The sequence below is a fragment of the Martes martes genome (assembly GCF_963455335.1).
Source record: "Martes martes genome assembly, chromosome: 2".
NCBI lineage: Eukaryota > Metazoa > Chordata > Mammalia > Carnivora > Mustelidae > Martes > Martes martes.
This window is the reverse complement of record NC_137889.1, coordinates 84,116,961-84,189,049: the sequence shown is the minus strand read 5'-3', so window position 1 is coordinate 84,189,049 and position 72,089 is coordinate 84,116,961. Positions and strand designations below refer to the sequence as shown.

Genomic DNA, 72,089 nt, shown 5'->3' with positions numbered 1-72,089 from the left:
TTTGACTTTTTTAAAACATCTAAGAATAGAAATGATAGACAAGTTGTAGCATATTATTTCAATAGAATATTCTATACATAATGAAAACTTACTGTGTAGTATTTACTACATGTAGTTGAGCAAATTATAGCTAACATTCAACAACATGTGAATCCCACAAACATAATGTTGATTGAAATAAGTCAGGAACAAGAGAATATGTACTTTAATTCCATTTATATCAAGTTTAAAAACCAGGCAAAAATAAACTAATGCTTAGTTGGAAGAACTGTAAAAAAAAAAAAAAAAAGCAAGAAGATGATTTTCATCAAAGTCAGGATAGTGATTACCTTTGTTGGGGACAGTATAGTGACTGGGAAAGAGAAGGCATTTTCTCAGGCGCAAGCAGCAATCCATTTCTTGACATTGGTGGCGATTGCATGGATGCTGTTTGTGATAAGTCATCAGAGCTGTACATGTCTGTTCTTGAATCTTTGTAAGTATTATATTTCACTATAAAAGTGTCTAAGGATTCCAAGATATTTGGTCCCATAAACTTAATCTTACAAGCCATAAGATGTAATAACATACTTTGTCTCTAGTTTCAACTCCTGGTTAGTTCCATCCACAAACTTTCAATGCCTTCTCTGTGTCTATGTTCTTTTTGATAACTTTTGTGGGATTTTCTTGTGCATTGTTGTCCATCCAGATTGGATAGGTAGATCCCATTCTGACTCTCATATAGATCAGACCAAAGGCCATTCATCTTTGTCTGCATCTAATAATTGTGCCCTAGATCCACCCAGACTTCTTTTATGTACTCATTTGGTCTTAAAAGAGACTGAAGACCTGCACTGATGAAAATCCATAGGTAGAACTAGAAAAGCATTTCAACTTTTAATGACACAATAATGCTTGGTTTTCGTGTATATAAAGACACTTTCTGATAAAGAAATCTCAGTGCTCCTTGGTAGGAGCAAAGAGAAATGCAAATAAGAAACAGCTCGATGTATATGGTCAATAGGAAAGCTAGGTAGAAAGGGGTCAGGCATGAAAAGCAAGCAGAGGTCTCTGTTTTTTGGGCCCCCAGATTTGTAAACCTAATGTTTATTATTTCTTCTTTTGTACTTTATCTCAAGATTTCCTGTTTTAAAACCATTTTTCTTATTGTATCTCAAAAACAAGGTTAAGGTAAGAGAGACTCCTTAATCTGCTATAATAGTATCTTATACATTCAGGCATATGTGATATAGGTGATTTTTTGAGAGGTTAGTCTTGACAATCCTCTTTAACTATATTGTTGATACGACTAAAAAAGAAAAAAATTGTTAATGGGTATGAATGGGGAATGGGTCACTCTAATTACCTGATTTTTTCCATTAAGTGATTATTAACCCTCCGTGAATTGGATCTGTTGATTCTAGAGCAAGTATATGATTACTCAGATGAACAGACTGCATGCTATCCCATCAGGATTTTTTTTCTCAGGGCTGTAAGATTATATTGAATATTATCTCACTTCACTTTTTAAAAAAGATTTTATTTGTATTTTAGAGAGTTCATAAGATGAGGGGGGCAGAGGGCTAGGGAGAGGTAGATAATCTCAAGCAGACTCTGCTGAGCTCAGAGCCTGAACCAGGGAGCGATTTCACAACTCTGTGATCATGACCTGAAACAAAATTGAGCTGGACACTTAACTGACTGAGCCACCCAGGCTGGTTTTCACTTTTTAAAATATTGCACTTTACCAATCATCTATAGTCTAGGAATCAGGATAGCATCCACAGTGGCAATACACTGATAAAAATATAAATCTCTTGGATAATTTTAATTTTACAGAATAAACCGAAAGGAAAAAATAGATGTTTCTAAACTTTACACATTAAATATAAAACTTCAGAAGTCATATGTAGTCCTGAAAACAGTGTGATTGTCAAACTAATCAAAGTCCTTCTGAATTCCTTAGTCAGAAAAGTTAGGAAATTTTATTTTTAGAGAGTTTATTTATTTATTAGAGAGAGAATACAAGCAAGGGGGAGAGACAGAGGGAGAAGCAAACTCCCCATTGAGTGGGAAGGCGAACTCTGGGCTCAATCCCAGGACCCTGATATCATGACCTGAGCTGAAGGGAGATGCTTAACCTACTGAACCACCCAGGTGCCCAACCACCACGGTTTTTAAAACCTCTATTCCAAATGGACATGTAAAGTGAAATACTATAGAAGTTTTTATCATTTTATGGAAATGGGATGCCTTCACTTATTAATTCACTAATCATTTACTGGTGCCAGGAGCATGGTAAGTACTTGAATAGAGGTAACACATGTGGAAGAACAAAGAGACACCCAACCAGCCTGCTCAGAAAGAGGAAGGGCCAGGGAAGTCTCTACACCAGAGCTGACCAGAAGTGATACTTGGACTGAAACCTAACAGACCAAAAGGAGTCACCCAGCCAGAAAAAGAAGAAAAACGGGCATTCCTTACAAAGGAGGTAACCTATGCGATGCATGGGAGTCTGAGAAAATATGGCACATTCAAGGACATATGAGTAATTGAGTGTGTAAGGTGCAGACTGGAAGAATCGGGAAAGAAGTTGAGAGAGGTGAACAGGAGCCTGGTCACAGGGGGCCTTGGGGTCAAGCTATGGTGTCGGACCTACATCAGGAATAGAGAGTTATTGAAGGTTATGAAGTATGAACATGATGGTACTTGAATTTTCAGGAAGCTTACTTTAGTCGCTCAGAGGAGAATGTTTGGGAGGCAGGATAAGAGATGGGTAGAGCTGATGAGAAGGAGAGAAGAAATTTTTAGATGCGAGAGATATTTTGGAGGTGGTTTCGGTAGAACGTGGTGATTCCTTATGAGAGCTGAGAGCAGGGGAGCAGGAAGTTTGCAAAGAAATGCAGGGCTAGTGAGGGACATAGAGGAGGCTGCCCAGCTGTGTGCTGAGAGCTGAGCTGAGGACAGACACCATGAGCTAATGGCTCCCGTACACAGCGTTGAGTGATGTCCTTAGTGTGGTTTTAGACGCAAAGAAGGCTGGACTGATCCACGTTTGGGTAAGTACTGCAGAAGGAAAATGGAGTAAGAGGAGTGAGAAGCTGAAGCTGTTACTGAAGCGACAGGTTGAAGTGTTGAGCCCAAGCAAGATGGCAATGGAGGCAAAACAGGAGAAAAGTCAGACACATGGAGTGAGTGGGATAGGACCTGTCCCAATCCTGGGGAATAAGCAGGTATAATTGGAACAATAAGGATAATAGGAGTTCGTAGTAGGAAAGTGGGATGTGTGGCTTAAGACTTTACAGGTGGAGCAGCCGCAGGCAATAATACAGAAGAGGGGGTGAGTTGTTGATACCCGTGTGGAGATGAAGGGCGTTGGCAGAGTCATCCACATGAACATCGAAAACAGCAGGATTATGGCAGATTTGGGGTAGAGAGAAAAATCATGAACCATACTCCACAATCTCTGGTTCACATCAGAGAGCAATGAGAACAACAAGAAGGGGCGGGGATAGAAAATTCAAGAGGCACAAGTTTCCAGGAAGGTTTCTGACAGGAGTTTGGCAGCATTTGCACAGGCAAGTGCTGATTGTTATTGAACACTTACACTGTGTGCCAGGTTCTGTTCTAAGTACTTTACAGACTCTAAACTCATTTCATTCTCAATGAGGTAAATACTATTATTACCCCAGATGAGAACACTGAGAATTTGTAACATTTAATAACTCGCTCAAGGTACATAGCCATGATTCCAGTTCAGGTAGTTTGGTTCCAAAGTCCACTTAACCCATGTCATTGTCCTGCTGGTTCTGTTGAACAAACCTAACCAGCCCCATGGGTAACTGGAAGAAAGTTCAGGAGCAAAAAGCCTCCACTTAAGAGTGTAGAAAGGAGGTCGGTTTGTGTTTGGGGGGTCATTCAAAAGAGGCAGAACATGACTGGTCCTTGATAGCATCAACACCTTTATGTTTTCCAGAGTCTATTTTATTTTGCATTTAAACATAATAGTATGTCTTTCAACTATGTGTTAATATGTAAACTCCCTCAGACCTTTTTAGAAGTGGGTGCAGGGACTTTTAAAATAGTTACATTAATATTAACTATCACTACTCAGTTACATAAAGGGATTAATTTTGCATCTTTGAGAGAGCTGAGATACATTCTGAGAATGGCAATAAGGAAAATAAAACATAGTCTTTTTTATTCTTTTTTTTTTTTTAACATGCAGTCTTGAAAAATACATGGTTCCGGTTTTTCCTGTGGCGTTACTAAGCTTTACAGCAAACTGGCTTATTTGAGGTTTATGCTGCTTGTTGGAAGAAATTCTCCTCTATTTTTCTTTTTTTAATTTTTGTTACCTGATAGGCACTATCATAAATACCAAGAGCCCAAGAATGTTAGAAAGCATTGTAATCCAAAGGAGAAGCCTACTTTGTTGGCTCGTATTAGTTCTATTTATTTTCTTAGATTTAAGGTCCAAAGAGTCTTTGAATAAAGTACTAACCCTATAAAGCACTGAGAAAACAGCTTCCTTGTTGTACAGAGCTACCACTCTTCATGAAAAGTGTGGCTCTAAGAAGTGTAGACATGAAGAAAATGTGGATTTATACAAAAGGCAAATTTATGGTGTAGTGATAAGCCATACCATGGACTTACATTGGAAGTCTACATTTCACAACGACATTTAAGAATTCCGGCACATATAAAATGGGTTCTTTCAAGATGTGATTCAGGTTTCATTTAGAAATGCATGTATTGAAGCATACCGCAAGGAGTTTATGCTAATTGTGAATGGGACCTTGGATGGTTTAATCCAAATTAAGAGTGGATTTGTCAGATGTAGGTAAGTACGAGTAACTGGAAAAACCAAGTGATTTCTTTTTTTTATCTGGAAGGCTCAGAGAGGCAGCTTTTAAGAAAACGCTATTGACTCTTCGAGGTAGCTGTTCTGGTTTAGCTTTGGTTTATAAAATAACTAGAAGTTTTTAGGCTAAATAGTCCTACACAAGGGGAGAGAAGGGAAATGGGAAAATTATTGATAAAGATGATCCTTTACTTCTATCACCACTCCACTCTTTGGAAAAAATTATTTTGTAGTCTGGGAATAAAGCAGAAGGAAAGGCAATGGAATTCAACACAAACCAGTTTAAGTAATGCTTTTTCATTTTGCAAAGCTCTGAGTTCCTTGCTAACCTCTATCTGCATGATGGGGGTGGTGGGAGCAGTAGGTAGAAATAAGTATAAGTTGCCTTCTTTCTTCCCAGGTTGTTAATTATATACTTGAATTTTATGTTTATTGTTCTCTTGCTTGTCGGTATAGTTTTGCCAATGGATTGCTTAGTTTTACATAATTTTGAACTTTATATATGTGTAACCAAGCTGTTTGTTTTCTTCTATAATTTGTCTTTTTTCCCCATTCAAAATTATCTTATGAAATTTTTTTTTAAAGATTTTATTTATTTATTTGACAGGCAGATCACAAGTAGGCGGAGAAGCAGGTAGAGAGAGGAAGGGAAGCAGGCTCCCTGCTAAGCAGAGAGCCCAATGCAGGGCTCCATCCCAGGACCCTGGGATCATGACCTGAGCTGAAGGCAGAGGCTTAACCCACTGAGCCACCCAGGTGCCCCATAGTGGTAGATTTTTAAATTTCTTGTTATAGTTATTTTAGTTTTTCACTCTACATTTTGAAGTTATCTTATTAAATGCACGTGTTCCAAACTTGTGATTTTAACCTTTTGTCATTATGCAGAAATTTTATTTTTGTATCTGGTGATGCTTTTTTCTATTATTTTGTTAGTACCAATATGTCTACGTTACCCAACTTTTTATTAGTATTGATTGGGTAGTTATATTTTGTAAAACTTTTGCTTTGTCTCAATATGTTTTAGATATGATTATTGTAAACAACTGAATGTGTATGCTCGTTTGTTTGATTCCAGGTGACAACATTTGTCTTTTAATTACAGTAGTCAATTTTCACATATTATGTTTATCAATATATTCTGATTTATTTTTATCCTATTTTGGCTTTCTGTTTGTCCTACCCTTTCTCTCTCTTTTTCTCCTTGCTTGTTTTCTTTTGGGTTAACTGGACGTTTTATTGGTATATTTTTTTGTAAACGTATTAACTTTATTTATTCTCATTACCACTTTGAAACTTATACCTTACTATGTTTTTTATGATTACTTCTAGAAATTTAATGTATATCATAACAAGTGAGAATTAATCTAGATCTTCACCTTTCCTTATAATATATGGACCCTACAATGCCTTAATTCCAGTGACCATTCCTGAAATATTTAGGTAACCAACATCTCTGTTTTTGTCCAGGATTGAAGATATTCTTGTTTGTAAGACTTTCAGTTTTAAAATAAAAAAACTCCAAGACAAACAAGGATGAGTTAGTTGGTCACCCCACATGTACGATTATGGTTCAAAATTTTTTAACACCACAGATTCAAAATAGGTATTATTTTATGCAGTTTTCCCCCCAGATTTATGCATGTTTACATTGCTTGGATAATTAATTCTTCCACCTTAGACCATCCTTTTGAGATTATTTTTCTTCCCCCTTTAGCTCTCAGTAATATTTTGTTAATGAAAGAAGACGGGTACAAATAAAGATATACTATATTATGCTATTTATGTAAAATTCAGGAATAGGCGAAACAAACTTGTGGTGAGAGAAATCAAAAATAGTATTAACCTCAAAGGAGAGGTGTGGGAGTTGCTATTGACTGAAAAGTCACAAGGGAACTCTTTGAGGTAGCGGAAATATCTTGATATAGGAAGTGGTCACATGGATATAAGTATACACACACGTACATGTATGTATAGTCATTAAACTGTACACTTAATATTTGCACATTTTACTATATGTAAATTATTCAGTAAAGTACTGTTTAAAAAAAAAAAAAAAACACATGGACACCTGGGTGGTTCAGTAGGTTAAGCACCTGTCTTCAGCTCAGATCATGATCCTGGAGTCCCAGGATTGAGTCCCACATCAGGCTTCCTGCTCAGTGGGGAGTCTGCTTCTCCCTCTGCACTTTACCCCACTTGCTCATGCTCTCTCTCACTCTCTCTCCCTCTCAAATAATAAAAATAAATAAAATCTTTAAAAAATTAAACTAAAGGGCACCTGGGTGGCTCAGTGGGTTAAGCCTCTGCCTTCCAGTGAGGTCATGATCTCAGGGTCCTGGAATCGAGTCCCACATCAGGCTCTCTGCTCAGCAGGAAGCCTGCTTCTCCCTCTCTCTCTACCTGCCTCTCTGTCTACTTGTGATCTCTCTGTCAAATAAATAAATAAAATCTTTTTAAAAAATTAAGCTAAAATAAAAATTACGAGACCGACGCGCTGCCTACTGTGCTAAGAAGGCACTTAAAATAAAAATTAAAAATAAGAAAACAACATAAGCATCCAGAAATGAATGAACTATTTCAGTTACCACTATCAAGTTTTGGTAAGGAAGCAAGTTAGGTAAAACTAAGATGCATAACCAAGACAAAACTAACCAATCATTAGGGTAAAAAAGACAAAACTAACCAATCCTTTCATTTAAGGTAAAAAGTTAATTCAAACTTTTATTAAGAAATTTTTGGTGCAGCTCTGTTGGTGGCAGTCTGAGTTTTTAATCTCTAAAAAAGTATAATTATAAAAAACTAGAAGATTTTGCTAAGATCAAGAACAAGACAAGATGGAGAGGAGAAGGGAGTTGAGGGAAATTGGAAGGGGAGGTGAACAATGAGAGACTATGGACTCTGATAAACAACCTGAGGGTTTTGAAGGGGGGGGTGGGAGGTTGGGGGAACCAGGTGGTGGGTATTAGGGAGGGCACAGATTGCACGGAGCACTGGGTGTGGTGAAAAAACAATGAGTACTGTTACGCTGAAAATAAATAAAAAATTAAAAAAAAAAAAAGAACAAGACAAGGATGTCACGACTCACCACTTCTTTTTAATATAGTGAAAGTCCTAGCTAATGAAATAGGACAAGAAAAGGAAATAAAAGGTACATATTTGGGGAAAATGAAATAAAACTATTTTTGTTCACAGATGAGATGACAAGCTATATAGAGAATCTGAAAGAATCAACCAAAACCTCCTGAAACTAAGAAGCATTTGTAGCAAGATTGCAGGATACAAGGTTAATATAAAAAAGCCAATAGCTTTCCTCTCTACCACAGTGAACAAGTGGAATTTGAAATAAAAAACAAAACAAACAAACAAACAAAAACTAGTATTTACATTAGCATGCAAAAAAGTTAAATACTCAAGTAAGTCTAACAAAATAAAATACAACATTTTGTAAAAAGAAAATTTATACAAGGAAAACTATAGAAGTCTGAAGAAAGAAATCAAAGCTAAATAAATGGAGAGCTATTCCATGTTGTTGGATAGGAAGACTCAATAATGTCAAGCTCTCAGATCTTCCCAACTTGATCTATAAATTTAACACTGTTCCAGTCAAAATCCCAGCAAGTTATTTCGTGGATAGGGGCAAAACGGTTCTAAAGTTTATGTGGAGAGGCCAAAGACTCAGAATTACCAAGGCAATATTGAAAGGAAGGAACAAAGTTGGGGACTTCAACGTCAAGACATACTATTAAGCTACAGTATTCAAAACAGTGTGGTACTGATGAAAGAATAGACAGATCAGTGAAACAGAATAGAAAGCCCAGAAATAGACCCACACAAATAGAGTTAACTAATCTTTGACAAAGGGGCAAAGAATTCAATGGAGAAAAGATAGTCTTTCCAATAAATGGTGCTGGAACAACTGGATATGCACATGAAAAAAACAAAATGAACTAGACACAGAAGAACATTATATCTTTCACAAAAAATAAGACAAAATAGATTATTGACCTAAACATAAAATGCAAAAGTATAAAACTCCTAGAAGATAACAGGAGAAAACTTAGATACCTTAGGTAGGGTGATGATAACACCAAAGGCACAATCCATGAAAGAAATGATCAATAAGCTGTACTTAAAAATTTCTGTTCTGTTAAAGACACTGTCAAGATGACCAGAAGATAAGACACAGACTGAGGGAAAGTATTTGCAAAAAACTTGTCTGATAAGCTTGTTATCCGAAATATACAGTGAACTATTAAAAGTTAACAATAATAAAACAAAGAACCCAAATAAAATATGACCAAAAGACTTTAAAAGACACCACACCAAAAAAGATAAACAAATAGCAAATGAACATATGAAAAGATGCCCAATATCATGTCGTTAAGGAAATGCAAATTAAAATAATGAGATACCACTACACGCCTCTTAGAATGGCCAAAATCCAGAAGACTGACAACACTAAGTGCTGGCGAGGATGTCTGTAGCAGGAATTCTTGTTCATTGCAGACGGGAATGCAAAATGGTCCGGCCACTTCAGAAGAGAGTTTAGCAGTTTCTTACAAACTAATCATACTCTTACCATGTGAATCAACAATTGTGTTTCTTGATATTTACCCAGATGATTTGAAAACTTAGGTCCATATAATATCTTGCATACAGATATTTATGGTAGCTTTTATTCATAGTTGTTGAAACTTGGAAGCAACCAAGATATCCTTTAATAGGTGAATAGATAAATAAACTATGGTATGTCAAACAATGAAATAGCATTTAGTGCCAAAAAGAAATGAGCTAACAAGCCATGAAAAGATGTAGAGGAAATTTAAATGCATATTACTATGTGAAAGAAGCCAGTCTGAAAGAGCCACGTACTGTATGATTCTAAGTATATGACATTTGGCAAAGGCAAAACGATGAGACAGGAAAAAGATCAGTGGTTATCAGGGCTTCATGGGGAGGTGGGTTCGGGATGAGTAGGTAAAGTACAGAGAATTTTTAGGGCAGTAAGACTATTCTATATAATACCATAACAGTGGATTCATGTCATTATATATTTGTCCAAACCCATAAAATGCACAACACCAAGAGTGAACCCTAACATGAACTATTAATTTTGATGATAATGATGTGTCAGTGTAGGTTTGAAGATTTTAACAAATGTACCACTCTAGTACAGGATATTGATAGTTGGGAAGGCTGTGCATGTATGGGGGTAAAATATATATAGAAAATCTCTGGGGCTTTTGCTCAATTTTACTGTGAACCTAACACTGCCCTAAAAAATAAAGTCTTAAAAAAAAAAAAAAGAGTGTTTTTCTCCCTTATGTCTCAAAGGTAATTTTACAAGGAATATTTATGGGCCAAGAGTTGTAGCACTTGTTTACTCCACTGTTTCTGCCGAAAATCAGCTGTTAGTTTGGCAGTCCTTCTCTGGCTTCTTTTTTTCTTCAGTATTCTACAATTTCAGCATGTTTATGTCTAGGTATCCATCCCTTCCTTCTTACCTTGTTTGGGATTACTTTGTTTGGGATTCACTGGATTTCTTGTATCAGAGAATTAGTTCTTTTACTCTTTCCAGAAATAATGAATAATTATTTTCCTGTCTGAATAATTTCTGTCTGAATAATTTCTTTTCTCTTTCTACTTTCCTTTTTAACTCCAAGTGGAAGTTTTGAGATTTTTACTCTTCCCCAAAATAAGTTTCTTCCAGTTATTTCCTCTTTACCAAAAGCCATAGTGTAAATATATTTTGTGGAGGAATTTCTGGACTTGCCCTTAAAATCCACCTGGACCATGACTTCCCTGAATTGTCCTCCGTTGTGACAAGACAATTGCTTAGAGTTTAAAAAAAAAAATACAGTAGCACAATATAAAGTTTTACATTGATGAATTCATTGGTGATACTCATGGCAACTTGATTTTTAGCAATATGGCTAAGTTTTCAATTATCTGTAATATCATTGTAACTTGAAATGATCCAGTCTTTTTGGTCATGGAAAATGTTCCATGATGGAAAAGGAGTGGATAGTATCACCAGTCAATGCTGTCTGCAGGTTTTTTATGTAGTTACTGGGAATTTGGACCATCACAAATTGATAAGGAGTTCCTAGGACTGCCAATGAATGGTATAAGTATACAGTTAATTTTTAAAAGGGATTTACAAGTCACATTTATTATTTGATTTTAAAAAGCCTCCTTTTCACTCCTTAATAAAGAGAAAAGATGACTAATCTGCTAGTCATAGGCCTGTGAAGTCATAAAAAATAGGGAAGTGGATAATCTGATTTGTAGCTAGTGAAAGTCCCCATCTGGAAATATTTGAAAGATTGTTTATCAGAGTAAATATTCAAATGCCTCTGCTTTGGTGTATTTCTTAACATTTAGAAAGAACATATCCTGAGTGGGAACCTATAGGTAAGTACCGAGGAATAGCACTCGGTATGGCTGTGTCTATTTTTGCCAGATCACCTTGTAAAATGAGTGAAGCCTGGTATTGCCAGAGATCTCAGTTTTGCCAAGAACTTGCAATAACAGGAAGCAGGGGCAAGTGTGAACCCTCTGTATATTAAAAAACAGTGGCAAAGGGCAGGCAGTTACTTTTGCCTTAGTAACCTTGAGCGAGAAAAACTAATCAGCAGTTTTAAACAGGCTGGACAGGGTGGGAGGAGAGTGAGGGTGCCATTTGCTTGCATGGAACAGCTTGAAGACAGAATAATCCTGGAATATAAACAGAATGCCATTCCAGGTGATAGTTATTGCCGACCTACTCTGTGCACCTTGCTTCCCGTTCTCATAGCACTTGCATTGGTCCCAAAAAGGATCAAGAGTAATTGCAAGGGCAGCCTTGGAAAGCAACAAACAAGTACAGCTCTTAAATTGAACACAGCCTTTACTGAGAGCTTGTATGTTGCAGGCACGGTGTGTGCTCCGCATTGTGAACAAAGAAGAAGAAACCATGGCTCCACTCTCATGTAATCCTACGAACTAATGCAGTCATATAAATCAATTTAAGACATGCTATTCCACATTTCCTGTCACACTGCGTGTTGACTGTACCTTGGTGTGTGAGCCAGATTTGCCACACCCTGATTAAAAAAAAAAAGAGGCTGACATTGGTTTTGACACAGAAAGCTCCTTTGTGAGGTCCTGGCAGTCGGGAAAAGGTGTGGCTCACACCTGATTCAATTCTCAGAGACAGGGAGAGGAAGCTGGAAATGCTTTTCCAGGGAGACAGTCCGGTGAGGCAGCCATCAGTCATCAATCCACAAGGAACAAAGCGTCTTTGATTTCAGTGTCAGCGGCAAGGCCGTACTTGTTCGTGCTTCTTCAACTTACACTGCCCGGACTACCAGATAAAGTTCATTGCCACTCTCTTCTTCGCCAACAGTAAGCAGAAGCAGGAACTTCTGAGAGAGAAGTGTTTGCCCAGAAGCAGAGAAATTGGAAGAAGGTTATATGGTTTTTGTTCTTGCTTTTTGGTGTTGGTTTTGGTTTTTTACTAAGGAATGACAAAGCAATATGCTCCATGTAGTTCCATTAAAACTTCAAAAACAGAGCTTCTAAGGTGGGAATAAAGAACTGAACAATTAGTATTCTAATTAAAAGAAATTATAAGTACAGACTTTCCTTTTCATAAAAATCTTTTTTTTCTCATTTTCTGGCTTGAAGATGTTTGTCAGTTGCTCTCCATATTAACGATTTCACAAAGATCTTACTTTTACACTGGACACATTGGCTTCACCAAGTTTACCCAAGATAGATGATGACCCAAAAGGTATGTTCATTTTCTCTATCTGGTATTTTCTGCCAAAGCTGTTGTTCTTTCTGTTTTTCATTACTTATTCTTCCTTTTTGGTATCTATAAAGATGACATGACAAGTATGTAGGACATTATGGCAGGAAGTACTAATGTGGTTTATTTGAGGTCGGTACATGGAAAGACCTGGATGTGACATACATCCTGGGGTGACATACCTGGGGTGTAGTTCATGAAAAATACTGAATATAATAGTCTCCCCCTTATCCATGGGGTAGAGTCCCAAGATCTCCAGTGGATGGCTGAAACTGCAAATAGTGCTGAACCCTTTTATGAACTGTGTTTTTTCCTGTACATACATACCTGTGATAAATTTTAACTCATAAATTAGGCACAGTAAGAGATTAACAACAACAATAATAACACTATATTGTAATAAAATATGTGAATGTGGCCTCTCTCAAAAATCTTACTATATTATACTCACCCTTGTGATGATGTGAGATGATAAAATGCTATGTGATGAGATGAAATGAGGTGAATGACAGAGGCATTGTGAAGTAGCATGAGGTACTGTTGACCTTCTGAAGACAGATCAGAAGGAGAATCACCTGCTGGATGGTGGGGTTGACTTCGGGTAACTGAGACCAGGGAAAGGGAAACCAGGGATAAAGTGGGGACTACTGTGAGCTGAGATTCATGGAGAAGATGGTGAGTCTACAATTGCACTTGGTCTCTTTCTCTTTCTTAATAAGAGAATCCAAGCAAATGTAAAGGTTATTGTTGCATAAATCAAGGCTACCCGTGCAAAGGAGAAGGCTGGAGAGATAACTTCAGAAAAAGAATCTTATCCTAGTAGGGAGGAGATCTAACACTCAAGGGAAAGTAGGAAAAGTATACAAAAGATAGTCAATGTCATGGCAAACAGTCAGGAATAGAATATTTGAATCAGAAAGAGAGGGACAGCCTTGGAAAGTTCTCAGCCTTTTACAGACTTAGCTTCAGGAAGCTAAAATAAATCCAGAAGTCTACTCTGACTTGTTATGCTCCTCTGAGTTTGGAGCAGCTTCCAATATTTTATCCTCGGCACTTTCAAATGTTGTGAAATATCTCCGAGAAGGCCTTTTGGGTGAAGGTTTTCTTTTAGCTGGCATCATTTCCTCTGGGACTTCTCCATCTTTCAGGCACAATCACTTTCTCCATTTATGATGATAAGTTTGCCTTCACTCATCCCCTCTGGCTACATATACATCCACAGTGTCAATTTTCTCACCGTCAGCATTCTCTTCTGAAATTCCATTTACAGTTGATTTAGTTTTACTTCCGTGGTTTAACTTACGGCTTCTTTACTACACTTTCATCTTCCTTGGCCAAGTCTCTCAGGGATCCATTTTTACAAAATGTCATGGGAGATAAGGAGGCAACACAACTGCAGTTTGCCATGTGTGTGTGAAATTAATACTAATGATTCAATTATATTATACTCAGTTGACATATCGTGGTAACTGAAATTGGAACTGTGTTGTTGGGGAAGTGCTGTTAGTCACCTAAATTTTGGTAACCAAATTTCATGCATATTGGAAATGTGCACGGTATGGACTTCCTACATATTCAAAGCGTTTACCTTATAACTGCCTATGTGCTACTTGGCCCAGTTTTAATTTTTGCATGTTTATGAAATTTGCTTTAAGGATAATTCAAACTTGAGGAATTTTTCCGCCACTTGTTGGAATGGTTTTCTTGCTAATCCATTTTAAGGAGGTCTTACTGGTTTTGTTATTCTTTACCTTTATCTTGGTGAACTGTATTGCATGATTCCCTGCATTAAACTAAATGCTGTTCGACCTTAGTGACTGTCTATAAAATTTTGGTTTCCCATGAAAATGAGGTGTGGATTTAGAGTCTAAACAAAGAGTTATTATTCCCACAACATAAAAAGAAAAACTGAAATATTCTGCTTCCTTCTTGCTAATTGAAGCTGTAGATATTTAACTTCTTAGCAATTATATAGGTACATTCATTAGAATGGTGTGGATATCTTATTAAAAAGAAAACAATAGGCCCAGTCCAAAACCATTGGGATGCCATAAAAGTGGTCGTAAAAGGGAAGTATATGGTAATACAGCCCTACCTCAAGAAGCAAGACTTGTTTGAGACTTCAAGTGCACAACTTAACCTTACCCCTAATGGAGCTAAAAAAGGAACAGCAAATAAAGCCTAAATCCAGCTGAAAAAGGTAATAATGAAGATTAGAGCAGAAATATATAAAATCAAACAAACAAAAGACACAATAGACTAGATTAATGAAACCAGGAGCTGGTTCTTTGAATTATAAAACTGATAAACCCCTTATAAAACTGATAAGCCAGTCTTATCAAAAAGAAAAGGAGAAAGGACCTAAATAAATAAAATCACAAATGAAAGGGAGAGATCACAACCAACACCACAGAAATGCAAACAATTATGAGAATATTATAAAAATTATGTGCTAAGAAATTGGGCAATCTGGAATAAATGGACAAATTCTTAGAAACATATAAATTACCAAAACTGAAATAGGAAGAAATGGAAAATTTGAATAGACTCATAATCAGCAAAGAAACTGGATCAGTAATCAAAAGTCTCCCAGCAAATAAAAGTCCAGGACCAGATGGCTTCCCAGGGGAATTCTCTCAAAAGTTTAAAGAGCTAATATCTATTCTTCTCCAACTGTTCTGGAAAATAGAAATGGAAGGGAAATTTCCAAACTCATTTTACAAGGCCAGCATTACCTTGATCCCAAAATCAAAGACCCCACTGAAAAGGAAAATTATAGGCCAATATCTTTGATTAACATGAATGCAAAAATCCTCAACGAGATTCTAGCAAATAGAATCCAATGTACATTGAAAGAATTATTCATCACAGTCAAGTGGGACTTATTCCTGGGGTGTCCACTGACTGATGAATGGATAAAGAAGATGTGGTATACACAGAGCGAGAGAGAAGAATATTACTAGGCCACCAAAAAGAACAAAATCTTGCCCTTTGCAATGATTTAGATGGAGCTAGAATGTATTATATGAAGCAAAATAAATCAGACAGAGAAAGACAGATACCATAGGATTTCACTTATATGTGGAATTTAAGAAACAAAACAGGTGAACATAGTGGAAGGAAGAAAAAATAAGAGGGAGACAAACCATACGGGTCTCTTAACAATAGAGAAAAAACAGGGTTGCTGGAGGGAAGGTGGGGGGATGGGCTAAATTGGTGATGGATATTAAGGAGGGCATTTACTGTGATAGGCACTGGATGTTATATGTAAGTGATGAATCACTCAATTCTCCTCCCAAAAGCAATATTATACTATATGTTACTAATTGGAATTTCAATAAAAATTTGAAACAAAAAATAAAAATGAAAACCCCACAATCACAAAAACTACACAGCAGCACATATCCTCATGACCACAGAGAGGAGAAAACACTGAGACTCTGGGGTGTGCAGCTCAGCTTCAGTCCCTGGCAGGACTCTGAAAAGTAAGGGAATACAAAGTGTCCCTTGAAGTTAGCATTTCAGGGACTCTAAACCATTTTCAGTCAGTGTGCATTTTGTATTTGTGGGGACCTGATGCAAAAAAACATCATTTCAAGGCAACTGAGTTAGGACCAAAGCTGCTGGGACACCCATAGGAGTCAACCAGCAGAGCTTGGAGAGTAAAAGGACAGTAGAAACCCAGAGTGAGCCTCTCAGAAATTCCTCTCTGCCCAGGGCTAAGATTCTTACCTTTTTTGTAAAAATGTTGGTGTTTAAGGGGCACCTGGGTGGCTCAGTGGGTTAAGCCTCTGCCTTCAGCTCAGGTCATGATCCCAAGGTCCTGGGATCGAGCCCCGCATCGGGCTCTCTGCTCAGCGGGGAGCCTGCTTCCCCCGCCCCCTCTCTCTCTGCCTGCCTCTCTACCTACTTACGATCTCTGTCTGTCAAATAAATAAATAAAATCTTTAAAAAAAAATGTTGGTGTTTAAAATAATTAATTAAAAAGGGAAACGGGTGCCTGGGTGGCTCAGTCATTACATGTCTGCCTTGGGCTCATGTCATGATCCCAGGGGCCTGGGATCAAGCCTCGTATCAGGCTCCCTGCTCGGCAGGCAGCCTGCTTCTCCCTCTCCCCCAGCTTCTGTTTCCTCTCTCGCTGTGTCTCTCTCTCTGTCAAATAAATAAATAAAATTTAGAAAGAAAGAAAGAAAGAAACAAACAAACAAACAATAGGCCCAAAATGGAGTCATTTTTGCTAAGCCCCACCAAGACTTAATATCCAATCTAATTGCAGTTTCAGCCTTTCCCAGGAGTGGAATTTTAAGCCAGTCAGTACGGACGTTCCTGATCAGCGCTAGTGAGGTAACCTCCTTGATAAGACCTCTTGCCTTCCCCTAAAGGAAAGTAACCTTGCCTGAAATAATCCGTTCTTTTAACATTCTTGTCCTGTGTTCTTTGTTTCTATAAAATCCTCCATTTTGTACAGTCCCTCAGAGCTCCTTTCTTGCTAGACGGGCTGATGCTCAATTCACTAATCACTGAATAAAGCCAATTAGATCTTCAAATTTACTCAGTTGAACTTTTTTCTAAGAATTCAACTAACATTGTCACCTGCTCTCATTTTTATTATTGGTTTTACATAAAAATTGGAAATTTTTTAGGCAAAACATATATTTATGCCTCCTAAAGGTTAAGCGTTCTTAGAGTACTAAAGAAACACACAGAATATCCAACCTAAAGTGCTAAGATTCCTCCACAAAGGGGTTACCTAATTTTGACCAACTAAGCTGTTCAATGTAACTTTCATGTCAGAACCACCACATTCCATTTGACATGTTTTAACTTTTTTTTAAGATAGCTTTTCAATTTTTTTCCATTGGTAGATCTACCAAGTAGCTTGCTGACATATCACTTAGGATGTCTGGCCTATTACAACAAATGGGGACAATCTCTGCAAAAATAGATATTTTTGCTTACAAATACCATTTTTTGTGTCTCTGAACTTGATTCGGTGTTTTAGTTAGTTTTCACTTGCATTTAAACAAATAAGGTTTCGTTTACTATATTGGTTATGTTAGGTTTTTCAGTGCTATATAGTTTTTATTTATTGACATAACAAATGAAACTGTGTGCTTTGAAAAAGCTATGTCTCTCAATATAAAAATTACTTTCTACAAAAAAATACATATTTTAAACATTGGGCCAGAAAAATCCACTCCTATTTTATAGTGTTTTAATGCACATATTCTATGAGTTGGCCTTTTGCCCAGAGCTTCCTTTCAATCTTCTTTTTCCTAATGTTCTCTAAATAGGACGATACTTTATTTTTATCACCATATTTCTGCTTTTCCTTACTCATGTATATTTCCTTTATTTATATATCTTTAAAGAATATCTCTTCACTTGCAAAACTCCTTGGATTTCTCCTTCTCCATAGAATGATTTTCCTAGTTCTTTTCCTTTTAATCGCATAGAATGCCGTTGACTCATAAAATCATTGTCCCTTAGTAAAACTAACATATAAACATCAGTATGATATATATATGATATATATTAATATAACATATATAATTATATAGTACATATTACATAATAATATCTATTACAATAATATATATCATTAATATATACTAATAATATATATTATATATTTCTATTTCTATTATATATAATATGGTATATAATATATTATGTATAAATCTCTATTGTCGAGTGAGTTTGTAGTGCAAGTGTGCACATTCCTGTTAAAGATGTTAAAGATGTTAAAGATGCCTGTATCTGAAATCTTACAATGACCCCATTGACACGCTGTCTGTAGTTGGCAGGCTGTCTGGATTATAGCCATAGCCAGTTTGTATACTTCACCTTCACTGTTACCTGTTGTATTTATTTGAGCTCTTTGAGCTGTGGTGACTAAAAGGAATGGATTAACCAGCTGTTTATTCCTGACGATAAAAAAGAAGAGTTTACATTCTTAAAATAAATGGAGACATTTATATCTGCCATTTTTTACTCAAAAAATATTTAGCACCTTCTATTCCCTAGAACGTTAGCTGTGGACAGGAATAGAACACTGAGCATGTTAGCCAAGGTCCTTGACCTCTGAAATGTATACTCTTTTAGAGGTAGTATCCTAATATCCTTGCTTTGATTTTACATCAATCTTCTGTCCTCTCCTCGCAAGTTGCAGTTATATGATGTATGCCTAGTTTCCAATATTAAAGGAACGAAATATGTTTTCTTAGAAATTCATAATACCCCTTGAGATAATCAGGGCAGAGTTGCCAGATAAAATATGGAATGCTTTATTAAATTTGAATTTCACATAAGCAGCGAAGGATTTCTTTAAGATTGTATTTATTTATTTGAGAGGGAGAGAGACAGAGAGAGAACAAGTAGGGGGAGAGGCAGAGAGAGAAGCAGACTCCCCCTGAGCTGGGAGCTGGATATGGGGCTCAATTCCAGGACCTGGAGATCATGACCTGAGCTGAAAGCAGACACTTAACCAACTGAGCCACCCAGGGTGCCCCAAAACAGTGAATAATTTTTAGTATAGATGTGTCCCATGCAATATTAGTTATGGCCTTAATTAGAAATATCTAAATATGACAAACTAAATTAGAGAAACTCTGGACATGGCCAAAGCAGTGAGAATGACCTTCACCACCAGGTGATTCACTTCAATGGCAACAGTTTGCTCGGTGAATCCCTCACAACCTCTACCACTCCCACCCCCACCTACTACACAATATCCTTACAGAATCAGATTAAGATACTTCAAATTAACTAGTTATCTTGATCAGTCTTGAGCATATATGCTTATTAGGGTGATATTTTGTATACAGATAGACATCATAACACAGCACCTTTCTACTACTCATACTTAAAGATATTTCTAACTGCTCAAGTGGTCAAGATTACTTCCAACATGTTTTGCATAAAGAACAACTGGAAGGGAATTCAGTAATAAGGTATGGTTCAATTTAATTGATTAGATTGCCATGTTTATATCTGGGGCTTGTAAGTAGTTAAGGATGTTAATTTTGAATTAGCGGATCAATAGCTTTTATTTTGATTCTGGGACCTTTAACTTTTGCCCACATTATAGGAGATACAAAAAAAAAAAAAAAAAAAACCATGATTGTCATCATTCAAAAGGAAGTAATAGTCTTACTAAATCCACACTCTTTGTACGCTTGTTAAACTGACAGGATTTGGAGCATCTAGAGGTCAATAGGAGACGCTATGACATAGGTTAAATTGGGTGATCCAAACACTAAATGTAGGGATGGGAAAGAGGTGTGTGACATGGGCTAGGGAAAGACTTGATTTAGAAGTAACAGGCTTTTAGATATTGCCTCAGTGTCAAAATTTTTTTTCCTTTTTAAGGATTTTATTTATTTATTTGAGAGAAAGAGGGAGAAAAAGAGAGAGAGGTCACGGGGAGGAGCAGAGGGAGAGGGATGGGGACAGGCAGACTTTGCTCTAAGTGGAGCCAGAAGCCAGGCTTGATCCCGTGACCCTGAGATCAGGACCTGAACCGAAGTCTAGAGTCAGAGGCTTAACCAACTGAACCACGCAGGTGCCCGGTCAGTGTCAAAAATCTTAATTGAATCACATGCCAGAGAAAGTTTACTAATGAAATGCAAGTTTCTTTTGGCTGCTCACTCTAATAAAATGTGAATAGTCTAATTTTCTTAAAACTAAAGAGTTTTTAAAGAGTATAAGAAATGTATTCAAAATATGGGATGGTATATACATTTTAAAACCCTAAATTATATCTGTATTGTTTGGCATGATTATGTTATGTTTCCTTTGTTATGATTATGTAATGATTAACATTTTTAATGAAAACCTTTTTTTTCTTTAAATCAGATTAGTTTACCATTTCATTGTTATGTTCTATTCATTTTCTGATAGCAAACATTTAGAAATTCATATACCTTAAGAGTCTAAGATCAGAGGATTACAATATATAATTAGATGAATTTATTTACCACCCCAAATCAACAATCAGAACAATCAAAGCTAAAGGTAGTATAATAGATGCTCCTACTACTATATAAATTGTCTTTTCTGTCATTTTTTTTTTGGAATATGATCCTACTTAAACACATTTCTTACTTTGGTTCATTGGTGTTTTAGGCCTGACTAAAAGCAATAGTGTGGCTCTGCATTAAGTAGTCTCCTCGCTTGGCATGGAGCCCAACATGGGGCTTGAGCCCAAAACCCTGAGATCAAGACCTGAGCTGAAACCAAAAGTCGGGCATCTAACCGAGGGAGCCTCCCAGGTACCTTCACCTTTGACCTATTTTAGATGTTTGGATATGTCAGATCAATAGTTATTAGAGCTTATCATTGCCACTACACTTTGATAAACAAGTTTAGAAGGCAGGGCATTGCAGTTAGAAGGTTTATGCAAGAGTTTTGGGAAGGCAGGCAGGGACCAAAACCAGACAGATCACCATCAGTGTTATGAGTGGGAGTGTGTGAAATGGGCTGGGATTGCAACCTGAAGAGTCACTCCGGCAAGGCTTAATTGAAGGCCATGACCCAGTAGAATGGGGTCACAGTAAGGCCAACTATTAAGAGGTTGAAACCCATTGGCTTCCCTAGGGAAGGCTGAGGTCATGATCGAGAAGTTAGCAAGGCATACTGAGAATTTCTTAAGAAACATAAGACAGCCAAGTAAGCTGAATTCTAGCTCTGAAATAGTACTATGGATCAGTTCCTGTCAATTATTTTGATTACCTACATTTAACTCGTCTTTTCTTTGTCTGAGCAGATAGCTTTGCTACTGTGTTGGTATTGCTAAGACTGTTGGGGAAAATCAGCAGCTATATCTTCAAACTCCCACGACCTGAGCCATGTTTGCGTGGGACAGCAGTGCTCTGCCCAGAGACCTCAGCAGGACCTCCCTTAAGAAACTAAATCCTCTGATTTCCTTTTAGCCTAGCCTCCTTCATGGGACTTTTACTCCAGTCCCTCCCCACCCCTACTTTCTGGGCCAAGGGCCAGGCTTATAAAACCAGGCTTTGGATCAGGGTTTAGACATACATTGCCTATAAAAATGTCTCTGAATTGGCAATAATTAATCTCCTGTGCAACTGTACTTGGCTTTCAAATGCTACGTGTCTTTAGCAATGGCTCTTACTGGAACCAAATTTACCAACGTTGGGCTGAAGATGATAGAAACATTCTCCACCAATGGAGGAAAATCATCTAGAAACCTTTCTTTTACTGTCTCTTTGTCAAAGCTTTTAAACTACTGACCTCTGATCTCAGGTTCCTAAGTGTTACTGGGGAAAGCTATACACTAGTGTGATTTGATTCTGCTGCAGTATTGGGCTAAGTGATTCTCAACACAGGAGATTTGGAAATGAATTGGGCTGTTTCTTTGGTTATCATAATGACAGGGGAGCAATTCTGGCACTGAATGGATGGAAGCCAGTGATGCCAAGCTTCCTGCAATGCACGTGACAACCCTGCACAACCAAGAACTACCCTGCACAAAATTCCCACAGCACACTCAGGACTGACAATACTTGTAGTGATCTCTAGTTGACTCCCAGTTGACTTTCCACTAGTGACTGTCCCAAACTATCTCTGTTCTTCTCAAAACCATTCAGTTACCACCCTCAGTTCATGTTCTTGTTTCCTCAGACTCTTCACTTGACAAAAACTTGTTCATGCCCACCCTGTTCTCCTTCCTGCCTGCTCAGATAAAGGAATTTTTCATCTCTTCTCCAAGGTTCACAACAGCTCCACCCAAGCCTTTGGTCATTTCCCATCCCCCCCACACCCCCATCCCATCCCCAACTCTGTCTCTTGCATCTTTAATGCCTTTCTAGTCCTTTCCTCACCTTAGAAAAGTACTTGAGTTTTTCTGTCCCAAATATCAAATAAAAGCAAAAACAAAACTCTTAAACCTACTACTTACCCCCTCAAATTAACATCCCACTTCATTTCTTCCATGAAGGGCCCAGTGTCTATAAACCATTTTAAGCACTCACTGGTTCTATTTCTTTACCATCTGTTGGCTCTTACAACCCTGATAAGGTAATTTCCACTCCCTTAATTCTGCTCTCCTGAAGGTTACTTCAATGTCTAGTTGCCAGACCACTCACCCTTCAAATTCCTTGGATTTCTTTGCAAAATTAGATCCTTGATAAATTACTTATTAAAGATCATTCCTCCCCACTTTTTTTTTTAAAGACAAAGATTGTCATACATCCTGCTTTTTTTTTTTTAAGATTCTATTTATTTATTTACTTACTTACTTATTTGTCAGAGAGAGAGAGAGCGAGCGAGTGCACACAAGCAGGCAGAGTGGCAGGCAGAGGCTGAGAGAGAAGCAGGCTCTCTGCCGAGCAAGGAATCCAATGCAGAGCTCGATCTCAGGATCCTGGGATCATGACCCTAGCCGAAGGAGCGGCTTAACTGACAGCCACCCAGGCATCCCCCTCCCCACTTTTCTTCAGTCTGCCACTTGGTAGGGTCAGCCACAGGAGATGAGGTTCTTCATTTTCCTGTGCTCCTTTTTAGTGTTTCTGTATTTCCCCTATTTGTATAGGTCCAGGACTCTGGCTCTTCTGTCTTTGGGGCTCCTTTTCCTCCTCCCTTTGCCATACACTGATTGCAGGTGTTAGCTACCCTCCACTCAGTGTCATTGGCCTTCTTCTCAACCAAGTGAATGATCCTCAAATCTACCAAGATTCCTAGTCATAACACCACTCTTCAGCTTCAGGCCAGACTATTAGTTACCCAACAGATAATTCCATATGACTGGTCCACTGCCAGTCTCTAAATTTAAAATGATAAAATCTAAAACATTCTGGTGTATTTCTTTTATAGCACTTTAAGTTTGGTGATCATTTTTATAGATGACTGTCTTCCCTACCAACCTGGGAACTTCTTGAAGACAAGGATGGTTTCTTATTTAATTTTGCCCTAATATCTGGTGCTTCGAAAGTGTTAATTAGATAGTAAGAAAATTGATGAGTGAGCGAAGACTTGAGGTTCCTTAGAAAATAGATTGTGTCTTTCATATCTGTGGTCCAGTGCCTGGGCCAGTGCTTAGCACAAAGAACTACACAAATACCTTTTGAGTGAATCTGCCTTCTCTTCTTCCAAGCCAGCACCTTCTAGTTTCTTTCTTATCAATGTCAATGATACTAGCATTTCCTTACTTATCCAGGTTGCAAAGCTCAATATTCTCTGACCCTTCCACAGTCACTAAATCCAAAGAGTTGCCAAGTCTGGTAAGTCTCCCTCAAATATTTTAAATATTCCCTTTTACAGGCATACCTTGTTTTACTGTGCTGTACTTTATTGCACTTTGCAGATATTGCGTTTTTTTGCAAATTGAACATTTGTGGCAAGTCTGTGGGTGCCATTTTTCCAAGGGCATTTGCTCACTGTGTTTCTCTGTCACATTTTGGTAATTCTTGAAATATTTCAAAATTTTCATTAATGTTATATTTGTTAGAGAGATCTGTGATCAGTGATATTTGACATTGCTGTTGTAATGCTTTTGGGGAATCACAAACTGTGCCCATATAAGACAACAAACTTAATAAATGTTGTGTGTGTTCTGACTGCCATTACCCTTTCTTCCTTCCTCTCCTTGGCCGCACGTCCCTGAGACACAGCAGTGTTGAAATTAGGCCAATTAATAACCCTACAATGGCCTCTAAGTGTTCATCATGAAAAGAAGAGTTGCCTGTCTCTCACTTTAAATCGAAAGCTAGAAATGATTCAGCTTAGTGCGGAAGGCATGTCAAAAGCCAAGATAGGCTGAAAGTTAGGTCTCCTGTGCCAAACAGTTGGCCAAGTTGTGAAGGCAAAGGAGAAGTTCTTCAAGGAAACTAGAAGTGTTACCCCAGTGAATACATGAATGATAAGAAAGGGAAACAGTCTTATTGCTGATATGGAGAAAGTTTGAGTGGTCCAGGTACAAGATCAAACCAGCTACAACATTCCCTTAAGCCAAAGCCTAATCCTAATGCAGAGCAAGGTCCTAACTTTCCTCAATTCTATAAAGGCTAAGAAATGTGAGAAAGCTGCAGAAGAAATGTTGGAAGCTAGCAGAGGTTGGTTCATGAGGTAAAAGGAAAGAAGCCAGCTCCATGGCATGAAGTCCAAGATGAAGCAGCACGTGCTGATGGAGAAGCTGCAGCAAGTTCTCCAGAAGATCCACTTAAGATCATTCATGAAGGTGGCCTCACTAAACAATAGATTTTCAGTGTAAATGAAACAGCTTTCTATTAGAAGATGCCATCTAAGACTTTTATAGCTAGAATGAGGAAGTCAGTGCCTGGCCTCCAAGCTTCAAAGGACAGGCTGACTCTCTTGTTAGGGGCTAATGCAACTAGTGATGTTAAGTTGAAGCCAATGCTCATTCGCTATTCTGAAACGCCTGGAACCCTTAAGAATTATACTAAATTTACTGTGCCTGTGCTCTATAATGGAACAACAAAGCCTGGGTGACAGCCCATCTGTTTACAACATGGCTTACTGAATATTTTAGGCTGGCCGTTGAAACCTACTGTTCAGAAAAAAGTCCTTTAATTGCTCATTGACAATGCACCTGGTCACCTAGGAGATCTGGTGAACAATGAGATTAATGTTTTCATGCCTGCTAACACAAATTTCATTATGTAGTCCATGGAGCAAGGAGTATTAGACGTTCAAGTCTTAACATTTAAGAAATACATTTTTTTAAAAAAGATTTTATTTATTTATTTGACAGAGAGAGAGATCACAAGTAGGCAGAGAGGCAGGGGAAGCAGGTTCCCTGCTGAGCAGAGAGCCCGATGCGGGGCTCTTTCCCAGGACCCTGAGATCATGACCTGAGCTAAAGGCAGAGGCTTAACCCACTGAGCCAGCCAGGCACCCCAAAGAAATACATTTCTTAAGGCTGTACCTGTCATAGATAGTGAGTCCTCTGATGGATCTGGACAAAGTAAACTAACACCTTCTGGAAAAGATTTATCATTCTAGATGCCATTAAGCACATTTTTGATTCATGGGAAGAGGTCAACAATATCAACGTCATGAGGACTTTGGAAGAAGTTGATTACAGTTCTCCTGGATGACTTTGAGGAGTTCAAGACTTCAGTGGAGGCTATGAGGTGGGAATAGCAAGAGAACTAGAATTAGACGTGGAGCCTGAAGATGGGACTGAATTGTTGCAAGCTCATGATCAGACTTTCACAGGTGAGTTGCTTCTTATAGAAGAGCAAAGAAAATGGTTTTTCGAGATGGAGTCTACTCCTGGTGAAGATGCTGTGAAGATTGTTGAAATGACAATAAAGGATTTAGAATATTACATAAACGTAGTTGATATAGCAGGGGTAGGGTTTGAGAGGACTAACTCTAATTTTGAGAGAAGCTCTACTGTGGCATTAAAATGCTATCAAACAGCATCGCAATCTACAGAGAAGTGGTTCATGGAAGGAAGAGTCAATCCATGTGGTCGTCTTCATTGCTGTCTTATTTTAAGAAAGTGCCACAGCCACCCTGACCTTCAGCAGCCACCATCGTGATTACTCAGCAGCCATCAACACCAAGGCAAGACCCTCCACCAGCAAAAAGATTAGGACTTACTGAAAGCTCAGATGATGGTTAGCATTTTTTAACAATAAATTATTTTTTAATTAAGGTAAGTACATTGTTTCTTTAGACAGAATTGTATTGAGTGCTTAATAGACTACCTACAGAAAGAATGAGAGAAAAGGCATTCCAAGCTCAGGGATCAGAGAGAATTTGCAAGTAGGAAATAGGAACAGATGAGTCTGAGGATGGGAACTTCAGTCAGGAATGGAGGGCCTCTTTGCCACACTAAAGAGCTTAGACTTTACCACTCCCAATATATAACCTGTGCTTTCCCAGCTCCATGTCTTGGCTCTCAGTATTTCTTTCTACCAACGTGCTCTTCTTCCTGCCATCTTTTCACAACCAAACTCCTATTACCTTTATAAATCTTAGCTCAAGTGATTCTTCCATTATGAACTGCCCTTAACTTTCCCAAGCAGAAACATTACTTTTACTCTTTAATCCCCTTCTGCTTTGCTTTGGCATGTGTCTGTTTATCTTGTATTAATGTTGTTGGAGACACTTTCTGGCACCATCAGCTCCTTGAAGGATAGAGAGTATGTTTTGTTTTCCCTCTATTAATGTCCTTATATTCTTTCGTTCTGGGCACTAAGTGCATAGCAAATGCTCAATAAATATTTGTGACCCTTTATCACTTTTCCACAGATTTTCAGTATCAATTTGTAAACTAGTGTTTAGTAATAAACAGAATACTTTTTTTTCAGAATATCTTTTTCAATAAGAAAATATCTTTAGCAAAGGAAATCATTAAAACCACTTCTTTTTTGAGAGTTGTTTTGGGGTATTTAAAAATACTTTGAATTATTAAAGTGTATAATTTGGGATCTGTTTTTTATTGGTATTAGAATAAATTTTTGAGAATGGAAAGTAAAAGCTACTGGAGGAAAAGTTAGAAATTTTTATTTAATTTATGAGAATTAAAGAGATTATGTTAAGATGTCTTAGTTTCTAAAAGTTTACTTTTTAAGTTTTGGTTAGGTGGAAAGATTCAATCAGCTGTCTTTTCGCACACATTGTGAATGTCATTTATGAATAGTTATGTAATTAAATAAAAGTATTTTAGGAAAATTTACATTTTTCAGGTTTCTAAATTTTTTTAGTTTTGTTCCTTGAAAAAAACAAAGCAAAACTTTCGCCACCAAAGAAATTAATTTGCATCATAATGGAGGTATTTAGTCAGAAAAGGCAAATCTTATATATTTTAACACTCTTCAGTTTATTTCAGTGAATATTTAGTGTTTGAATAAAGTAATAAAGTACATTTCCTAAGAATGTAATAGTTCCTTAAATATGCAGCATTAAATCAAATTTAATCTTGTGTGTGTAAGTCAGACACAGTTAAAGATTTATGCTCACATCTTTCTTTCTATAGGAGATGGTTATTTTGAAGTCTGCACCACCTAAACCCACCCACACTTTGAATATTTAAGCAAATGTGTTATATTCATTGATCTCTAAGGATGTTGCTAGATCTCCCAGTTCATCTTCACCCTCTCATCCCCCTTTGTTATTTGTAGGATGCCTGAGATAAGAGCCATTTGTACTAGGGACTAAAATACTAATTATCTTGTGTAATTCCAATTTAGTACTCATTTAAAAATTTCCCTAATCAGTTGGACTAACTAACATGAGTAGCATGGGTTGTCACCTTTAAACATCACTCTAGAATATGATGATTTTAAAATAGTATGGCCATTATCAGTATTGGATAATGGAATCAATACTTGAAGAACCAAATCCTAGGAAATGTGTAGACATAGAAAAGCGACTTCTGATTCTGTGAACCAGAGAAGCATATGGCCACCACATGGTCAGTAATACAGTCACTCACCAGCTTCCTCACCACACACACACACACACACACACACACACACACAAACACACACAAGAGTGCTGCAATTTTCCTGAGAACAAAGAGCCTGTTTCATCATTCTTCCTAATAAACTCATGTTTCCTATCAATACCAGGGAACACCACACAAAGTATCTCTTTGAATGTCTTTGAGTGACTTCATGCTTAGATTGGTTCATAAAGGGTTAGGGTTTTCTTTGTATAACCTCATTGCCTGGGTGTGCTCAATCACAAGGAAATCCTAAAAGTTAGAATACATTCAATTTAAGATCTTTATTTTCTGGATAAGTAAAATTGGAGAAAAATTATATCCTTTCTTTGGGGTCATCTGGTAACCTAAGAAGGAAGGAGTAAATATGTTTCTAGTTGCTTTGAACAAACCCATATGCTGCCAGTCTTTACCAATACCGGCCAATGAGAGAGTTGAATTTCACTAGTGTATTCTGAGATGTGCTCTGATCATCTGTTGTTTCTATAGCTAGGTTCTGTGCAGATACATTTTCTTTCTTGTATTTTCATTTTATACTTTCCAAAGGCTATCTATAATCAATTGATACAATTTCTTTTTCTCTAAAATTCACCGATAGTAATTTAGCCAAAACAAACAGGAAATTCTTCTGGAAGTCTGATCTCTAATGAATTCTGAAACTGAGCTCAGCATATTAAAGGAAGTAATTAAGAAGGCACCCCATTGTGTTTAGAGATGTTAACTAATATGTGTTTAGGTCAGCTAAAACAGAGGATTGTTCTATTTTTATGAGCTTTTGTCAAATTTAGGTATGTTACATTTTAAAACAGAAATTTAAAAGACTTTATTACTAGAAACATTACTCTATTAATGTATTTTTAATTATCTTCATGTCAGTTAAAGATGACTTTTTGAAACAAATGGCCTAGATATGCCAGTAAAATACCTGTTCAATTTGGAAAAATAATGAGAATAAATATCACAAGTATTTTCCAGGTAACTGTGGGTGGTGTGTGTGTGTGCATGTGCACATGCACGCAAAGGCCATATAACATACCAGCCACGTAATAACCATTAACTGTGAAAGACTTAGAGGTCATCTGGTTCATTACCTTACTCAGAAAGGGCTGCTCCTATTATTACCCCTGGAACATGGTTAGCTAATGTTTTTCTTATCTCTTGCTCTTACACTTTGTTTTTCTTCGTTGCAGTCCTAGTCATAACCAGCCTTTATTATAGTGCTCACTATTTGCCAAGCACTGCTGCACTGTTCACGTACTGATTCCTGTAACCCTTAGAGCGACTCTCTTGAATATTCCTTTAAACTCCTTTCTTCTCTTGCTTCTCACTGAACTCAGCTCTGACTTTAGATAAACTCTCCTCTCTTTCTTCTTATATTTTCATCCCCATACTTCCTTTTTACTCTTTTTCTTTTTCTGCCCTAGTCCCCTATTTGGGTCACTACTCTATCTTCTGCCATTTTTTCTTCTTCTATCCCCCTTTTCCAGCATGTTTACCTTTCCTAAAATCCTTAGCTGGCCGTCTTTCCAGGGCCCTGAGCTCTCAAGGTGTGAGAGTGAGTGCTCAGGATATCAAAGCCTGAGCCACGCACTTGTTCCCATCTCTTTGGGGGCAGAAATCTAATGGGCTTGCAAAGAACACTTGCAATGAATGGTGCACCGTGCTAGTTTAGGTCCAGAGATAATCTCTCAGTCAGTTAGATTGCTATTCAGATTCGCAGTTTTGTGAGAAATAAAAGCTCACCCTCTCTGATGAGTATTTCAAGTACCTTCTTCCCAGCAAAGATCTTTTAGAGCAGTGCTTCAGAAATTTTGAGCTTGCATCAGTCACCTGAAGGGTTTGTTAAAACAGATTGCCAAGCGCACCCCTTTCTGCAATGGAAATTGGACATTTGCAATTCTGACTAACTAGGCAGATGCTGCCCCGCCCACAGGTCACTGTTGGAGGAGCACTGCTTTGTGGTTCTTTATATTTTTCTAATCTCTAACCGGTCCTAATCTCTAACTTAAATGATACTTCACACCAACTCCCTGTATTCTTCTATCTTTGGAAACGAACTTTAGACAATCCCTGCGGAGTGACATTCAGTCCTTAGGTTATTTTCTTGTGGCTAAATACAAAACTCTTCAGCTTTTTATAAAATCAATGCTGTAAATCGTTCATCACTGTTAATTGCTCTCGTTTATTTCTCCTACCAATGATCCACATCATCCTCCAGTTGTAGATATGCAAAGTTAACTTAATAATCTACATAGTGTTTACATTGAAAAGAGACTTGTCTAATATAGACTTTGGTATGTGGGTTAACTTTTTTGGTATGTAGTTTCTATGTATTGTATTTATTAATATAGATGTAGGGGTGTGTGTGTGTGTGTGTGTGTGGCACCAACATGCAATATATTGTGCAAAGTGAGCTAGTGATACAAAATATTTAATGTATGGATCTAATACTTGAGTTACTTTGAAGCTCTTTTGGAATATTAAACAAAACAATAATATGACAACAAAACGAAATCACAGAGAAATAGAATTTTTAGAACTGGAGTGGACCAGTTCTAAACATCAAGTCTCAAGTAGCGGTACAGAATTGAAACAGCAATTCAAGGGGAAATGGTTCAGTCAATCATGTTTAACTGAGAAAAGAATGATCTTGCTAATAACTGCTCATCTGTGTATTGGTACCCATACATGTATAGTTTCCATCTATGCCATTGCTTGTTACATACCACCTTTTGGTAATCGTTGGTTGCGTATGGCCTGTCTTCAACTCCCATGGAAGGCCCTCCAAGGCAGAGATGATGTCTCACACCTCTTCATATTTCCAGCACTTGCTATAACATATGTTCCCAACTTACTATTGATTAAATAAGTGAAAGTGAACATAGGACATACAAGAGCTGGTATCTACAAGGGTCATTGATTTGGTTTTGTAAAGCCTGCCAGGTAATTTCACATCAGCCACATTAAAGATCCTTGTAGGAGGTAGCATCTAAGCCCAAGCACCATGTCCTGCACGTAGACGGACCTCATTAGCATATTTTGAGCCATATCAGTTGATTCAATAGCATTATTTTTAAAAGTCTAATTGACCCACTGAGGTTCTTTCAGCACTTATTAATTCGCTTATTCCTCTTCATAACCTAATGATACTGGGCAGGCGGTACAGCACACAATGAAGAAATAATTTACCTAAGGTCATGGTAGTCTAGCCAGGATTCAACCAGGCAGTGTAGCTCCCAGGTCTGTGCTTTTGATGACAACATTACATTACCTTACCCCTCCCAAAGCCGTGCGCATCACAGTCTTCATCTCTGCAAGGAGGTGACACTCTCCCTTACGTTATTTCTTTTAGCAGAGTTGGACATTTTTGCTTCTAAAGTGTAACAGGATGTGTGGTACATGTGGGTTTGAGGCTTTACCTTGATCTAGCATTGACATGTTCCCAGTGATCCAAATTTTAATACTGTGAATATCATGAGCTTAGTTTGATGCTGGTTTGACAGGATATTGAAACATATTTTTTAAGTCTCTGGTAAAATATTTTTATGGTTTTTAAATATTGAAATTAATATTTTGATTCTTTATTATCTGAAGTTTAGTTATTTTTGTAAGTAAATTGTTGACCCTATTCAAAATCTCCCTGCCTGCAACAATGTATCCCTCTCTTGCATTATTTCTTTTCTCAGAGTTGGACATTATTGCTTCCAAGATCTAATGGGATGTGTGGTACCTGTGGGCTCAAAGCTTCACCTTCATCTTGCACTAATATACTTAAAGCGATTCAACTTTAAAAAATGGAATCAATCTTGGCCAACATTTCATCCTTCTTTTGAGAACATTATTCTCTTGTCACACATGATCCTGGATTGTTATAGAAGATTGGTCTATGTTCTGCAAGGCAGAAATATCTGTCCAGCAAATCAGGAAATAGATAAAAGGAGTCTGGGAGAATTCTGTATCCCCTGAAATACATGAGCAGACTTTTCTTTTTTAATATAATTGCATTAATTATAAGAGTATGAGTAATAACAGTTCTTATATAATTTTCAATCTTTTCATTAAGACCGTATCCCACCTGATTATATGTAGAAGGAAAAAAATGGGTCAAATTTATATTGGCATTCACTAACTTACAAAAGAAATAGTAGCCTAGGACAGGTTCTCTTATTTAAAATTAATCTTTGCTTAAAGTAACACGTTTAGAAATTTCTCTTAAACATGGATTTTATTCATTTGAGTAATAATGAATGTATTTTAAAAATATTTTATACATTTACTTGAGAGAAAGAGAGTGTGTGTGTACACAAGCCTGTAAGAGCATGGGAGACGGACAGAGGCAGAGGGAGAGAGACAAGCAGACGCCCAGCTGAGTGTGGAGCCCTACCTGGCTGGATCCCAGGACCCTGAGATCATGATCTGAGCTGAAGCCAGACACTTAACCAAGAAGCCACCCAGATGCCCCATGAATATATTTAATACTATGTAAAATTGGTAGCTGTAATCGCCCAGTGAAAAAACAAAATCAAAGTCTAGTTGTTTGACTTCATCAGGGTAAAAAGTCTAAGAGGAAATTATAATCCTCCCTGAGGAGGATTATGATTAACATAAGATATGCTATAAAATTAATATAAGGAGAAAAATGAAAAATTGTTTTAAAACATGGACAGTGAAGCTATCTTCTGTCAGTCTTAATTCTAGGACAAATATTGAATGTGTAAATTATTATATCAGTGCTTATACAATCAATCATGATATTCTGCATCCATAATAATTGTAACGCTTTTATATATCCTTGCATAGTTGCAATTATATTAATTTTTCCACATCATTATTCAAGAAATTAATAAAAATAATATTTAAAATATTAGAAGGAAAATAATTTGTTACTAGAGGACAGGTATCTATACTAAATCCAAGCAGTGGTAACTATATCCATCTACCTTTCCCTTTTCATTTAACTTCCTCATTTCTGTTTCTCCTTTCACGGATACATATCTTGGTCAAAATACCCCTCAATACCCACAATACTCACAATATCCCTGTGACCCTCCCCTGGACGGTGGTGATCTTCTCTGAATGCCTTCCATGCATGCGTGTGCACATGCTTGTGGTCATTAGTGAATCTTCCCTGTGAATACTCCCATAAACTATCTATTGAGATTGTCTGACTTCAGCATATACTTTGTGGTATGCAGCTTGGTCCATGCTCAAAGACTAAAGCTTGAAGGCAAAAAATCTTAGGGGAAAAAAAATAACATCTTGATACCAGCCCTCATGATTAACATAATATATGCTGTGTATAGACTTCTTGCTTTCTACCACCAATTTTGCACCCTGGGCAAACAGTTTTGAATTTTAAGGCTGATGGCAGTATGCCAGTGCTGGGGCTGATGCTATAGCAAAGAAACTGGAAGGATGTTTTTGTATGTTAAAATGCAAGTTTCACCATGGCATAAGTCTTCTTCAGCTGTCAATGAAACAGTGGGGAAAATCAACTTAGGATTGGCGGCAGCCCGTTGCTTGTATGTAGGGCATCATTACCACTGCTGACACTTGGGAAGACAGACCAGTCACTGTAAGGATGGTGGCTGGAAGAAACTTTGGCTAGGCTCTAAGCAGAGCATTTTGAAGAGGGATTGCTAATATACAGCACTAGACATGCTTGCCCATAAGGACCGTTGTCAAGGACATGCTTTTAACCTTTCATCCATGATGTGTATGTGTATTTAAAATGCCTTTCAATTTTACAAGGACCCCTATGGGGTTAGATTAGTGGTATCAGGATAAACTCATGGTTTTTGGTATGTAAAGACAGACATGGAAATAAATATAGATTACAATGTACGTGGGCATGAATATACGTGTGTATATGCATACCACTATTTTTTTTTTCTGTCAGCTGAGAGGGCCTAGGAGCAGTTGTAATGAATTTCCCAAGTATCCAGATTTTTATTTCTAAATATCATTCTACACTAGGAGTAACAAGGGCTGTGTGGATAAATGGTTAATTAAGGATTGGGGTAGGAAAGAAAAGATAAGCTCAGAACACCTTGCGGTGGCGGAAAGTGGAGAAATGTTCAAAGAATGAGAGAAAAATCCAAAGAATACACAAGCCAGTCTGAAGGAGCTCCCGCAAGACAAACTTGTAATAATTTGACCATCAAAATAAATAACATATTAATGGGATATAATCCACTGGATAAAATAAGAATACGATGAGGTCCAAAATAATATTAATAACTAGGGGAGAATAGAAAGCTTTTCCTTATGATAGAAATCTAATTTCTTACTGTAGAAAGGATGATGAAAATAGGAAAATTAACATTTGGTAGTATTTTGGATTCTTAGACCAAGTTTCAATGTGGCAAGATCAGAGTACAGTTTTCCTTAAACACCAACAATTCTCTGAACACCAAGTTCAAATGGGTATCCTACAATTCGACTCAATTCTGACACCATCGACCTGGAGATAGCAAACCAGGACACAAAAACCTAGAGATAGATACAGGTTATGCGCTCAGTTCTATGGGACTCTTCCCTTCCATCCCTACCTCAGATGCTAGTCTAAAGCCTAGTTAATTACCTGTACTTCTGATTGATTGGTTATAAGTGAGAATTTCCCATAATTCCTTCCTTGGGTTTGACTGATTTGCTAGAGCAGCTCACAGAACTCAGGAAACCCATTTATTCACTAGATTACCTATCTGTTGTAAAAGGATACAACTCAACAATTAGCCAAATGAAGAGATGCATAGAGCAAGGTGTATGGGAAGACAGTGGAACTTCTGGGCTCCTTTCAGGTGTGGCAGTCTCCCTGCATCTCAAGGTGCTCACCAACTTGGAAGTTCTTGGAACTCTGTCCCTTGGAGTTTTGTTGGTTTTTTTGTTGTTGTTGTTGTTTTTAAAGATTTTATTTATTTATTTGACAGAGATCACAAGTAGGCAGAGAGGCAGGCAGAGAGAGAGGAGGAAGCAGGCTCCCTGCCGAGCAGAGAGCCCAATGCGGAGCTCGATCCCAGGACTCTGGGACCATGACCTGCGCCAAAGCAGAGGCTTTAACCCACTGAGCCACCCAGGCGCCCCATGTCCCTTGGAGTTTTTAATGGGGGCTTCATCACATAAGCATGGTTGATTAAATCACTGGCCATTGGTGACTGATTTAACCTCTAACCCTTCCCCCCTCATTGGAGGTCAGGGGAATGGGGCTGAAACTTCAAACCTTCTAATTATATGGTTTGTTCCTCTGGTGACAACCCCCATCCTAAGGTGATCTAGAGGCATTACAAAAGTCACCTCATTAACATAACAAAAGACATCTTTATTGCTCTCACCACTTAAGAAATTCCAAAGGTTTTAGGAGCTTTGTGTCAGAAATGGGAGGAAGACCAAATATAATTCTTTTTTTTTTTTTAAAGATTTTATTTATTTATTTGTCAGAGAGAGAGAGAGCGAGAGCGAGCACAGGCAGACAGAGTGGCAGAGGGAGAAGCAGGTTCCCTGCGGAGCAAGGAGCCCGATGTGGGACTCGATCCCAGGACGCTGGGATCATGACCTGAGCCGAAGGCAGCCGCTTAAACAACTGAGCCACCCAGGCGTCCCCCAAATATAATTCTTATTATCAATCACAACATCCCAGGCAACCAGCTTGGTAAGAACTGATTCAAGCAATGGATACTAAAACTGTGGTAGAAAGTTAGACATCACCAAGACATAGAAACAGTCCCAACTGAACAAAGTTAGCATCACTAACATCAGTGCCTTGCAGGCTGAGACCACCGGGAACACATCTGTATTGAACAAGCTGGGATTATGAATGGTGGTGGTAAGGAAAAATGCACCCCATGGGAAACCATGGGGCGGTCCAGTGAGAGGGTGTTAAGTAACTCTGGAGAGGGGTAAAGAGAGCGGTTCTGGATCAGAAGCTGTCAGGAAGTGTGGGCAACCCTATCATTGGCTATCTCCGGAAATCTTATGCAGAAAGAAGAAAGAGTGAGCTGAAGAGAGAGCTGTAATTGGCAAAACAGCCACAGGCATACATATTTTAGCCAGGAAAAAGGGGGGATTGGCCGTTTGTGCAATGATGACAATGTTCCTTGTTTTGTCTTCATTCAGACATGATAAGGGAGGGGTCTTGTCACAAGGTCCCAGAGTGGCCTTGACGAATACTGATGTTCTGTGAAACAGTTTATGTTCAACACAAGAACGCCAAGGCCGAGCTCCGGGTGCCAGTGTCTCTCCTAGTAATCCCAAGGCCTGGCCGGTGGCATTCTCAGATGCCAGGTGTCAGGGACTGCTTTTCTTTTTCCCGATAGTAACCCATTAACCAGAATTGACTAAATCAACATCACGCTCCTACTGATATGAAAAGGAAAACAACAGTATTCTTGTGGCATTTCTGCCAAAAATGCATACCCTAATCCAGAGAAATATCAAACACATATTGGTCGATATGCTATAAAAGAGTGGGTCTGCATTCCTCAAAAATGTCAATGTTGTGAAAGAAAGAAATTGAAGAATTGTCCTAGATTAAAGATGAGTCAACTGTAATAACGGACTGCAATCAATGAATTGGAATTTTCTTTCACAATAGCAGACATCACTAGGGTAATTGGCAAATCCTAAATAAATTTGTAGTTTAGATCACTGTAGTGATGTTAATTTTCTGATTTTGATAATGATACCATGATATTTAAGAGAATGTCTACTTTTAGGAAGGACATTGAAGAATTTAGGGATAAAGGGGCATCACATCTACAACTTACTCTCAAATAGTTCAGAAAAAACATATATGTGTGTGTGTGTGTGTGTGTGTGTGTGTGTACAGAGAGAGAAAGGATAAAGCAAAATTTGGAAAATCTGGGTGGAGAATACATGAGAATTCTTTACATAATTTTTGCAACTATTTGTAATTATATCAGAGGTTGAAAGAAAAAATACCATTCTCTTCCTTTTTACAAGTTCTTTTCTTTTTTGAGTAAATGTTATCTTGCATGAGGGTGAATTCAGCCTTGGTGTTTCACGCACTGCATTTTTTTTTTTTTTTAAGAGAGAGGGAGCATGAGCAGGGAGGGACATAGAGAGTAGTAAGCAGGTTCCACACAGAGCCTGACACAGGCCTTGATCTCACAACCCTGAGATCATGACCTGAGCCTTAATCAGGAATCAGCAGCACCAACTGAGCCATCCAGGCCCCTCTCACTCAGGGCATTCTTGAGTAAAAGATCTATTTATATGTATATTTACATCTAAATCTCCTTTCTTAATTTTTTATGTCTATAAAAAGGCTGGCATGAGGTTTTCTTGGGAAGAAACCACTTCCTTTAGCAGCCCTTTTGTGGCAAAATTTATTATAGTTGATCTTTTCTTAATTCTATAGATATGGATTGTTAGAAACACATGTATTGAACTTCGTGTTGAAAAATTCTCTGGGTGGTGGAAGCACCACCTCACTGAGGAGCGATCCACAGGTGAGCTCCTAAACCCTGAATGATCTCCCAGTTGTGTCATTTCCATGTGTTGTTGACATTAGCCCATATCAACAACATTCTATGAAATATAACACATGCACTAATACTACAGAATTTCCCCTTCAGAATGAGGAAGAACATAGGAGGGAAGGCTCTTTGGAGAACTTGATGCAAAACAATTATCTTCATTATGAATGTTGCTTAGAAAACTTGCATCTCAAGATTTAAGAAAACAGTTCATATATGATTTCATCTTCTGTAGACTAAGGAAAGCCATTATTTGAGGCAAAGAAAGTTAGTATATATTATCGTTGTCCAGAACCAACTGAAGCCACCCACGTACTATGGAACTGGGATGAGGTATGCTGGCGTCGTCCTAAGAAGGCAGTCAAATCAGTAACTAGTTCAGCCCAGTGTATCACTTAGTGTTAAAATTTGCTTATTACTTTGAAACCCTGCTATGTTTAGATCTTCTTAATGATCATTGATAACTAGTGGTAGCTATGCAATTTTTAATAAAAGTGTTGTGGGAGTTTCTTGTAAGTTCTCATGTATATATGTATGAGTCACCATACCATGAGAACTCCACTGTCAACCTCACTGAGCCCCATTAACTTTTGTCAATGACCTGGGGTTTGGCAGAATTGCAAAGAACAGCTTCAAACAAGGTGGTTCTCAAGGTGTGAGGGCCACTTACCTGAAAATCACCTGGGGTGATTTAGAATGAAGCCTCCCTCCACCTCAGACCTGTTCAGTTGGAGGCTCTTGACAGGAGGCTCCAGGAAGTGAAGCTGAGGTATCTCACATGGGGAAAACATTCTCAGTAAAACTTACCTGAAAGGAAATTTGTAACAGTAAGTGTACTTTATACTCTCACATCTTTCATATTTCTTACTACATCAAATACTTAATATCTCAAACATGAGAAACCATTGAAATGATTTTATTTGATCTAAATTTTAGGAGACTAGAAGTACATAAATTATCCTAAATGCAGCTTCTCTGTAGCTCCGCTCTTTTTCAGTCCATCACTTGAATTATCTGAAGCTCATGAAGTCATTCTTAAGCTTCTCTCACTGGTTAAAGGAAAGAAGTGGAGGGGCGCCTGGGTCGCTCAGTGGGTTAAAGCCTCTGCCTTTGGCTCAGGTCATGATCCCAGGGTCCTGGGATCGAGCCCCGCATCGGGGGCTGCTCCATGGAGAGCCTGCTTTCTCCTCTCTCTCTGCCTACTTGTGATCTCTGTCTATCAAATAAATAAATAAAATCTTTAAAAAAAATTATTAAAAAAAAAAAGGAATGAAGTTGAAAGTTGCTAAAAACAACTCATCTCTTTAGCTGTGCTTTAGTCTAAGCCAGTAACCTATGGGATGAGGAAAATCAGAAGGAAAATATATCAGAAATTAAACTCATTTTCTTCCTTCCATAAACCTGTTCTTATTCCTTGCTTCCTCCTCCTCTTACTGTTGGTCCAGTTGCTCCAGTAAGGAACTTGAGAGTCATGCCTGGACCCACCTTACTCCTCTTACCACTCCTATCACCCCCACTACAACCAGGTTACCAGTCTTGGCAGTTTGTCTCCAGAAATATCTTTCATCTTTTTAACATGCCCCTCCATTTCATCCCCCTCCCCAACATCTTACTCTAGCTCTCTTCCCTGGACCACGACATGGCCATCCAACTGGTCTCTGCCTCCAGTTTCTCTCTCTTCTCCCTTCAATCCATTCTCCACCCCGCCTTCAGAATTACCTTGGAGCAAATCATTCCTCTTCTTGTAAGCCTGCACTGGTTCTCTGCTGCCTCTGCAGTGAAGCCTGAAGTCCCAGCAAGACATGGGAGGCCTTTGCAACCTGGACCCCCGAAACTCCCAGTGGGAGTTCTAACCTCTCTGAGAGAAGCATACACCTTATATTCTAGTAGAACTTGCAAAATACACCAGTCTTTTTAAAAAAATCTTGCCTTTATTCATGTTGTGCCTTTGCCTGGCCTCTTGGCACCAACCAGGTCCACCTATGTACCTGGCAAACTCTGATTCCTTGTGGTACAACTTAGGTGCTTCCCCTTCTTTCACTGTTCTTGCCCCAATTAAAAATGATCGCTTGCTCAGAAGTGTCCCAGCACCGCTGGTGCCTGTGACTCTTCAGTGTGCCACACTGAGCTATGGAAGTTTTATTCAGGTCTATCTGTTCCCTACCTAATGGCTCTGTGTTTCATTAGGAAGGGGACTAAATCTCATTGATTGTGGTATTTCTGGGTCTCTACACAGAACCTGAGACTCACCTGGAGAACAATGTCATTTGTTGAAGTGGATTAGAGATTAGAATTCTCCCATTCCCATTTCTAGAATTTTCTACTACCCTGTGGATCTTTGCTGCCTCTTGCAAATTTCCCTGCATGCTATGGGCAATCAATAGATTGTTGAATGTGTTCCAGAGAGAAAACTATCATTTCTTGAGTTCTTACTAGGTCTTAAAGGAACATATACATATTAATTTTTTAATCCTTACAACAACCTTATGAAGTATCCATCATTTTTATTAGCATTCTCATTTGAAAGTGGAGATAACTCAGACCAGAGGAGTTAAACCACTTGCCCAAGGTCACATAGCTATGAATAAAAGAGCTAGGATTTAAACCCAGGCAGTCTGGCTACAGAGTAGACATGCTTGAACATTCAGCCCATTTTCATTCTCATTACATGAGAACTATGGACAGTCAACAAATTTGCCTAGCCCTTTCTTTTGACCCATTGGTCTGATCCAGCCCCCCCCCAGGTTCTTAATTATTTGGGAGAAAAAAATATAGGCTTTTTCAGAAATAGGCAAATATTATAAATATGTACACTTCATCTAATCCATTTGGCTATAAAAGCATGGAAACATTTTATTGATATGTACAATTTTTGGATATATAATCTGTAATTTAAAATTAGTTAAATGTAACATAAATTATGTTAATATTTCATTATTTTATGACATTTGACAATTTTATAAATTTGACATTTGGCTAATGAAAAAATACTAAAATGTATTACTTTCATCTTTCTCAAAAAGGTATGGATGGAATTTTCGGGTCAAAAGGACTTTGAAGTTCACTCAGAAAGATAACTCTATATCCAACGTAATACAATTTTAAAAACAGGAATAATCTGGAAATATTAACCAATAAGATTTACGGTTTCTCAGATAATTCAAATAAATGTAACTTCATAATAAAATTGTAAGTTTTAGATAAAATTTAAGTGGGAATTCTATTTAATGCCCACTGAGAACTCAGAACACTTACAAATACTTAGTTTAAATCAAGAATGATGCATTTCTAGATAATATTGTTAAAATGAGGTTGTTTGAAGTCACATTTTTGGTCAATAGACATAGACATCGTGACATTAGTATTAGTCTACTAATAACCTTCTGAGCGTATGTCAGGAGGAGGATCATCTGCTTCCAGACTGTGGTTAACAGTGAATAACTGAAACCAAATGAAGCAAAACTCAGATGCAGGGTGAGTGCTGTATGAGAAAAATCTGGTTCCTCTCATCAAAAGTAAAAACAAGGGCTGAAAGAGCCATCTTTTGAGGAAACAGAGTTTAGATTGTCATCTTATATTTGACTTGGCAGTGAGGCATGCAGGATGACTATCTCTAGCTGTTGCTAGACTGAATTCTAGAAAGTTCAGAACACGAAGAGTTAATGAGAATCATCAGCAGGGAAGGTACTGGATACTGTCACCACTTTTGTACATGAGTTGACAGGACATGAGTTGAACCAATTTACTTAGAATCACAAAGTAGGTTGTGACAATGTTTTGGGTGATATTGGACTGAATGTAGGAAATTTACTAATGATGTCAAGGATGTGTAAGTTTGGCTAAATCTTTGGGCTTGGCATCAACATCATTTTATAATGGGTGCCCTATTGGTATAGCCTGCTGACTGGCATGGCATCCTGAGGTTCACAGCATGGCTCGTTTGGTTACTTACCAAATCATCTCACAGGCCACTCCCATGCCAACTGCAGTCCTCCATTCCCAGGTTCCAGAATGCATTTAAGAATCTGATTTTCTGGATGCCATCTGATCCATAAAGGTCAGAGCCAGTGGGGATGATGCCCTTCAAGGATACCACAGAAAAATATCAGGAACCCTCCCTTTGAGATTTGCACCTTCCAGAATTAATAGAGATTAAAAGAAAAACAGGAAAAGAGAAAGTATAATATATGTAAGTGTTAGAACATGAAATAGTTATGACCAAAGGGCAAATATCCTGGTTTATTCTTTTTGAAAGTAAAACTAATTGAACATTAAAATTACAGTGATTTCTGATTTAAACTTCTATTGGATGAAAACAATTACACAGGTTTTTAATTCATCTTTAAAGAAAGAGCTACTGAATTTATTTTCTGTGTTAATTCTGTGTGATCCAAGTTCGGTTCCACTCATGTGCTTTTTTTTTTTTTTTAAAGTAATCTCTGCACCCAACATGGGGCTTGAACTCAGAACCCAGAGATCAAGAGTCACATGCTCTACTTACTGAGCCAGCCAGGCACCCTCCACTCATGTGTTTTCCAGGTAAAGAATGGGTGTAAATAAAATGCAAGTAATCCAACTTAATGGGAAATCACTGTAGAGGGCAACCAGGATAAAAATCAGTGAACTTAATTCAAACATGAAGGTTTTTGCCTACAGAGAACACAAATAGCCTGGTTCTTAAAGAGAGAGCTGTCCACTTGGATGTCTTCCAGTTAAGAAGTTTGTGACAATTTCAAAATCAAATTTCCCCTTTTTTAATAGTTGTTTGAGCTGTTTAGGTATGAGTCAGCTTTAGCTGAACCACACTGAATTTTGTTTTAGTGTGAGCTAAGAGTCAATGTAATTACAAAAATACCAGAAGGATATGCTTACTTCCTTCCAAATGCAGTTTAGAAATCAAAGAGGGATCAAGAGGTGTTTCAAGAACATACCAATAATATATATGGCTACAAAATATTGGTGAAGTGGTGTATAGTTTCTATACAATGAAACATACATAATCAAAGGAGCCCATGATTATCAACACCAACTGCTACCAAACTTTTGCCCTGTCTCTCCTGCCCTTTTTATGGAATGACTGCTTCACTGGAGTATGAGCGATTTCTCTAATTTTTTTTTTCTTAAATTCAGTGAGGCATTGCATTGTTTAAGGCAGTTATTGTGAATCCTACTTAGATTTTCTAAGTACTGTACAGTGATTTATCTTCTTTTTCTGGTAATTACTCCCTGTGAAAATTCACCAAGAACAATGGTGAAGACCCTCTGAAGGGCCTGGGCCATCGGATTTTCCTAAGCCCCAGGACCATTCACACTTGGAGGGTTTAGAGAGCATCTCATTCTAACCTGGCTCCAGACACTTTACACATGAGGCCTTCTAGGCCCCAGGATTTTCAGATCTCACACACCATCAGATAGGAGCATCTAAAACTAATCCTGATATTAAGGAAGTTTGGCCTTCAGTAACTGCTCATTATATCCTTAGAATGTCTACGCATTTACAAAGGATTTTTGAAATATAATGAATAACATGGCATTTATCACTGTTCCCAGTACTTAGCATTACTGGTAATCGACAATACTATTCTCTTTGGGTGACAGCAATACCTCATTCCTTTGTATATTTTAATAAATGAGTACAGTGGTGGTATATTTATTTGCCTTTCAAATGTGCAACCAAAGACTATTGCTACATTTGCTTTTGTTAACAAATCTGGGTCACCAAATGTTCATGTTTACTATTGCCTTACCATGACAAGTTAAAATTGAAAGGAAGCAAGAAGAAGTTACTAAGAAGTCACATAGTTTGCCATTTATCATTTGTATTTTGAAATGAAATGTATTTTACATGTCGTGGGGCGTCTTGCAATTTTTAGTCATTCCTTGGTATTATGTCATTGGATCATTTCAAACATGGACATCTGGGGGTTATGTATGTCTTGAGAGTCATCTTCAAAGAAAAGACTGGCCTTTATCTCTGTTCTTATAAATTATGAACGGCTTCATTGGTGGCGAGCAGCTGGAGGAGCAGAGCTCTGTGGAAGCTTCCGGATCTCCCCAGTGTGCTTCTCCCTAGGCCCACTGTCTACTGACTGTCCCTCTGTGGTTGCACTCAACTCCAGAACAGTTATGTGCCTACTTTCTTCTCACCCTCGTGGCTCTGGGCCGAGTCATCAGGAGGGGTCTCTGAGCAAAAGCATATCCTTCATCGACACTGCGCTCTTGGATAGCTGTACTGTTACAGCAAAGAGGAAAAGCACCCCTGCCTTACTTTGATTCTCTGAAGAATAATACAAATCGTATGATAGACAACATGTTATGTTATGAATGTTTATATAGTGATATGGCATATTTGATGGTGTTTAATCCTCCAAGCATCCCTTTAAAATATTATTTTAGAAAGATGACATTGAGGCTCAGAGATGACAAGTGACTTGTCTGAATTCATTTAGCTGTAAATGGCACTATAAGGCCTGAACTTGGGATTTTTGCCTCCTTCCTCCATGTCACAGCTGCCTCAACCTGTTATTCATTTATATGAAGATGTACTTACTTGAGTCCTGATTCTTGATATTAAATACACATTCTTGGTTTTTTGCTCAATCTTCTTATTTTATGGTTAGCAAAACAAAAAAACAAGTAAACAACAACAACAACAAAAAAACCCCTAAATCCTGTCTGGCTGGAACTGCAGCCTTTAATCTTTCTAAAGACAATAGGCAGGTCTGAGGCCCTCATACTAAGGTGCTGGCCAACCAGGAAGGAAGCTGGGGGAAGGAAGTCTTCCTCCCAGGAGGTTGATTGATTACTAACACTCTAGTTAGGTAGCACTGAGTGTGGAATCTCCATGAAAAGGAATCTGTTCTTTTTCCCCTGCTTCCAGAGGAAAGTGCACAAAGCCTTTATTCTCCCCACTCCCTTAGAATTAACCAGTTAGGGCCTCTGTGTCCATGGGGCCAGACCTGAGCATTTGTAAGTAAAATGAAGGCAGAAGGATAGCTCAGAAGAAAAACAAATGGTAGGATTATCATTATTTATGTGTCCCCAAATTTAATAATCTTAAAAAATCTAAGAACAACAACAAAATCATGCTAAAGAAGGGCAATAATTTTGATGCATGAAGTTTAGAAAACCAAATTCGTCAGGCTTAGGGACCAGGGGAAAGAAGGTGTAAGAGGTGAGAAGTCTGGGATAAACTAGGTTCTGCTTCTGAGCCCGTGCCCCTGAACAAGACCCCGAACACCTATGTCTAAGGAGGGTGTGGAACTACATGGTCACTCAAGTGCTGGGGCTTTCCTGATGAGGGAAGACTATTAACCAGAATCTTCATCAGACCTTCCTTACCACTACAGGAAAACAACTGATGCTAAAAATTAAACCCCCATGGCACTAGAGAAGCAGGGAAATGAAGTCCAAATTAAAAAGAAAAGGCATGGGATCTAGGTTTAGGGTTAGGTATTTCATTGAATTTTCAAGGCAAGCATAGCACCAGCCACGGAGCAGGTACTTAATAAATGAATGGATGACAGGTGGACAAACTGATGGAAGGTCAGTCCTTCCCCAGTGGTGATGGACCTCGGGGCAAAGAAACCTGTAGATGAGTCCTGATCCACACCAGCACAGTGATGGAGGCAAAATTATAAGCCTCAGTTTCTTCCTGTGTAAAATGAAGATGCTAATTCACAGGGTAATGAGGATGAAGTGAGAAAAAGCTTACTTCAGGACCCAGCACATAGGAAGCACAGAATTTTGTGATCATATTCTCTACTCTAAAGACTTCTCTGAGGAACAGGGAGGCTCCAGATGCAAGAAACTTGCAGGCCGGAAATCTGTTGGCCTTCCAGATTTCCACTGGACTCTGCACCTTGTCTCTGAGAGTGGGACCTCTTTCTCCTGGGACCCATGATGGGCTCTCAGGGACCCAAGGGCTCCAAGATGAAGCCCACAAGTTAGGTGGGCTTTATGAGGCCCAATTTCAACCTCCTTTGCACAGAAACCCAACACAGTCTTGGCCTGTACCGCTGGGAGAAATGGACCCAGGCTTGAGAACCACAGGTGGGGTTGTTCTGTCTACTGGGGGAATAGGGAAGTGGTAACTGAGGTCAGAGTCCGTGAACCTTTCAGTGAAGTCTGTGTGTTGACCTGGAAAGCCTCAGCTCTTTTAGAATTCCCAGGCCAGACTTGGTGACCCATTTGAATGCATTCAAGGCATTTGCACATGGATGCTTGTTGAATGTAGCTGACTTTCGTACAATCCGGAAAACAAGAGATCTTTCTAGCAACCCATGGGGTTGTTCTAAGTGAATGATTTCTGGTTTAAGGAAGGAGAATTTTTTTTTTTTAAAGGATTTATTTATTTTAGAGAGACAGAGAAAGTGCGGGGGTGGGGAGGGGGGAGAGAAAGAGCCTTAAGCAGATCCCACACTGGGGTTAGATCTCAGGACCCAAAGATTACAACCTCAGCAGAAACCAAGAGTCCCATGCCTAACAGACTGCACCACTCAGGCAACCCCAAGGAGAAATTTTGAATATCAGATTTTTCGTGGGCCTTTCCTTCTAACAGCATTTTCCCTTCCCAGTTTAGCTAATATTGATGCAGTCTATGAGTGGGAGTGTGACTATTAGCATATAAACATATTTTTGAAGTGTGCCTCTAAGGGAGCAATCAGAAACGGACTGCTCAGCCACAAAAAATATATACAAGTCTGAGAACGTTGAGAGTTGCCTTTTGTAAAGTAGGGTTACCATGGGGAGGGCAAATCAGTTGAGCCAGCAAGAGCTCATTGGAGGACGCTGCATTTTTTCAGTTGAGAAGCTGCCTAATCTTCCCTAACCGCTCCCCGCTTAAGAGGTCTCAGACTTCAAAAACACGGCAAATGGAAATGTTCTGCAGCCTCCTTTGGGTTACCCAGGGCCGAATTTCTTCAGGCGGGGCAGGGGAAACGCAAATCAGCTTGGCACTGCGTATATTTAACAAAACCCCTTGTGGGGGATGAGGCTATTGAAGGTCTAGAGGTGATTTCTCCTTAATATTTTTTGCTCTGAAAGAGTTCTCTGTAGTTCTCCGTACTTTTGTCTGCGCAAACTTCCCAGGTGGAGTTAGTCGTAGGCGTTAATAAGCCGCATTAGTGACCGCCAGAGACGGAAATCGCTAATTACTAAGTCCCCTTTGATCTCGCCCAGCCGTTTGGCTCCTGACACTGGAGGTTCCGGCATCTACGCTTTCTTAGAACTGTACCAGACTAGAGTGTTCAGACGTGCGATCTGCAGTTTAACGTGTGCGCCGAGATCTGGATCAGATTTTTAAGAATTTCCACAGACCCCAGATTTTAAAATCCAGCCGCTGAGCTGGTGTGCGGCTGGAAGCTAACAAACGACCACGCGCGCGGGTGTTTGATTAATTTTGGCAGCTGCGTACTTCTGCGCTTTAAATTTTGGGGGGCAGACTGGGGGAAATAAACGATTTAAACTTTCAGTGCACTGCCTGTCTCCCCTTCTCCATCGTCTGCTTTCGATTCGGTTGTGGGAAATGGAGTTTTCTTCTCTTTGCTGGAACTATAATGTGATTCGGGATCATTTGTAAAATGAACAAAAAAGTCACTGGCAAACGGGACGACTGGGGCAGGACGCTGATGGCAGACCCGGGGTGGGAGCAAAGGCCGGGCCTCCGAGGATAATTGGGAGCCAGCCTCCTCCCCGCCTGGTCTCCATGGTCCCCTTCATCTTCCAGGTAAGATGAATGGCCCTTCATCCATCATCCACAGCCAGCCTCTTCCCCCAGGCGAGCGGAGAATCTGCTTCCCGAAAAAACCTATTAGCCCGGAATTGGGCAGCTTTGTGGAGCCAACCGAGGCTCTCTATTGTGGCCTTTGTCTGCGGAATTTAAGCATTTACATAATGCACTAGCACCGAACTCCGAGCAGGGTTGGGACACCGCGTGAGCCTGGCGCGGACCTCGAGTCTACAGCTCCCTCATCCGGCTGCTCCAGGGGACCACCCTCGCGGTTGCGCCTGGGTCACGCTGCAGGCGCTCTGGCAAGGAAAGCAGTGCCATATCTGTACTTTGCCCACTCCGGGCGGCTGCGCTTTGAAAGCGGCAACGTCTTGTTGGGTGAAACCACGCAGGGTCCATCTGACCCTGAAGTCGGAGGAATAAACTTGATATTAATCTGGCTTTCCAGGCGGTCGTTGGGGGCTTCGCCGTTTTTCTGCTGACGGTTGAGAGCCGCGCGCTCAACGGTCACTGGTGCGTCCGAGCGCAGAGGTGCCTTGGGTTCCAATCGCCAGAGCGCGGGACCTGGACTCGCGGGTCCCTAGACGACCCGCGCGCCAACTGAGAGCAAAAAGGATTCGGGGCATGTAAAAGGGAGGACGAAGACCCGCGGCGCGTGGGACTAGGTCTCCGGGGAATTTAGGAAGGAATCCGCAGGCTTTGTAGAGGCGCACGCTTCGCAGAGGAAATGCAAACACTTTAATAAGCCGAGGTCTCTGGGTATCCAACCCTTTAGAGGGAGGTGGTTCGGCTCAGAAATCTCTCCAGAGGGGACTTTTCCACCGAAAACTTTCTCGAAGAGCCCAGAATACGCCCAGTCCAGACAGGTGCAGAAACTTTTGCCCTGCAGTGCCTCCGCCACTGCTCTAAACGGCCGCTTAGAGGATGCAAGAGCTTGGGTCGCGAGTGCTAATGGGGAACCTGCATCTGGAATCGGGTCTCCAGAAAGAACACTGCACCCAGGGGGCCCGCCAGCCCCCTTCCAAAGAACCCGGGGTCCCGCGCGCCCCTCGCGGCGAGCTGCGCTGGTAGCCGGGGCCCAATCAGCGCTGTCGTAGGGTCTGTGACGGCGTTCGGCCCCGCCCCCTTGACTGGGATAAAAGGCCTCAGAGAAGGCTTCAGTCCAGAGCTCCGCGCGCGGCCCTGCGCCCCGGCACGGCCCGCAGGTGGGTTTCGTGGATTGTTGCTCTCAGCGCCGGTCCCACTGTCCCCGCGGTCTGCCGCGATCAGGTCCCCATTATTCTCAGTCCCCAGGGCGGGGCGGCCAAGCCAGTCTCCAGGATTCTCTCCTTTCCTTTTCGCTCCCCCTTCAAGGTAGCTGCAGTCCCCCGCGCACTGGGCCGCCGGCCTGCAGGTGAGCAGCAGCGCAGCGCCCCAGTCCGGCGAGCTCACCTACCCCGGCCCGTGCGCGACCGGCTGCGGTCCCCCCCAACGCTGCCTTTCCCCTGCAGGATGAAGAACCCGATGCTGGAGGCGCTGTCCCAATTGCTGGAGAAGCTGCTCCTCATCTCCAACTTTAAGCTCTTCAGTTCGGGCACCCCGGCCGAAGACAAGGCGAGGAATAATTTCTATGAGATCAGCTCTTTCCTCCGCGGCGACGTGCTGGAAGTGCCCCGGACCCACCTGACCCACTACGGCATCTACCTGGGCGACAACCGTGTTGCCCACATGATGCCCGACATCCTGTTGGCCCTGACCAACGACAAGGGGCTCACGCAGAAGGTGGTCTCCAATAAGCGTCTCATCCTGGGCGTCATTGGCAGAGTAGCCAGCATCCGCGTGGACACAGTGGAGGACTTCGCCTATGGAGCCGACATCCTGGTCAATCACCTGGACAAGTCCCTCAAGAAGAAGGCGCTGCTCAACGAAGAGGTGGCGCAGAGGGCCGAGAAGCTGCTGGGCATGACTCCCTACAGCCTACTTTGGAACAACTGTGAGCACTTCGTAACCTACTGCAGATTCGGCACCCCGATCAGCCCCCAGGCGGACAAGGTACACGTGTGACTCGCCCGTGCGTTCGGTGGGGACCCCTTTCCCATCTCTAACTTTTTTCTATGCTCTGGGGTCAGGGATTGAGTTCTAGAATGAGTAACGGTCTCTGGTGTTCCTGAAGGAGGCCAAGTAAATAAATAGCGTTGTCCCTTGCAAGGTAACCTCAAAATGCGTGGTTAAAGAGTGTGGAAATACGGCCCCGCTGCCAGCGATTCCAAATCTACCCAGTTATTGCTGCAGAGGTCCTCAGGGTGTCCACCCAGCGTCGTCGAAATGACAAAAGGGCAGGTGGAGTTGGGGGGGGTGGGGTTAAGAGAAAATCTGTCGTTGTGTGCTTGCAAATTTTCCCAAGAATTGCAATCGAAGAAAGGCGTTCATGGTTTGTATTTTATCTATAACCCTGTGTATAAATTGTTGTGCCTTTAAAATTAAGGAACCATGCAGGTTTCTCCGTCTGTAAGCTGCACAGTGAATTCCCTTTGCTTAATATAAACTATCATAATTCCCAGTAGGAAGACCTCCCCGGTATATCCCTTATTCTTGTGTCTGGCTTCAAAGAAGTTATTTCCTTGGTATTCTGAATTCTTTTTCTTGAAGGCTTTAATCCCCATCTAGACTTCCTCATTGTTAGGCATCCTTCAACCCTTAGCTCCAAAGGTGGGATTGTTTATAGGTTCCTCAAAGGTCAAAACAATTGGTTTTCAAGAAGGTCCATTCAATGTTGTAATTTTTATGGGCACTTAAAAATAAAACCAGTATTAGCATTGACAATGATTAAATTACTCACAAATCCAAAGGGGTGGAGGGGATAGATTTTTTATTTCCTTTTGAAACCTCTTAACTTAAAGATAGTTGACTTTCTAAGCCTGCAACTGCTTTTGCAATTAGATGCTTTCTCAGCCTTTGCTGTAGTTGTTAAAGAGGTTATTGTTAATGTTCACTCTTAAGTGAAACCTGGGCCATCACCTAATGAGCTTCACATTTTAGCCTTCATGTTTAGATACTTTGTGGACCAAAAGGATGAGTCCATGCAACTGATTTTGTATTGCTCCACATCTTGATGAATTTTTTGACCATATGGAAAAATCTTTCTCTCGTCTGTGGCAGAACATACAAATTCTATGCTTTTTATACACTGGTATATGAAACTCCTGATAGGTTATTTATCGAGCTACACCAGACTCAAGCTAGGAATTCTTTTCTAAGTAAAATAAAAATATAGTTAGAGCAATGTGCAATGATTTAAGAATCACAGCTCCAGTCCAGGCCTGATTAGAAATGAACTTCACTACATTTGCAAACACTGGCTCCAAAAGTGTACAAAAGGAAACACGCCAGATTTACTTAGGAACCAAGCAAATTCTTTCTCTAAGGAAAAACAGTATTTCTATCCAGTAATTAGGAGTTACCCTTTCATGGAACACATATAGCACTGTATTCTATATTTTGACCAAAAAAAAAAAAAAAAAAAAGTGCTTTTTTTGAGGTAGTAAAAAATTTAGTCTGCATAAATAACTAGCTGGAGTAGTTTTTCATCTTTGGAAACTTTGTAAGGTTTTACAGAAGTGAAGGAGTGTTTTAATTGCTGTTGCTGCATAGCACCTCTTGTGAAACTGAGTTTTTGTCTCCACTTTGAATGGTGTAACAAACAATTTGGCCAGAGTAGATTTCCTGGGGAAAAAAAAAAAAATCCCATCCCAAATTTTCCAATTCTAAGAACTGTTTTTTTGAACATGCCTTGAGAGAAGTAGGTCATTAATACTGAAGGAGGACTGGTTTCTTCTCAGAGATGTAAGGAATTACTTGACGCAGGGTCTGATTGCTGGGTTCTCCATCTATGTAGACAATTGTAAGCATAACACTGCGAGTTGCAAGTTGTCTCTTAGTTAAATGTGAGTTTATAAACACTCTGAAGAGCACTTTCCCTCATGAAAGCGCTGCAACTAATTGGAAAATAAATTGGAAGAAAACATTTTGCTTTTTTGTAGCGTGAAGCTCTTTTTAACAAGTTTAGAAAACATAAAATTAAGGGAGTTTTATATTACTATTAACAATTTCAGTGTTTGGTAAACTATAAAGCCCTTTAATTACTATTACTATGCTTTATGCTTTTTCAACTCTTTTTTTTTTTTATTTGCTGGTAATGCTTTTCATTGTAAAAAAATTAACGCAAATGCCCCTTTTAATTTCTGGGGTTTCAATGCTCAGAAAGTGCCCTACAGGCTTCTTAACACCTTCTAGCAATGCAGGACATTTCCTCCTGTTGAGCACCACTAGACTAGAGATGCATTCTGGGCTAATGGCCAAGTGAACAAGAACAGGACATTAGAAATAAGATACTCCTTGAGAAAAATCTGCTTTTGGGGAAAGGAGTCCACAATGATTCCGTTTTCCTTAATTAACAATTATTGGGGAAAAAGACAAAAGAACATAACTGTATGGAGACAGCTTACTCATTTACCTAAATGCATATCTTCCCATTATTTGCCAAGCACTTTTCCCATTGTCCTGAAAACTTCATTTAGTTTGATCCTCACCACTTTAAGATTGTATATTTGTGGTCAGTGTTTTGTTCAGCAGAAAGAGACAAATCATCTGTTTGACATGTAAGAAAAACAGCATCTGGATAACTAACAGGAAGTTTTGTATTTGTCTAGAAGTTGTATAAAAGTATGGATAGCGACAACCTTACAGTCAAGGTAGTGCATTAAAATATATTGGGCTTGTATACTCTGTCCATTAAGAACTTAGAAACCTAGCTGTCCAGGACTGTATAGGACACCCTCAAAGCATATACAATGTCATGTCTAGAAAAGGAGCTTAAAACTAGTACGAGTAGTGAAAGTCACACATAAAAGCAGTTCATTGATAAATTTTGCCCAGACAGTGATGAGGTAGAGATAATTGTCAACAGATATAGCAGTAATAATAATCACCATAATGCCTTACATTTATGCAGCATGTAGAAGAATACAGAGTACTTTTACATTAAAGATCTTATTTGATCCTCACAACAACCTCCTTATTCCCATGGAGGAGAAGAGGGTAGTCTGGACAAGTTAAATGATTTACATGAGATTTACTGGAGCTGATAAGAGTTGAGCCAGGACTCAAACATAAGCCATCTCTTCTGAGTGCATTAAGTTTTTAAAGAAAAACAATTTCGCATATTAGAAGAATGCTTTTCTCAGAGGCATTTATTTATCTCTGGCAGCCAATTTTATGTCACATAATTGATTGAATTTAATTTACTCAGGGAATGGGATATGACCAAAAAAATTAGACTTTCTATGCCTTTAGATTTTGAGACTTATGAAGAACATTTTCACTGGTATCATCAAATTTTCAAATGTGAGTTGTAGGAATTGAATTCACCAATAATAATAAGCTAAATTTTATCACTCAAGATTAGAGATTCCTATGCTTATGTAATTTTAGAATGTTATTGTTATTGAAAGGCAGTTTAAAGTTTTAATCTTTAATCCCAAATAACTTTTAAATGGTTACATTCTCTGTAGTTTTCTATAAAAATTCTGTATTTAGAAATTGTCATTATGAACCTCGTTGCCTGAAGCATCATTTCAGTCACTTATGGGATATGGAACCAAGAAACGGAACTACTCACATCTTAAGTTCTTTCCAAAGTCATTAAGAGAAATTCTAGTTTTTCTGTTAGACAGAAAAATAGGTGAAAAAATTATGCTTTACTATTTGGTATATGTGATTCTTCTTAGGTTCAGCCCCTTTTCTAATATTCTTAAATTTTATTTTCTAGTTCTGTGAGAATGTGAAGATAATTATCCGTGATCAGAGAAGTGTTCTCGCTTCAGCGGTCTTGGGATTGGCATCTATATTCTGTCTGGGCTTGGCATCATATACTACCCTTCCTGCAATTTTTATCCCATTCTTCTTATGGATGGCTGGCTAACTTCATATCCCCGTGTCAGTGTGTGTATTCTGTGTGTAAATATGTTTATATTTATAGAGCACAAGTCAGTATACGCATCGTCAAGAAAAATGTGACCTGTAACACTGTGTTCTGGATAAAAATGTGACTAAGAATCATGCAAAGTGCTTACTGTGTAAGCCCAAGAACAAAGGCTTTCTCAATCTTCTCAGGCAGTTTCATTTTAAAGCCCTGTGCAGATCTTGGAAACATGGCAACTTGTGATAGAATTCATCCTTCCAAGGGAACCAGCCAGTAAGATGATGGCCACAGGAGATTATTTTTTCTCCTGTAATCATGGTTCTCCGTTAAGCCTGAATTTGAAGATTAGAAGACTTACTGAATGAGCCCACTAACTTCATTGTAAATTTATTCTGTTTCATTGAAAACCTTACATTAAACTAAAAGAATTTCCCTTGTTCAGATGAAAACATGTTTGATGATGGTAAAAAACCAAAAAAACAAAAAACCATAATCCTTTTTTTTTCATGCATTATATGTAATTCCCAATAAGCCAAAAGTGTTTTCATTACTTGAAACGTGTTGGTAAAGTTGGAGTTTAATGATAAAGTAACTTACTAGAACTATAGAAACCTATGTTTTCCTGCAGAAATAAGCTAGTATAGCATCAGTTGAACAATTTGATTTGGATTTACTTACCCAGAAGCTTGGCATTTGTTATTTTTTTTCCTTTTATGTGTCACTGTGGTGACATTAAACCACTCTGAGAGTTAAAAGGATATAGGATTGAAGTAATTTGGATACTTGGAGAGTGTATGTGCCAATTAAATATGCAAATGTCCACATATACACAGACTGATGAGAGACGAACGTTCTTGATTGCTTTATAATACAGTGTGGTTACCAGAGAGCATTTGTAGAAGTGATGTAAAAACAAGTTTAGTCTGTTTTCTTATGACCTTGCATCCACAGTATAACTTTCATATATGTATGTCATTGGATGGTTTACCTTTTAAAGCACTTACTAATGTACTGTATAATTTTTAAAAGTCCTCAGATTTGTCTTCTAACAGATTTATTCATTTCATTGCAAAGTATAGTTTCCATCCTTAAAAGAAGGATGCCACAAGGAAATTACTGTTAGAAGTAATTTCTGAGTGTCTTAGTGCCACCAAGTGTGTAAATCGATTACACTGAGGCTGTCTTAATATCACGGTTGAGATGTAGCACTGTTAAAGCCAGCATTCAAATACTTTGTAGAATTACCAAATTATAAAAACTAGGCCACAACTAGACTTGCATTTCAAGTATTAAAATTGCTTTATAAGCTATCAAGAATCACAAGATAATGAGTCACATAATGAGTGATACGGGGAAGTCGAGTCGGTTACTCAGTGATCTAATCAGAACAAATTTAAGAGCAGATTTTAGTGTAACTGTTGTTTTACTACCACTAATTTACAACAAATTCAGTTGGAGTTTAATAATAATTAAACTTTGGGGCACCTGGGTGGCTCAGTGGGTTAAGCCTCTGCCTCTGGCTCAGGTCATGATCTCAGGGTCCTGGGATCGAGTCCCGCATCGGGCGCTCTGCTCGGTGGGGAGCCTGCTTCCCCTTCTCTCTCTGCCTGCCTCTCTGCCTACTTGTGATCTCTCTCTCTGTAAAATAAATAATGAAAAAATAATAATAATTAAACTTTGTGTTTAACCACTTAAAATGTTTTAAATAGTCAAAACACGAAATGGCAACACCACAGAATAAAGGTTATCTGGGCCTATTCCAACCACTTAAATTTATCTTAAGTATGTGTACATGAAAGCGACCACTATGAGAACTCCATTGTACTAGTGGTTTTTCCCTTACTGTATATTACCTTTGTAGCAACTGTTTAAATAAATTGATTTTTTAAACATATGGTGTCCTCCTAAATAAATGCTTTTTTTGTAGACTTCAGTATGTCAGGTAGCAAAAACCACTGCCTGATGTTAAATCTGTGTTCACAGATAATAATTCCTTATTAAATGCTAAGGGAAGTATTAAAGTTAGAATTAACATAATTAGTCTTACTTCATATCCTTAAAGTAAGATCCAATTCCTCATTCATTTGAGTGCTCATTATACGCCAGGCACTGACCTGTTGTAATTTTCAGGGTCTAGAATTAATATTACTTTTGAACTACCCATATCAGAGTGTATACAGTGCTCTGGGAATACAGAGGAAGAAGCATTGAAATCTCCCTGAAGGTCAGAGAAATCAGAAGTAGGCAATGCTAGCATTAGGCTGAGAAGTAGTATGAGGTGATTTTATCACACTGATGTGTTCTGCTATTTACAGGAAGAGGAAACTGGTAGGAAGCATTTATCCAGTACTCCACAACACTAGAATCTGTTGAACTTAGGACAAAGGAAAGTTTTGTTGTGCTCAGTTTGATGAGTTGCTTAACAACGTAGAAGAAGCACAGATCCCTGATGTGTGGTTGTGGAAGAAACTGAGCCATTCCCGTGTCTCTGATGAATGTCTCTGGACTTCATTACTTAAGATTCATCCTTAGGATTCTGCAAGTCCCTTACAGTTCTAAATTTCCCTTCTAACTTGTGAAATGGTAAGTAGTGTCTAAGGCAGCTTTTTGGTGCTTGTTTTGTTGCCATATGTAGATGAAGGCCAAAGAACTAGCTGGGGCTAAGATGAAATAATGTCTCCAGTACTAGGCAGGTAATAGGAATGAAAAGAAGGAGACGTGGATCTCAAAGTTTAGGGCCTCATTGACAGAAGCAGTAAGACTGCAATAGAGCTGGTGTAAAGCACAGAAAATGACCTGGTTAGTTTTAACCGATAGGGCCAAAATTATAGGGACTGTGTACTGGGACTTGGAAACATAGGATGTTTTCCAAGGGGACAGATTTGGGTAGGACATTCTATGTATCAGGAACAGTATGAGCGAATGCTGGAAAACTACCCATTCCTTACCTAGCACCCAAGTGGGAGGCACTCAACTGTTCATTGACTGAAGCATGGAACTGCATGGGGCAGTCAGGTATAGGCAAGTGGTTCACAGGCTAGCGTGGAGCAAGGCTGATGAGGAGAGGTGTTGGAAAAAGAGAGCAAAGATCAGGTGGGTACAAGTTTTGTGCGGACCAAGAAGTTTGGATTTTTTGAACAGACAGTGGAGGTTTGAGTTCAGCAAGGTAACTCCCAAAAGTATAGAGGAAGGAGGGAGCATGGGGCAAGACAGGACAAAGGGCTCTCTTAGGAGACTAGTTATGGTCCCTAATCTCTGAAATCAGGGCCTGTAATTGTGAGGGTGGGGAGCAAACATGTCAAGAAACTGTCAGCAGAGGAGCCAAATCCTTCTATTTGACTCATGAGTAACTGTTTGTGGAGTGTCAGGGAGGAGTCATGCATCCCTTCCTGCCAAAAAATCTGTTCCTGAAATAGAACTTCATGTGGTAACTGTATGTATTTTGGATATTCCAGAACTTTATTCTGCTAGTTCTGTGTCTTTGCAAGGACAAGCAAAGAAGTACAGATTTGTTGTTTAATTTTTTTTTTCAGAATAGAGATATATTTCTTATTTTTCCATTTCTATTTCATACTATTGCTGTCAAAGATAAAATAAAGGAGTTTTCCAGTGATAACACAATTATGCCAATGGCAAAGTTTTGTGATAGATGAGAAGGATATAAGAAATGATGATTGCCAATATTGTGTTTTATATAATCTGTTTAGAGAATTTTATCTAACCTAGATCTGTTAGCTCAACTAGTTTTATATTTGGTTTATATGTGTATGAAATAAAATCAATTTTATATGCTGTCCTCTCTTGTCTTTGAATTTGATAAAAATAAATGTTTTCCTGAGCATGGTAGCCTGAAGAATTTTGTCTTTCAAGGCTTCCTTTACTGAACATAGTTGGCTTTACATATTTGAAATTAAAACTATGGGGATCTGCCTTCAGATTGATACGATTTATGTTATCCACATCTGGAAGCCGACCTTGATTATGTAGAAAAAGTTTCTGTGTAATAAATAACAATTCTCTCCATTCCACAAAGCCAAGCAGCAACAGCACAAAGAGCCATGCACATGAACTCAGTCACCAGATATTTAACCCTACCAGTGTGGCTGCCATTTGCCTCTGCCTGAGTCTAGCAGGAGTGTGAGTAGGACGAAATCCCAGGGTCAGTCTTGAGACACATTTACTGTATTGTAAAGAACCACAGAGGTTACTGAGCCAAACCCTTAAACATCTAACCACATTTCAGACATGGAAAATCAGGCACAGAAGTTGAGATACTTTGCGATTACATAAATAACCAGAGGCAGATCCACAATTTGACTCCAGCTTTCTTTCCTCTATATGACCTTGGATTCCTGAGGTCTCCCATAAATTAGACAAGCTTTCGTCCAATGAATGTATTAATTTCTTGCAGACCTTTTGTCTACTCCAAGCAGGGCCACAAAAGAAAGAACTAGTTGGAATCTTAGTCCTATAGTTGCTCAGTCTCATGAGAAAGATTGACAAGTAAACAGATTTCAAAACAATAAGTTTGTGCAAGTATTAGAAGGGCAGAGGCAAAATGTATTCCTGTCTGCTGGGGGCAAGTAAAGGAGAGAGATGGTGAAACAAGTTTTCAATATCTTCATTGAGTTGTAAAGAGTATAAACATTCTAAGTGAAAGAGACCTCCTTTCTCCAGGCCATTATAGGCACCTGGAGAAGTACATGGAAAAGCATGGAGTCATGAGAAAACAAAGCACGGTTGGATTACTGCTAGTCCCAAAGAACAATCACCTGTGTTTATATTGTTGTCTGAGAGCAATGTACCCATACTCTTCCACCATTTCTTTGAGGAGGACAACTCTAGACTCAGCTGCTGTTAGAGACAAGAGGCAAGATCATGGAGAACTTGACACTATGAAAGTCTGAAGTGGAAAGAAAGCATTTCCTAAACTTTCCAAATACCTCAGGTGAGCCTTGTGAGCATCTGTTTTGTCAAACACATGATGAATAGGGGTGGGATATGGTTGTTAGGAAAAGAAATGTAAAGTTTATGGACGGAAATTTATTTAAGGAGAAATGGGAGCTATAGGAATCAAAGGATGAATGGTCACATCTCCCCAATCCACTCACACCTGCGCTCATGATCCAGCAACAACCCTGATGCCATCCTCCTCTTGATTCTAGATTCTGTCCCAGATACTTCATTCCACTGAGCTTATAACTGCTACTCCTATTGCTACCCACCTATTGTTCCTAACCCTCGGAGTATCATCGTTTCTGCTGCCTCACGGTTTTCTACACCTTGATTTTGTGTTTCTTCTCTTTCTCCGCTCTCCGGGCCTCTGACTCTCATTTAAAATTTCCAAAGGATCTAATTAAGCTGACCAGTCATTATGCAATATTGGTGGTCATGAGCAAAGTTCTCTGCCAGGCTACCTCAGGCCAGTTGTTCTTTCCATATCCTTTAGGTCTGTTCCCTTCAGGTGACATCCTTGGGCCAATCAGTTGTTGCCAAGTTGCACAATGACATGCTCCAAGGTATGGCGATCTGTTCTAAAAGGGCTACTTATGATTGATTTTCCATTGAAGATAGCAATCAGTTTTAGTTTTCAAGAAGAGAGTAACATCTCATTATCGTCACGACTCATTCTGCAAGTGTGTAGAGAATGGATTAGATGAGGAGATGTAACTTAAGGGACATAAATTTTATCACCAAAATGTAAGAGAGAAATGATGAACACCAACAGTAACTCAATAGGATGGAATGAGGAGGGAGGAGAGAGCATGATTGATTTGAAGGGTGAGAAGGAGGGGGTTTCATTTGGGGCCAATGAAGAAAACAGAAACCATTCTAAATATAGTCAGGTGGAATGAGCATGTAGATGTGTGTAATTCCCTGGTTTCCCCTCTACTCTCACCCTCCAGTCTCCCTCAAGGGCTTCACATTGGCCAACTAAGCCAGAAACCAGGTTACAGAAGAGCCTGCCAAGATTGACAAGAAATGCATCTGAGGCATAACAGGCTATGATTGGGCACCAAGATAACTGTACCTGTTGTAAGTGACATACCGGCTAATTTGGGCAGAAGTAGGGAGAAGTAGAACAAGCCAGGTCTGGGATATATAAATTTGAGAAGGCTTTGGTCTCATGGGTGGAAATGCACAGTAGACAACTGGAAATTGGAGTCTCATGCTCAAGACAGAGCTCAGGAATGGAGATATATTTAGGAGTCATAATGGTGGTGGGTGAAGCCAAGGATATGAATTGGACCCTCTGGGGGAGTCTATGCAGAATTTTAAAAAGTGGAAGGAGGTAAGAGTAAGGTCACAAAAAAATAAGAGGGAAGAAGAAAGAGCAGTAACAGTTCTAGAAGAAGACTGAGGAATAATGGCACAAAGGTTAGAGTAGACCAAGGAGAGACTGTGAGAAGCCCAGGAAGGAGTGAATTTTAGAAGCTAAGAATCTGAATAGCATGGAGATACAGAAGAAAGCTGGGGTCTGGTGGGTGTTCACAGTGGATTTGACAAATGAGGAGATTGAGTGGCCTTGATGAGTCCACAATGTTAGGTATGGGGATGTTAGGGAGTTTAAGGGAGAAGGCAAATTATGGGTTGAAATGTAAACGGAAAGTGAGTGTAGGCTTCCTTTTGTCATAGTTTGGTGGGAAAAGGGAGTAAACAAAGCCCAAAGACAGAAAACCGCATAATATCCAACATCTCTGTTTCCCCTTCAGCATTCTTTGGAAGGGAACATACTGGGAACATACTGTGAACTGCTTTATGCCTCATTGAAGAAGCATAACTCAAGTTAATTTTCATAGTTATTTTCTGAGGGACAAACACTCTTTTGGGGATATTACTGCACTTTTCTTTCAGAGCAGCAATGACTATCAGAGTTAAGTCAAATCAATGAACATTCCCATTTCTATTGTCTTCCTTGAAAAGAACACACGTTCAGATGTAAATTCTGGTAAGGGGTGGGTGGGGGGAATTGGAAGGAGTAGAAACAAAAACCATACTGCCAGAACTCTAGAGTCTTGAGCTCTCATTCAAACAACCTGTTGAGGGGAGTCCATTACCATTTCTTCTTTTTCACAGAACGATGGAGAGATCAAGACACAGTGCAAGACTCAGATTCAAATGCTACTGGAATTGGGGGGGGGGGGGCGGACAGGATAACCTCATAAGTATACTTCAGATTTTCTACAGATTAAAATAGTCATGGGCATCTGGGTAGCTCAGTCGTTAAGCATCTGCCTTCAGCTCAGGTCAGGAGCCCAGAGTCCTGGGATCAAGCCCCAAATCAAGCCCAGCATCAGGCTCCTGGCTCAGCCGGAAGCCTGCTTCTCCCTATCCCACTCCTTCTGCTGTGTTCCCTCTCTTGCTGTCTCTCTCTATCAAATAAATCAATAAAATCTTTTTAACACATAAAAATCATAACACAAGATTAAACCAATCCAAACCGCTAACATGTTCAACAGATATTATCCAAAATAATGGTTTCTTATCCATTAGTTCTATATTGATCTCAATGCATGTAGAATTTTGAGATCATTTTATCTGCTATTTGGCTGAATCGCTTATTCTTTGAAGAAGAATGTGTCAGTGTTCCTAAGTAAATCTTCTTGTTTATCCTGAGTAAATCAATGAGCTGAAACTCCAAAATTTATCAGATAAACAGCTCTTGTCTGCTAAGCCTGGCTCAGCCTGCAGCTGCCCCCTAAGGATCTGCTCAAGCAGAAGAACCAGAGCTTTTTTTTTTTCCCCTAGAGAAAGAGAGAGAACAAGGGGGGCAGAGGGGCAGGGGAAGAAGCAGACTCACCACTGATCAGGGAGCCTTATGACATGGGACTTGATCCCAGGACCCCAGGACCATGACCTGAACCAAAGGCAGCCACTTAACAGAGTGAGCCCCAGGCGCCCCCTCCCCCCCCGCCCCCACCCCCCACCCCAAAGAACCAGATCTGTAAGCTCCATGTTGGTCCAGACACCTGGTCTGATCAGGTGCCTCACTGCTGGGTGGAAACCCAGAATGTAGCAATTGCTACATGCTGAAGCTACACCAACATTTATTTCCTCTTTGAGACTCCCCACCTCAGCTCCACACTCTGCTATTGCACACACATCTCCTTCCACCTCATCTCTGGAAAGTCACAGACAAAGGACAGTTGGCGACTGTCAACAGCGGTCAGTTCTCTCCTTTTCACCCTACATCTAATTTTTCCTGGAAATGGACTTTAAGTGACAGTAACATCTGAAAATAAAAGAGAATGAAGGAAACGGCTTTAGAGCAACACAGCAGTCTGAGGGACTAGCTCCTCAGGAGGTAAGTGGCCACTCCATCCGCATTTCTCTTTGTGGCTGCTGTGGGGACTGGCACCCCTCCTTCCATAGCTCAGATTTCTCTATTTTGCTGGTGTTCATTCCCCTGACCACCCAGAGACCAAGTGCTATGGATATCTTTTGAGAAAAGACACTTTTTGCATTTATTCTCTACACACCTCAGCAATAGGTGAAGACAACAACAAGAAGACTTGATCAGAGCCGTGATTGTGATTCTCCCAATATGGCCGTTTCCTTGATTTTCCTTCCAGGACTCAAACTGATCTCCCACCCCCTAACATAAGTCCACCATTGGTTTGCACAAAAATGAGAATGGGTGGGATTGATGAGTTGTAGTCTTTGCCTTCTTATAAGGAAGCAGAAATAAAAGTTTAAGTCACTGTGTGAGAGGGCTATGTGGCTTGAATGGGCATGAACTGAAGGAGTCGTCACCTTGGTCGGCTCCGCGTGAGCATTTGAGTTTACCCCCTTGCAGTGTCATTAAGTATGATTAAATATAATTTGCAAATTTGCTAGTCTCCTTTTTATCTTTTATTATTATTTTATTATTTATTATTAATTTTTTTACTTAGAGACATACGAGTCCATTTTCCTTCTTGGAACATCACCTTTATTTTTTACTATGTAAAAGGCAACCAGGTGTTCATCTTTATGTCACGTCCAGACTGCTGCAGCTCTTGGTGGCTTCACCTGCTCATCCAGACTTTGCAACGCAAGGTGACCTGATGGTGACATGCGGAACGGACACTCCGAGAGAGCCCAGAACGTGAAAGTTTTCAAGGTTTATTTAAGAAGTATGCTGGAACTAAGGGATGTCATGACATCTGTGGCAAACTGATTTGCCGTCAGATTGCCTCCACGTGGCAGTTGACTTGCGGTGATAGTGACTAACTCTGAACCTCAGGACACGGGGCTCCGAAGTCAGCGTGTTAGGATGTGCTCCCAAGTACACATTTGTTTCCTGGTAGGAGGGAGACTTGGTGGGATGAGGGAGGTCTCTCCTAGGTACCCAGAATCTGGGGGGCTTCCTGATCAACTGCATTTGTCCTTGCAGGCTTAGGCCAACTACTTTTTGGCAGTGCAGGTAACTCATTCCCATGGTGGAGAATTCAGATTCTGCCTCATTCCTCCCATTCAGCTCACCTATATAGAGTGTCCATTATATAGTGGTCACTGAGCTTGGTAAAGGGACTAGAGGGATGGAAGATGAAAGTTTTTACTCTCTAGTGAGAAGGCATGTTGTGACCACAGTTTTAGAACAATCTTTGGTTGAAAGTGGCTTTAGAAAATATCTGACATTTTCTCATTTATTATTTTACAAAGTGCTGTCGCACACATTTGCCTATTTGATAACAATTACCCTATAAGGAAGAAACTGGGCCTACAAATAATAAATGACTTCCTTTTTAACCACCAAAGTGTTATTCTTGTTTTATAGTCTGGGAAATTGAGGCTAAGCGGATTCAACGTTCATGACCCTAAAGTCAGCGATGTAGTATCAGGACTCAAGCCTTGGTATTTTTACCCTAAATTCTGTATCATATCCCATCGCCCTCATTGTGGGCAACCAAGTAAATGAGGTCATCAATTTCTTTCCGAGATCATACTGCTGTGTCTAGCCAGTGGGCTTGGCATGAGAAGGGGATACCTTTACTTGCCTAGTCCTTACCTGTGCTTTTTGGTTGTAATCTTAAAGTTCAAAAAGATGTAACCACTCTGAAGATCTTAAATCCTCACAAGAGGGGCGCCTGGGTGGCTCAGTCGTTGGGCGTCTGCCTTCGACTTGGATCATGGTCCTGGGATCCAGCCCCGCATCAGGCTCTATGCTTGGTGCCTGCTTCGCCCTCTCCCATTCCCCCCGCCTGTGTTCGCTCTCTTGCTGTTTCTCTCTGTCAAATAAATAAACAGATAAATCTTAAAAAAAAAAAAAGTCCTCACAAGAAAGTGATATGTAAAGGCCAGGAGGTCCCCGTCCCTGGAATTGGGAAGTTTGACTAACACAGCTGATGCCTGGTTTTAGTTCTGTTAGATATGCTAAGTGGCCCCAATTACTGCAGGTACCGCTCCTGCTCAGCAGCCCTCTGATGTGGACAATACAGAGTTTCTAAGCTGGCACCATGGTGAACACTCTAAATTCCACGGTGAGTTATTTACAAGGCAGCTTCCTTTTGTGAAGCAATGCCAAGACAGATGCAGAGATAAAGCCAAGGCCTGTGTAAGAATAACAGGTGTGTCCGTCTACCATCTGTTTGTTGGTAAACACACAGGGGCACACACAGTTTCCTAAACCACACAACTCATCTGGGACTTATCATTTGGGCCATGTGTTTCATATTCCAAATTAGAGCCCAACTCAACGGGCGAATATTGAAAAGCTGAGAAACGGGGGTGGCAAATGAACCTTCCTGGCTCTCCACCAGTGGTGCCTGGTGAAAAGCCTTCTCAAAGGTTTATCGTGAGTGGTAAAATCACAAATAATGATAGACCTAGGTTACAGACCGAAGGACGTTATTTACACGTACAATATATCTAATATTGTTGATTCAGCAGAAATCTGTCTTGGCCATTTTCTGAGAACAGACAGGATTGAATATCCTCCTACAGTTGTAAACATTTTCCCTCCAGTCTCTATTCTTATGGGCCACGCCCTAGAATCCTCGCTGACAGCACCACTGGGTAAGCAGAGGACAGAGGCAATGGGTCGAAGGGTGAGGCCTCACCCTTGAGCTTAGGAGATGGACATGTGTCAGAAGGCAAAGTGAGAGACAGGTAGGGGGAGATGCAGGTCTTTGTTTTTGTTTTCTTTAAAAGCCTGTCTTTTAGATTGGTAAGGAGGGTGAACCAAATCCTTAGGGTGCACAGAGTGAAGGTAAGGTGAGGTGGGAAGCAAGAATGTCCCAGGACCAGAGCTCCCAGGTGCTTTTTTCTTGTTTTTTTTTCTTGTTCTTTTTTGTTTTTAAGATTTTATTTATTTATTTGTCAGAGAGAGAGATAGAGCAAGCGGGCGAACGCACAAGCAGGGGGAGCACCAGGCAGAGGGAGAAGCACACTCCCCTCTAAGCAAGGAGCCCGATGTGGGATGGCCCCTGTTGGAAAGCCACAAGATTGGCCTGGTCTCCTAAGTACAGGCCTCCCAGCCTCATGTGCCCCCACTGGGCACCTGTGAAAAGCCAAACTGAATGTTTGCAGCAGTGTGAGGGGAAAAAACAGAAAGACTACACCTGGAGTGCAGGAGGTGAACTGGTGGCTGCGGGCCCAACAGCTGCCTTTATTTGTGATTCTCTAATGGGGTCTGGGGCCAAGTTCAAGAGGCTGAGATGACCCAAAATAACCAGATGCTGCAGGTTTGAAATCAATGTATTTGCCTGTTGGTAGCTGGTTTCCTAGGCTCCTGCATTAAATTATAAGTTCTCTTAAAGTGTTTCTGAGGATATGATATAGTGTTCAATAAATTCTTAAAAATGACTACAATTTCAGTATCTCCCACTATTTTTTTCTATAGACATTCAGCCAAAGGAAGAACATTCTCTCCCTTTTAGATCCACAGAAGACTTACACTCAAACATCTAACTAGCCGCTCACCCTTTGATTTTTTTCTCTCTTTACTTTCTTCCTTTCAGCAAGTAGACATTGAGTACTTGCATGCAAGGTGCTTTATGGGCTATGGATGGGGACAGTGAGGCCCCAGGGCTTCCTTCCCACCAGAAGGCCAAGGGTGGCCCTGTGTAGCCTCCCACAGTCTCATGCCTGGCAGTGTTAATGGTGATATTATTCAGGCTGGGTTTTACAGGCATGAACGTGGCACTTACCCCTGAGTGATGTCAATTTTTTTTCCTTCTTTTTTAATTTTATTTTTTTAACTTAAATTCAATTAGCCAACATGTAGTATGTCATGAGTGTTGTAAATTTGTTTAGTCCTTTACTCCTCTCATGTCATAGTTTCACATCTTCATTCTTAGCCCTTGTTCTGGGTTTAAGTGCAAATGGCCTTTCTTTTCGTCACCTTGCTAAATTTCTTCTGTTGCCCCATAGCTAACGTACAAGAAAGAGTTTTGGCCATGCGCCAGTTTCAGGTGTTCCTCCCCTGGCTCTGACAACACCACCGCTTCCCAGGGTGTGGGCGCATTGCCCACCTCACAGCCCCAGCAGGCACGCCTGTCAGCACTAGGCACGGGCTTGCAGACTGCCTCCATGACGCACTCCCTCAACGAGACTGATTCTCTGCCAAACACCCTGTTCCATCTTGCAAGTTTTCCAGTTTGTCTACCATCTAATCTATGGGAGATTGTCAAAATAATTGCATTTCTAGATTTCATAGAAAGAGCATTGATTCATCCTGGAAATGTTAGTGTCGTTTAATCCTTTTTCTATTGTTTCATAAACGTTATCACAGTTATTTGTGATTCCCCACCGTAATTTCCCTTTCCCCCCTCAACAATCGTGTTCAGTCTTTGTCAGGGAGTCTCTGTGGTGAAATGGAAAGCTTGGGCTATGGGTCTTGCTCCTGACCAGCTGAGAGTCTTTGGCAAGCTATCTTGCTTTTAATGTTCTCCAGTATAAATGGGGTATGGACGACATTACTTACTTCCAAGATTATGGTGAAGGTTACAGTATGTCAAACTTTGCAGTGGGCTTGGTCCATAGATCTGCTTAATACATGGTAACCAAGACACTATAGTCAGTATTGCCTCTTCCATGCTCTAAGCAGTTCCTTCTAGGCTTACAGTTCCTTCTGGAAACTACGCACCAATTCTTTCTGTTAATGTTTACCAAAGGGATTCTTCTGGGCTCAGCTTCTGCTCTTCAGACTCAGCTCTAGGAAGCAAAGCAGCTGTTTGTGTCTCCTGCTGAGGTGCTTTTGTGGAGCAAAGCCTGGCCGGTGGGGTTCTGGGGCACTGCATGAGGCTTATGCCAGTGGGGTGGTTAGGTCCCAAGGTCCCCAGATGGTTGTTTAGTCGGTCTGCCCATTCCAATGATGTGATCCAGCTGCTGACCTCTTGGAAATCCCAGCAGAGGCCAGGCTTCCATCAACGAGAGGTACTGGCTCTTTTATGAAGAGAAAGGGCTACTGTCAGTGAGAAGCTTTTTCTGTCGAATCCGGTAAGAGAAAAAGTTTGGAAGAGCCAGGGAAAGGAGGAAGGAGGGAAAAGGAAAGCGTGGCCTGAACACAGAGGCCGTGAAATGTGAATTTCAGCTTGGGACATCTTACTCTAAAATCGGAACCTAGGAAAACTAAAAGAACCATTCAGATGTCCTTAGCAATCATATTGAAAACTGGATTTTACAGCATTCAAGATTCCACCTGAGAGAAAGATTTGATAATGATCAGTCTCTGGATGGGGGCAGCAGGAGGCCGAGGGGTCGGGGGTGAGGTGGGGTGGGGTGTGTGTGTGTGTGTGTGTTCAGGGTTTCTTCCAAATACTTGGCAATACTAATGCATACATAATAATATGACACTTAGCCAACTAAATTATTTTATTTAACACTCACACCCCATTTCTAGCATTCTTAATAAATGTTAGTTTTCTTTTCAAGGTATATATTTCATTAGGTCTGTGTGCCTCTGTTAAATGGAGTGCTTTCTTTTTTTTAAACCTTAGTATCATCCAAAAAAACCCCCCCAAAACAAAACCTTAATATCATCCGATTCTACTTTTCCCCTTTTTCTGATTGTCTACAGTACCGTTCTCCAATGCATACTCCACAGGCCTCTTGAATCAGAATCACCCAGGAAATGTGTTAAAATTGCAGGTTCCTAGACAACGTTCCACATACAGTGGAGCTGGGATTCCTAGTCGGCTATCACATCAGCATTGTTTGTCTCCTCTCTAGTAATATGATCCTTATTTAGTTGGGGCTAGCAAAAAACCTATCAAAATACCAAATTTCCCAACTGTCTTTTCCATGGGACAGTGTTCTGACCAATCTAATGAAGACAGACATGTTGTAGAGGAATTCCAGGTAGGCACGTTGAAGGGGAGGGAGTGTGCCTTTTCATTTGCCATTTCTCTCACTGCCAGCCTGGAAGTGGACATAAGGGTTCGAGTGCCATCAGCTGTTCTGGGTCATGAGGTGACTCTCTGGATGGGAGCCAGCAACCTAAAATGTTGAAGCAAGAAGAAAGAACCTTGGGTTCCTGTGATGATACTATATCAGATTTGTATTGTGTTCCTTCAGATCAAATAAGCTGTTAATGTATTCAGGCAGTTGGAATTATTTTAGAATGTTCTGTTCTATGCAGCTGACCTAATTGCAATTGCTAAATTTGCTCATTCAAAATCTTGACAGGGATCTTGAATATCTTCATTTTTAATGATTACCCCTCAAGACAATTCTTAAACACAGTTGAATTTAGGAGTCACTGCCATGCTATTCAAGGTCCATAAGTAGTTTCACAATTATCTCTTGAACCAACCAGACATAGGAATGGTGTTATTCATAGGAATTGCTCTTATCATTGCTCTTATCATTGCCCTATTCATAGGAATTGCTCTTATCATTAGTACTTAGTACTACTTAGCTTAGTACTCTGACAAATACCAGAGATGGTCCTTCAAAGCCTACAGAATGAATATTGTTCTCTGCTTCACCCCTTAATTTTCTTCCTTTAGATACCAGAGAAAATGTTTCTTTACTGCGGACAGCCTTAAGAAATGCTTGGAAGGTAAATCTTTTTCTACTGCTTTGAAAGTCCTAACTATACTACCTCACAGCAACACAGTGAGCAGCAGCCTTGCTGTGACAAGTTTCTCAGTGTGGAGCCCCATCCAGAACTTGCTACCAGGGGATAGCAAGAGCCCAGTGATCCTACTTAGTCACTCAGTGATGCTAGCCCCATGGGGAGTAAATCCAGTTCTAAACACAAAGCAGTTAAATGCTTACTGTATTGCTTTAATGCTCTGTATCTTTATATGGACACACATGTCATTTTATGAACAAAGTAAACTTCCAAGTTCCTGGGCATTAAATGGCCTCCAATATTATGGTAACTAATAATTGTGATAATCACCCTCATGAAAAATGCCAGTTATTGGGACGCCTGAGTGGCTCAGTCATTAAGCGTCTGCCTTTGTCTCATGTCATGATCCTAGGGTCCTGGGATTGAGTCCTGCATCTGGCTCCCTGCTCATTGGGGAGGCTGCTTCTCCCTCTCCTGCTCCTGCTGCTTGTGCTCTCTCTCTCTCTCTCTCTCTGTCAAATAAATACAATCTTTTAAAAAAAATGCTAGTTATCTGGATGAAAAGTTAGGTCTTTCATTTAGAACTGTGGTGCCAGGGAGTCAGGGATGAGGCATGTTAATGCTCTATGGGATTCTCACCAAGATTTTTGGAAATAACCCACCTCCTGCTTCAAGACATTGATTATCCAACGTTTCTAAAAGGGTGTAAAAAAATCCAGCTCTTTGCTTGAATTTCCATATTCCCTAGGACACTGAATCTGTCAACTTATCCAAGTAATTATCTTTTCTTTTTTCACTGTGAGTACAGGAATATGCTACTGAGTGTCAGAGATTTCATAATTATTATCATAGGGCAATGCCTGAAGATAAAGTGGTTGCTAAATTCTTACCTATACAAAGCAGGAACACTGAAGTTAAAAAAAAGTAAAAGGGAGGGTGTCCCTGGTTGGCTCAGTGGGAGGAGCGTGTGACTTGATCTCGGGGTAATGAGTTTGAGCCCTATTTTGGGTGTAGAGATGTCTTTTCTTTTCTTTCTTTCTTTTTTTTTATTTTTTAAGATTTTATTTATTTATTTGTCAGAGAGAGAGAGAGAGCACGAGCGCACAGGCAGGCAGAGTAGCAGGCAGAGGCAGAGGGAGAAGCAGGCTCCCTGCCAAGCAAAGAACCTGATGTGGGACTCGATCCCAGGATGTTGGGATCATGACCTGAGCTGAAGGCAGCAGCTTAACCAACTGAGCCACCCAGGCGTCCCATGGGTGTAGAGATTTCTTAAAAAAATAAAACTTAAAAATAAAAAAAAAGAACAACTAAACTTTCTAAGCTTGGGTTTTCTTCCCTGATAAAATAGAGATAAAAATAGTACTTTTACATCAAGTTATAGTAAAGAATAAGTAAGATAACACATTTAAAGTTCTGAGCACAGTGCCAAAACAAAGTAAGTGCTCAGTAAGCGTCATCTGTAATTGGTAAATTCTCATTCTAGTAAATGTTTCAGCTTCATGGTGTGTAAAACATCTGTGAAACTTTATTAAATACATTCTCTTGAACCTCTTCTCTGAAGTTCTTAACAAGGGAAAACCAAAATGACCTTCCTTGAATGAAGATATTTTCCAGATCCTGCTTCTAACATTTCCAAAATTAATAACAGAATGGTGACCTAAGATTACTATCTTCCTGGGAGAACATGGGAATAATTTTGGGAAGAGTTAGTGTTACATCATTTCATTCATTCAGATTCTACTGGAAGGAGTAGAAACTCTACTGTGTCACTGGGATGCAGAAAGATGGCAGCACCTAGTGGGAGGGGCCTACGAGGGGGTATTGGCCGAGGTGAAGAGTAGGTCCTGGAATTCTCCCTGCTTCCTCCTTTACTCTGGGAGGCTAAGAAGATTCTTTGGCCTCTGGCCAGCTGCCAACTCCCTAAGCTGCCCAGCAAAGGACTGGGCCTCAGTTCATATTACTGATGAAGAGCATCAGTATGACCTTGAGCTCACAAGGAACATTAGATAACCAAAGATCACAACAGCAACCAAAGAACTGGACAAGCCACAGTGGATGAAGTTACATTAATGAAATAGAAGGCAAATTTAAAATAAGCATGATACATATTCCCTAAGAAATAAAGGAGGCTAATTGTAACATGAAGCAAGAACTAGTACTTACAAACAAGAAATTAGAAAAATAGCTAGGTATGAAAAAAATGATCTAATATAAAAACACAACAGGAGGGATAAGTAGCACAATGCATATAACCAATAAATTAACAAGAAGCTGGATAAAACAGGTCAAAAACTCTACCCACAACATTAGGGATAAGTAAAGACAAGCCTTACAGCATTGTGATTTTTAAAAATGTGAACTCTCCATTCAGATGCACAGGTTCAAATATCACCTCTGCCATTTACTGGCTGAATGATCCTGAGCAAGTCACTTAATTGTAACCATTTTCTCATCTGTAAAATGGATAGAGTAATAGGACCTACCCTATAGGGTTTGTAGTGAAGATTAAATTAACTTATACAAAATGGACAAAAGAGTCTTGGGCACATAGCAAATGCTACATAAATATAAATTATTATTATTATTATTATTATTATTATTAAGGGATAAGAAATACCAAAAAATTTTAAATGTAGGAGAGAAGTATATTCAATTAATAAGAATCCTTGAAGAGAAAAAACAATTTTGTGGAAAAAAGAAAATGTTTGAAGAAAAGCCTGTGAGTATTCCAGAATGAAGGAAAGATGAACTATATCTGAGTGAAGGAGTTCATAGAGAGCTAAACAAAATGGATGAGAAAAAAAATTATACATAGAGGGGCACCTGGGTGGCTCACTTGGTTAAGCACTTGCCTTCAGCTCAGGGTCCTGGGATGGAGCCCCATATCAGGCTCCCTGCTCAGCGAAGAGCCTGCTTCTCCCTCTGTCTGCCACTTCCCTGGCTTGTGCGCGCGCGCTCTCTCAATCTCTCTCTCTTTTTTTTTTTAAACATACAGTTTAGAAAAAAAACTATACGTAGACACATTATGATAAAATTTAAGGCCAAAGAAAGAAATTATAAATGCTTCCAGAAAGAATAGAACACCTTCAAATAGAAGAGTAACTGACGTCAGACATCTCCACAATAACGCTGGTTGCAAGAAGGAAACAAAATACTATTTCAAGGTGTTGAAATAAGAAAGCTGAGAAAGTAAAATTTTATTTCCAGGAAAACTATTATTTAAATATGATGGAGCAAGAACAATGGTGTCAGGCATTCAAGGCTCAGAAAGATTGTATTTAAAGGCCAACTCTGAAGACTATTGGAGGAAATCACTCAAAGGAAAAAAAAAAAGAAATTAATCTAAACAATCACCATAAGATATACGGGAATAATGGGTTAATAAATAACTTATTAAATAATTTATAAGAAAAGAAATGTGTGTATGTGTGCATGTGTGCACACGTTTGATAATCCAAAGTGAAAACCAGGTAGCAGCCACAAAGCATGTGTGTGTGGTTTAGCTGGGAAGCAGGTAAAGAAAAGAGGGAGCTGACAGAGTTCTAGAGTCCTTGCCTTGATCATAAAAAAAAAAAAAATAAAAATTTTGATGAGTATGGGTCTTAGTTAAGTTAGACATATTGAGTATATAATATTCTTATCAACAGAAAAATAATCTAGAGTAGAAGTTGGGAAAGGAAAAAAATAAAAGAACCACATCTTTTTCTTCTCTATCATGTTAAATGCCTACGTCCTTTATCCTTAATTTCACCAGGCACAAGTTGCCAACCTCATTAGGAGTTAATAACTGGTCACACACTCAATTTGGTTATTCCCTTGTTGCTGCAAAAG

The 72,089-nt window shown here is 39.6% G+C and overlaps 1 protein-coding gene across 1 annotated transcript; it reads left to right on the top strand.

The window, feature by feature from the left end:
- Positions 1-48,789: 48,789 nt before the first annotated feature.
- On the top strand, positions 48,790-55,144 carry LRAT (lecithin retinol acyltransferase; the record flags this gene model as incomplete). The annotated part of the gene is made up of 2 exons (XM_080797358.1): positions 48,790-49,329; positions 53,105-55,144. The coding sequence occupies 2 exons, from the start codon at positions 48,790-48,792 to the stop codon at positions 53,255-53,257; spliced, it is 693 nt and encodes a 230-aa protein (XP_080653484.1). The 3' UTR covers positions 53,258-55,144.
- Positions 55,145-72,089: the final 16,945 nt, after the last annotated feature.